Genomic DNA, 67812 nt, shown 5'->3' on the forward strand with positions numbered 1-67812 from the left:
CTGGAGGCTATCGGGAACTTCAGCTGTGGGGAATCCACAGTGGTCTGTGGCTGGCCCAAATGATTTCTAGATGAGCAGGTCCCCAAGCAAGGTTTTATAATTTTCCCTCCTCACATCTAGACTGAATCCAAGGAGCTGGCCAGTCCCTCTCTCTGCAGGAACCAAGCACACCATAAAGATGGAGCTCGAGGCAGGGGCAGGCACCTTGCAGCTCTGGTTCCTTGCCCTGATTCTTCTCCAAATGCTTCCACAATTTTTCAGCTCCATTCTCAGCTTGAGTTTTCGAAACTGCCTCCCCCACTGCACCTGAGGGCTCATCTAACCTCTTCCTTGCACATCTCATTTCTTGTCCCAGCTTGGCTGCTTCTGCCCATAGGAAGGAGGGAGTGGGGAGGAAAAAAACCCTGTAATTGAGAATCTCAAAGTGTTTTGCAAAGCTCTTCTCTCCCCACTGTGATGCTGCTTGTTCTGATGGTGGGAAAACTGAGTCAGAGACCAGTGATGGGGTCATGTGTATTTCAGGCATCAAGTGCCTGGGAGCACCAGAGCAGAACCAGTTTGCAGGATCCCCAGCGCACAGCCCACTCTTCCCACTTCTCTGCTTCACCCCACTAACCAGCCCCTGCAGTATAAAACAGGCTGTGGCTGGCAGTGGTTGCTTTGTACTGGAGACCAACAGTGCCAGCCCCTGGGAGGGTGATGATGCTTCAGGTGGGGGGGACACGGAGTGGAGAGGGAGCTCTTAAAATGCTGCAGGGCTTGGCATGAGGCAAAGAAATGCAGCAGGGAGAAGGCTCTCTTCCAAACTTATACATATTATTAAAAAAAAAAAAGAAGGAAAAAAACCCCCAGAAGTTGGAGCTAAAAAGGCAGCTTGAGGAATGAGGCTGCTGGAGTTTTCCGAGAAGGCTCCCAAGATGCACAATGGGAACATCTGTACCTCGGCTGGCGCCTTGGAAGGGTCTCAGGCCGCAGAGTGGGGCTGGCGTCAGCTGGCTGCAGCCCTGCCTTGATGCCTCCCTCTCCCCAAAGCTTTGCCTCGGCTCCTCCCGCTGCCCCACTTGCCTCGAAGCAAGCCATAAATCCCCTCTCCCACCTCTTCTCCTTCGCCACGGGCTCTGCGGGTTTCGAGCAGCCGAGTATCCCGCAGCAGGAGCAGGGGAGAAGGAGGTTTGGCCCTGGGAACAACTGTGCTCTGTGCTGCCTGTGAAAGGCAGTTTCATAAGGCTCTTGCTCAAAACGTCCCGTTATTGGGACCTGCCCGACCAGCCCCGCTCTGGGGACGGAGACACAGCCCAAACTGGGGCACACACACAGTGTCTTGGCTTTGGCAGTGTTGTTCTCCTGCTTTGGGGGGTGCAGGCAGTCAGGATTGACCCTGATTCTGCCTGGTAAGGCTGGTGAGGAGCTGGGGATGCAGTCATTCCCTCTGCCTTCATGCCTTGGGGCTGCTCCGGATGAGGGAGTAAGTGCCCAGAATCCTTGCTGGAGGCTGGCAGGGCCCCATAGGCTCCCAGTGCAGCAATTCCCATGAACAGAGCTTTTGGGAAGTGAAATGGGTCCCTTGGGCCTGAGATGATGAGAGGCAAGTCCAAGGGGAAAACTCCCCTTAAATTCCCATCAGATGCTCCATCTTTTCCTCTCCCCACAACCACTGCCCCTGTCCCTTCCTGCTGATCCCCTCCAAGCTCAGTGCTTGCCTGGTGCCAAAAAAAGAAGGTTTGAGAGGAGACAGAGCCCAACTGAGATTTGGTTCTCTGCAGGAAATTTTCTCTCCTGAGTGAGAAGTAAACGTGGAAAATGCATGTATGTTCAGTGCAGCATGGGACACAAAGCACTTCCCTCACAAGGGGGTACCCCGAGCTTAAATGATGGGGATGACAGGGGTGTGTAGCTTTACTGAAGTGTTTTTCCTTGCACTGGACGTAAGTCCAAAATTTGGGGTTTTATTCACAGGGTTGGAGGCAGTGGGTTGTCAGGTCTCCAGGCAGAAAGGATGAAGGTTTCTGAGGGTGGGATTCACCGGGGAGGAAGGTACCATTCCCAGATGTGGCAAGAACCTGCATCTGTCCAAGGCAGGAGCATCATTTGATTGTTGGAGGGCAGCCCCCATGGAGGAGCCTGGGACTGAATTCCCAATTTAATGGCTTGGTTTGGTCAAGCTTTCCTCCACTTAGGGAGCCCTAAAAGATCAAAAGGAGGCTCTGTAGGCAGTTGTTTTGTTCATGTGCTCATTCTCTCTCCCCAAAATGAGAGATGTTAAGGAGGCCTCTGAGTGCTGCTTTGCCCTGTTTTTATAGCAGCCAGTGATGCCAGAGGCCAAGAGGACCATTCCTGCCTCCTGCTGACATTAGCTCCTCAAGACTCGTTGGCAAGGTGTCTCCCTCCAGGACATTTAGGCTGCTGAAGCTGAAGGCAAACAAAATTTCTTCTCCATTATTTCCAGCTTGATCTGTCCAGTATAAAAAAACCCCTAACCCTAAAAACCAAAAATATAAAAACCAACAAAAACTTGGCACAGTTCCTGGCCTTTGTTGCTCCAACCCTGATACCTGGATGGCTCTGCAGGACCTGGAGCAGTGTGAGTCCCTGTGTATGGACATCACTCAGGGTTTTCCTGGGGCAGGGCAGAGATGAGAAGAGATGAGAAATCATTTTTGGAGAAAATTTTTCACCCTAAACGGCATGTTAATGCCATCTTAAAATGACAACCACTACTGCTCTGTGTAGCTCTGGCTTTGATCCTTTCCATCACTCTGCTATTTTAAGAGACCAGAAGATTAAGGACTCCGGCATGTCCCGCAGTGCCACCACAGAGTGGCCTTGTGTGACTTGGCCCCTGGAAGTTGCCCCTCAAGGCTGGCATTCCCATCTTATAAAGGCAGGAGTGGTTTCCAGTAAAAGGGAAAAAGTCCTCATCCTGGCCAGGCGAAGGCCAAATGCAAACAGACCCCAATGCTGCCCTGGAGCATCTCTGGCTGCTCCTGCCCTGGGCCCATGGGTGGTCCTGTATCCACAGGATGCCCTGCATCCCTGTCCCACTGCATCCTCTGCCCATGGCAGGGCTCTTCCCTAACAGACACAGCTAACGTTACTTTATGCCCCTGGTTTTACATTCCTAAATGAATTCCTACCCTCTGAGTAACACTAATGGGTGTTAGCTTCTCTTCCTCCTCTTCCCCCCCCCGCCCCCGTCTGGTGCTCAGGAACTACAGCTGAACGTGTTTTTTGGTGACAGCTAATGGATGGTTCGTCGCTATTTTACTCAAATGCATTCACCATGGAATTGCCTCTCTGTCCATTTTCTCCTCCTGTTTTGGGGCTGTCACCGTCATAGCGCTAGAAATATAAAATACTAATGGATTCAGGAAGATCTGGGATATGGGAGAGAGGCCAGTGCTTGCTGTGCGTTATCAGATCTCAGGTCAGAAGACCCCAAAACACGCAGGGATTTACCTGAGCTATCCAAGTGCCCTTCACGCTGCTTTCCTGTTTGTGAGCTTCCTTAATACACCCTGAGAACCCGGGGCAGAGCCGGGCCCCCTCCCATCCCATCCCATCCCAGCCTGTGAGGGGATAATTCAGGAACCAGCAGCCCGAGGGCACCATCTAGTGAACAGCCGGGACTGCAAAAACCTGAAACGGGCAGAAATTGAGTGAAAATTGGAACTGGGGGCTCCCCGGGGGTCAGCTCGGGGGATTGAGGAGTCACGCTTTGTGCTTTCCCTCTAGTCCTGTTATTTTTAAATTTTCTCCATCAGGTTCCCCCAGAGAAGAGCCCTCGCCACACCACACCCCTTGTGGCAGGGATGTTGGCCTGGGGCACACCACGCTTGCAGCTCTGCCCTCCCTGCCCAGTGGCACTGGAAGGACGATGGCATTATGTTTTCTTGTTGGGGGGAGGGGGAAAGGGATTATTTCTAATGCTTTGTGAGGGCACGCAGGTGTGCAGGAGCGGAGTGGGGGAGGCAGCTCTGCTGTGGGGCAGGTCTGAGCTGGAGGTATGGGCTGTTCTTTCGGCTGAGGTGAAACCTCCCTTTAAGTGGAAAATTCGAAAAGCACCACAGGTGCTCCAATATCTCCCCATCACCTCCAGGGTGAGCTGGGAGGGCACAAGCAGAGGCTGAAAGAACACAGGCTTTGTGCAGAGCTTCAAGGTCCCTGAAAGGATGCAGCAGATGGGGATGAAGGAAACACCACACCACACTGCTGCTGTCCCCAGTGCCAGCGGGCTGAGCTGGTCCTCTCCCCACATTGCCTTACTGGGAACTGCACACTGTGCCAGGAGAAAGCTGTCCTATAACTTGCTGCTCCCCAAGGAAGAGGGGTTTCTGCAGCCTCAAAGCAATTCTGTTCCTTGATATCTCTTGCCATTGTTGCCAGCCTGACTCCTTCAATGTGTCCCTGTTCCCACTTATTCCAGGGCCAACCCCAGTCCCCCCATCCATAAGATCAGGGGTTATTTTGTTTTCTGGCTTGCAGAGAGGCTGTGGTTAAGGCATGGGCTTATGCTCATGCATTCAACTCCATCGTCCTTGGAGCCTTTTTCCTGAGCAGCTGCTGGAGGAGAGAATCCCTGTGTGGGAACAAGGAAAGGTGACATCCCCAAGCAAGACCACAGCAGTAACCAACCCCTCAGCTCCTGCTTTTCCTGGAAGTGCTGGGGAACACCCCATTCCCCCACTGCTGCTCCCCACAAGTCCCTCCTGATCTAAAGGTGGCCCTTTCAGCAGCTCATGGCCCCCAGGACCTGTTGGCATCCAGCCCCCAGCTCACCCCATGAGTGCAGGGCTGTGGAGTGCCTGTGGTGGGGTGAGCCACTCTGGGGGTGGCTGCCTGCACAGACGATGGAGGGGGTTTATCCCTGGGGGCTTCTTTGTGTTTTGCCTGCAGCAACCCTTCCCATGCACCCAAAGCATCCGTGGAGCAGGGACTGAGGGGTGCAGGGGTACCCAGGTCAGGCCACCCTACCTGTCCAGCTCGCCCTTTGCAGCCCCTTTGGGGCCAGCTCCCTGGGGAGGGTGGAGCTGCTGGGAATTGTGCCTTTCCCTCTCATATGCACACAGTCACGATGGTTAGTTAAGTGGCTTGTTTTTCATTAGGAAAAGACTGTTGCTAGGCCACCCTGCTCCCCGGCGTTGGTCGGGAAGGGGTTTTGCAGCCAATCCGGGAGGCTGTGCTGGGGTTTGCACACGCACACATCACGCACACCCCTCCTGCAGCCCAGGTGCTAAGCGGCTGCCAGATGTGCCCGTTCATTTCCACATCACACCTATCCGCTTCTTCCGGCCAAGCCGCTTATTAAGGCTCCTGAGATTTTAATTTAGAGTTGGCTGCGAGTTTTCTGCCTTCTAATTTACCCTCGGGGGGTAGAGGAGTGGCGTGGGTGGGGATGCTGATGGGGCGGGGGTGCAGGGGAGATGGGTCCTCCCTCTGCTGTGACTGATTTGGTCTCTGGTGAAATGGCCGAGTGAAGCCTCTGCTCTCTGACTGCAAACAGAGTGAATCGTCCCTCCGTGTCCCCACAGCGAGGGGACAGACTGCCTCAGGTTAGGGGCTTGCTCCGGGCTGTAACTAGGTGCCAGCATTCCTCCACCCCAAGACATTCATGTTGTGATTTCTAGGGATGTCCTGTCCAGCACCAGGTGTTGGTGGGTTCCTTCCAACTCTGTGACGCTGTGATTTGGGGTTTAAGTGGCATTTCAACCCTATGTACTGTGATAAGCACAGCCAGCAGCAAAGCAAGCCAGGTGTTTGATCAGGGGATACTGCTCCCGGCTGTTCTCCCCATGAAAACAGCCCCAGCAGCTGGGAAAGGTGCTGGACCATGGTCAGGCACTGGGGATGCAGGGCAGGAGGGTCAGACACGTCCCTGGCACAGGGCTGCTGGTACAGCTGCTGTTCTGCCATGGTGCTATTCCAAGTACCCTGCGGGTGTCCTACACACACCCAGCGGAATCTCTGGGGCACGGACAAGGGAGGGAGCGAGCAGAGCCCAGGATGTGGGCAGGATGGAGCCTTTCACAGCTGCAAAGCTCTCACCATGGCAGGAAAGGAATGGACACCAAAACATGCAGGAAAAGGTGGACAATCCATGCAAGCCTCAGTTTTTGAGTGCCCCCCGTGAAAACCCCCACGTAGAAGGAGGAAAGCTCAATAAGAGCAAGAGAAAGCATTGAATTGCGCCTGCTGCTCAAGGAGAAGCTGTTGCTAGACAGAAGTAAAAGCCGTCGCCATCGGCTCCCATTGGCTCAGCCCCACTCCAATGACAGCCTTATCGGTTACCTGCACTCGCAGCTGGCTGGAAAAAACTCATTTGACAATGTTTTCCCTCTGATAAAAAAGCCCAATGCTGGATTCATGGGTTTGGGTTAATCATTGTTCAGGGGTTGTTTTGTTCAGGGGTTGTTGAGATAGCAGCTGAGTTTTCTGCAGATTCTTCAATTATCACAAAATTTAGTGTAAATGGCGAGCCAGCCCAGCTCTCCTTCTCCCGCCTGAAGATGCTCAGCCTCCTGACACAAGCTCCAGCAGGCTGCTCCTGAGATGAGCCGGAGCGTGTGATGAGCTGGAGTTTGTTCAGCCATGGCAGCTCCGAGCTGGCATGGAGGTGAATATTCACAAACACCTGTGAAAATCCCGATTAGCTCTCAGAGGGTGAAAATGGGGCGAATGTTGCCATTTCAATTATTCAGAGCAAACATTGTTGGCAGGGAGCGGGTTGCCGCCACCTCTAATCATCCATGTGGGGTTTGCTCAGCAGCAGCCCTATTTTGGGGGCCTGCAGTGCACAGTGTTGGGGTTTTCTAAGCCCTTCAAATCTGATGCAAGTAGGGATTTACCCTCAAATTTGTTTCTCACCTTCCCCGAGAGCTGGAGATCACGGCATAGAAGCAAAGCTTGCAGGGCACGTCAGCATCAAAGAACAGCTGGCCTTTGGCTGCCTGTCTGCCTCCAAATTTGCCTCCAAGGCAGGGAGGGTATTTCAGCAGGAGAGTTAAATCAGTGGATGGCCAAGATTTCGGAAACGCTTTTTTTTCTTTAATTATGCCTTAGGCTAATGGCAAGGCAGGCTGAGTCACAGCCTGATAAAGCCTTCTCCAGGTTCATCCCAACACACCCGTCTCACATCGACCATCACAGGGCTTAGCAAAAGGAAGTGAGTGAGACAGGGGAGCTGGAGGGGCAACAGGTTGGGGCTCAGGTGGACAATTAATTTGGGAGCCATGGGGTGCCCCATACACCCCAAGGGGATGTGGTAGCATGGGCCAGGTTATATGGTCGTGAGCAAAGCTCTGCTGTGTCCTTCCTCCAGGTCTGCTTTCCCAGGAGCAAAGACAGCACTGCTGCATCACCTTTGGAATGCCACCATCTACTGACAGTGGGATGCAGAGCTTTCACCTTTCCTACAGCTTCACTTCCCTCCTGCCACCCTGCAGGAGGTAGAGATGGCAGAGAGGAGGAAACAGACCTGCACCAGCTGTGCTCCTCCTGCACCCCTCCGAGTGCCCCGAGGGGTTCAGTGCCCACCATGCTGCGCCAGGCCCTGCTGACACTGCACAGCTCAGCCGAGCTGCACCCTGAGGCTGGTACAGAGGGTGGTGCTGGCCCTGTTTTACAGCTTGCTGTGTCAGGAACACACCTGGGACAGACTGGAACAAACAGGATTTAAAGGCCTACCATGGGGCCACGTTTCCTTTCCTTTCCTGTCCAGACCATGAGCCCACGGCAGAGCCCAGGTTATTGTATCTGTTGAAGGATGGTTTTGTTTGGGCCACTGTGAGGACAAAGATTTTTAGATGTGCCTGACACCTTTCAAAGCATTTCTGAGCTGTTCCTGGCTTCCTCTGCCAGGCAGGGAGGAGTTAAGATGGGAAGTGCAAGATGTGTCTGGTAATGGCACTGATGTGTGCGTCAGGTGTGTCTACGTCACACGGCTGCCTTGGCCGCTTCCCAAGGCTGGGGCTGAGCTCTCCTTACCATCCACCAGCTGCTGGGAAAAGCCTGAGACAGTCTGGCCTGGCTGATGGGGTCACAGATTCCATTCCAGTGCTGGCTGTTGTACCCCACCGTGCTGCACAAGGCTCCCCAAAGCCGCCAGGGTGCTGGCAGCCCTCCAGCCCCATCTCATCTCACAGCCCAGGCAGAAAAAAAAAAAAAAAAAAACCAAAAAACAAACAAACAAAAAAAAAAAAACAATTTTCTATAACCAGGGCTGGTCAGTTCCCTGGGGAAACAGGCAACTCCCTGTGTCCAGCCCCAAACCCCTCTCTGGTGCTCACACCTCCATCTGGGGCACATCTCTGCAGCCACAGGTCACCTACATGTCACCTGCAGGCAGAGTCGCTGCAGATGAGCAGCACCCTATCCCCACACCATGACTGCAGCCCATGCCACAGCTCACCAACATTCCCACAGCGATCCTGCTCCCAGACCCTGGGCTCTGGCTGAGCCCATCCCCTGCTCCTCTTGCCTTCACAGGGGTGTCCCCAGAGCAGAGGTGACAAGCCTGTACCCCAAGGAGCTCCTTATTCCAACCACTCAAAGCACCTTTTCCAGTTGCAGGTGGGTTTTAAGCCCTAGAACATGGCATGGTGCTTGGGCAGCTCTTTGCCAACCTCATCCCTGCCCTCTCACTCCTGGAGAACTGCCAGATCAAATCATGCAGAATATACACAAGGGTTTTAGCCAGAACAGTATTTAATTCAGATTTGGACAATTATGTGAATCATTTATTTGAAATGAAGTGCGTTCTATGCTCTTGTCCGGGCTGGACACTGATTAGACCCAGACTTTCCTCTTGAACTTCATTGTGCAGTTGGATCCCTATAAATCTATGGGGCCTGGATGGGTCTAATCCCATCCTTGGATGGGATTCATCCAAGAATCTTTAAAGAGCTGCTGATGTCATTGCAAAGCTGCTCAACTATTTTTGAGCAGTCTTGGGAATCCAGAGGTCCCAGCTGACTGAAAGATGGCAAATGTTGCCCTGATTTTGAAGAAGGGCAAGAAGGACCCTGGAAACTTCAGCCTGTCAGTCTCACTTCACTGACAGGTAAAATCATGGAAAATATTTTTCTGGGAGCTGTTGAGAAACACCTGCAGGACAATGCAGTCATGGGTCATAGCCAGCATGGCTTCATGAAGGCAAAGTCCTGCTCATTGAACCTGATTTCCTTCTACAACAGGGTACCCACCTAGCTCATCAAGGGACATCAGGTGATGCAATCTTTTTGGACTTTTAAATGAAGCTTTTGATACCATCTCTCACAGTATCCTTCTGGACAAGCTGTTCAGCGCCCAGCTGGAGCCGAGTACTGGAACAGGCTCCCCAGGGAAGTGATCACAGCACCAAGCCTGTCTGAGCACAAGGTGTGTTTGGACAAAGCTCTCAGGCACATGGTGGGATCCTTTGGGTGTCCTGCGCAGGGCCAGGTGATGGACTCAATGATCCTGATGGATCCCTTCCAACTCAGCATATTCTGTGATTCTATGAAAGAAAGTAGTGAGCAAACTGGTTGTTTACTGTTCCCAGATGGTTTGCAGCCTTTGAGCATCAGGGAAACACCTCAGTCCCTCCACAGGAAAGCTTGCCCCTTGCTGTCTGGGAGGAGGACAACCCCACAGAAGGCATGGAGGGTGTTGGTAGCCCCCATTACATGCCCATGGGGGCTCCTCCAGGCTGACACTGGACGCTGCTCATCCCCAAGTGGCAGATGAACACAGCACAATCACAGCCCTGATTTCTGCGCAACAGCTCGAGGCTGCAGACAGCATTTTTGGGAGATTGCTGGTGTCCAGGTGTCACCATGTCTCCATCCCTGAGCAGGGCTGGGTACTGGGCACAAGCCCCAGGGAAGGAGGTCAGCAGTCACCTCCACCTTTAACAGCTGAAGGCACCAGGATGGCCCAAAACACGTGGAGGAGACGCTGTCCCCCATCACAGGCCGCTTGCCATCAGGTCTGTGGGCCAGTACTGGTCATCCAGGTACTGGCTGCTGTCTGCAGTGGGGTCTGTGACAGGGCTGGGGGGCCGAGGGGGCAGGCTGTGGGCCAGCTCCTTCTCCCACTGCACCTCCACCAGTCTGTACAGCTCCATGGCTGTCTGAGCGTCCTCCACTGATGAGTGTCCTTTGCAGCCAACCTGAGAAAAGGGGGAAAAGCCTCGTTAGATAAAAGGGGCAGCAAAAATCCCACAGGTCTGCTTGCTTGGAAGGACACAAGTGCTGTGGGTTTTGGAGACGCAAAGGTTTGATGTAGCCAAGGCCATACAGGTATCTCTTCAACACCTTTTGGAGGGCACAGATCCTGTCCCTGTGATTTTACTGAGATGCTTAATGGTCAGCTTGGGAGGTCCTGGGCTCTTCCAGCTTATTTATAGCCAGGAGCACTGGGTGAACAAGGTTCATCTCCACCTCACAGAGAACACACATGGAGGTGGGAGGACCAGGCTGACCACAGAGGTTCATAGCTAACCCAGGGTTGTTTCCCATCTCAAGGTTCCTGCTGCTTACCTGGATCTTTTTATGGAGCAGGTGCCTGGCCAAGTTCTTGAGGGAGACATTGGCTCTGACGGGCAGCCCTGCCCTCTTCTTCAGCGCAGGGATCTGGCTGGTGTCTCGAGTCCTGTCTTTCGGGTGGAAGTACTTCAGGGCTTGGAAGTCATTGTGGATGGCGTGTCCTACCACAATCTTGTCTTTCAAGATCTTCAGGATCTGAAAGAGTCAGAGAGGGTTAGACAGACACCGCAGCGGAAGAAACACCAATTAAGCATAAAATAAGCCATTCTGTATTAAATTCAGCTCCTTGACTTCTCGTTTTTACGTTCCCAGAAAGAATAACAAGCAAGCAAATCAACCCACTGCACAGCTTCAGAAGCTCCCTGTCCTGTTTTGTGTCTGCCTCAGAGCAGCCCAGCAAAGGCCACAAATAATCCCAATTTGTGTCTGACAGAAAACACAAAGGCTTTCTGGAATTTTTTTTTAATCTCTTTTTATTTCCTCACCTCTGCGTGGGCAGTCTTGAAGGGAATTGCATTCTTCATGTGCTGCTTGGTGATGCCGCTCCAGCGCGTCCGGTAGTCCACGATGGGGAGCTCGGGCTGGACATATTTGTCATAGATGACATCCCCCTCGTAGTTCACCACGGAACAACGTGCCAGCTCACTCAGCCTGCCCTGAGGACCCGTGCCCACCATCTCACAGTCGATGGCCACATACTTGCCCGGGCGCAGGACTAGGGCGGACGTCCGCACCCTCTTGGAGCTGCCATTCCCCTGCGACAGCAGCACGGAGTGGTGCCTAGCTATGCTGTCCGGAGAGGCAGATGGAGACAGGGATGCAGACACGATCCGTTTGGGCTTGGGGACTTTGTCACAGCGCGGTGCCGTGGTGCCATTTGCCTTGGTGAGTGCCTCCAGCCCCGCCTCGGGGCTCTGACTGCCCAGGCACCCACGGGGGCTCAGCAGCCCCTTCTGCTCCAGCAGCGCCCGGCGCTCCATGAACCGCTGGTGCTTACGGCTCTTCTTCTTGCTGCGACCCTGCGGCGAGCTGGGACCCTTCGGGGCCTGAGCGCAGCCCCCCGCGGTGGGGCCATGGCTGCCCTGCAGGGTGGGCGCGGAGACCTTCGGGGCGGGCAGCAGCGGGGTCATCTGCCCTTTGCCTGGTGGCATTCCTGCTGGAGCGTGCACAGGGGGGCATGAGCGCCATGCGGACCCCATGTTCCCCTGTTAAAAAAGGTCGCACGTACCCCACGGCAACGCCCCCCACGCGGGGTGACACAGGCACGGCAAGGGGAGGAGGGGAGGGGACACGGACACGCTGTCACACCCCATCCCCACACCTTTGCACCCTCATTACCCGGTCCCACACCGCCCCATTCCCGGTCCCAGGGCCTTGACCACCCCCTCACCGATCCGCAGGCCCCTGCCCACCCCACTACCCCCTGTGTCCCCCCCCATTACGTACCCCCTAGGGCCCTGTCTACCCATTACCGGGGCCCTCTCTAGCTCGCTCCAGGCCCCAGCCCCCTGCCCGCCCCGTTACCCATCCCCAGGCCCCTGCCGGCCCCTGTGGCCACCCCCTGTGGCCACCCCCGGCCCGCGGTGGCCCCGCTGTCCCCGCTGCTGACCGCTCCCGGCGCGGCTCACACGTGTCCGGCCCGGAAGCGGCCGCGCGCACATGCCCGGGCAAGTCCCACCGTGACCACGCCCCCTGCTTCCTCATTGGCTGCCATTGACGGTTAATTTGCATATGGGCGGGGCTTCGTCCGCCCCCGAGGGCGGGGTGTTGGGGGTTTTTATGGGAATTCCGGAGCTCCGCATCTGGAGCTTCCAGCCCAGACTGGGCGATGCTCAGGGCTTCCAGCCCGTCCCACCTCTGCCCCTGGTGGAAAGGGATCCTCCGTGGTGGTGGGTTTGGGGTGGGATGCACGCTGTGGTGCCCAGCTCCACGCCCTGCAGCGCAGCCTGGCATTGGTGTGCTGCAGTTTTCCTGTGTGTTTGCTGACCCTGTGAGCATCCCTTTGTCCTGCAGGTGGGGTGGGCTGAAGCACGGCAGCTTGGGGTTTGCATTCTCCAGGCTCTCCCAGGGTGCTCCCCAGGGTTGTGGGGGGCAGCTCTGGCTGGGGCATGGTTGAAGGGGGGGGTTTCAGACCGGCCTCTCGTTGCTTCACTCTTAAGGCTCACAAAAGCAATGTCCGAGGTGGTCAGAAGAGGAGAAGAGCCTCAGGCAGCCCCAGCCAGCAGCTTGTCCCTATGCATTCAGCATCGCTGCAGAGGCCGTGTGCCCTAGGGCAGACTGTGACTTGTTGTGGTGGGATGAGCCATACAACAACAAAATCACTAGTCTTCCACAGGGAACCAGGCACCATGTCCATCCTCATCCCTCTGGGCCTTGCTGGGAGCATTCCCTCTCCCTGCTACCGATGGGGCTCACAGGGATGCAGGACAAGTGCTTTTGCACTCCACTGTTCTCCCTTTCCACCACTTATTAGCTTCTCTAGCCTGGTCAGAAAGGAAGGGTTTAGATTACCCTGCGATTTATCTTTTCATATATCTGTTCTGTTTTTCTTTTGGTCAGTATGCCTCTTCCTTAAATCAGTTCCTCTGTGTTCTGCATCTATTGCTTCCATCCCTGCTGTTCAGCTAATTAATCTCCCTTTAATGAGAGTCATTCAAGTGTCTCACAATATCTTGCTAGGGAGTCCTGTCAGGTCTCTATGTAGAAATTTATACTCTTTTCTGGTATTTTTGGTAAAACTGTGCATTACAGCTCTCAGGGATGGTTCATTTGGTATTCCTGGGCCTCTTCACTCTGTTTTTCTCCCCCTAAATGAGGTGTGAGCTGACCATCACCACACAAGTGGGAGCAAACTTGAGCCTTGCTGTGAGGGAGGCGGGCTTGCATTTCTGCTCCAGCTCTGGGTGGATAAGAAGGTGGTGTCACTGGCTGCTCTTCTCCCTCACACCCTGCATTATGATGAGAGATTCAAGTGCCTGGCTGAGAGCTTCTCCCTGGACACATTGCTGTTCCACTCATGGGGCTGATCACTCTTGGCTTGTCCACAACAAACCCATCCATCTTCCTTCCTTTCTTCCCAGGATGTAGTTTGCATTCTCTTTTAGAGTGCAAGGTTTTAGCTGTACCCTCACGATTACAAAGAAACCTTGACAGAAGAAATTATGACATGTGGGGAGGAAGGAAAAAGCTTTTTCTGGCTTTTCAAAGTGACCAGGCTTGGGAAACCAGATAGTCCAGGGTGCAAGGGAACAGTGCTATCATTTTTTTCCCCTACCCCATGTGCAAAGCTGGTGGTGAAAAAAAGTCAAAATATCCTTGAAAGATAAGTCAAAGTAACTTTGAAAGTGTGCTGTGATCCCACTGACCCCTGTGTCCTCAGTAGATGGTTCTCCCTTTGGTAAAAGCCTTGTGTTGAACACGGATTCTACTCACCTCCCCAAGGTGCTGGGGATGGAGGGTTGGGCACCAGATGGTAGAAATCCTGTTTCAGATGTGGCAGATGAGCTGAGATGAAGGCAGAGCGCGCCAGAGCCCAGGAGAGGTTTCTGCGGTGTTTGCACAATTTGAAATAATAACGAAATCTGTAAAACTCTGGAAAGAGCACGACTAGAATAACAGGCTAAATTTGTCAGATGAATAATTTACTAGAAGTGATTGGCCGTGCTCCAAGTGAGATGAGCACCAGCCTGGTTTCAGGCTGAGCAGCCTGGGTGTCTCTGTCCTCAGCTGGGAGCTGGTCCCTCTCCTGCCACCTGGTCATTGCTCTGCCATAAAAGCTGCTCTCTAGACAAGGTGCCTTTCCCCAGGTCATCACTGCCCGAGGCTGCAGGGATTCCTGCAGAGCTCCTGGTGCCCTCCGGAAGGTGTCTGCTGTTTATTTTCAAGGCGCTGCTTTGCAGAGCAGAGGCGGTGGAAATGGGTGTCTGTCACTGGCTCCAGGCTTGTGGACTCACCCATCCTCTGCCTCTCTCCCTTCTCCAACCACTTCTCTGTCCTCGGCCATGGTGCCAAGCGGATGGAAGAACAGGCACATCTTGACATTTGGGATGGGAAGGGAGATGAAGTCCCAGTGCTGAGAGGAGATGGCGACTGCAGCCTCAGCAACCAATTAACGTGATCATGTTTATGGATGCGGATCAGTAATTCCAGGTAAACTCCCCAAGAGCAGTGCTGCAGGCGAACAAAGCCTCCTGCCCACCCGGGAGCCTGCCAGTGGGCCCTACCAGTGCCAGCACATTCCTGCTGTGACTCTAAACTGCTTCATTTCCTCGTGCCAGCCTGGACACGCATCATTTTGTCTCATGTTACCTCGATGCCAGAGCTCCTCTTTGCAGTGTTGGTTGCACCATGTCCTCCTGGACCTCTCTGTTCCCTCCCTGCCAAGGAGGATGATTGGTGGGAATGGGATAGGTTAACTCAGAGAAGGCAGCAAGGACCCAGCTTTGCCTCCAGGGGTGATGAGGGATCACTTAATCATCCTGGGCTCTGCAGGCTGCCTGGTGCCTGCTCATCACCCAGCTGTGGTTGGGGAGCCTCACCAGGGCTCCCTGAGCTGCTCCCGTCACTCTGAGCAGGCTTGTGGCAGGGCTGGTTTGCACCCATCAGCATCCAGGAGATCAAACAGAAGCTGGGAAGCTACAGAAATAGGTTGGGGCAGTTGACCAATTGCTGAACCTGATTTCCTTTACAGAAAGAAAGTCTCATCACGATGGAGCACCTGGAAACACCAGCACCATCCTTTGGTGCAAGGGACCAGCTGGGGCAGCCGGTGCCACCTGGCTGAGGTGTCACCAGCCAGCAGCCTGAGGCCACCAGCACGAGGATGTCAGACCAGACAGGCACCATGTCACTCCCTGGCCTTTGCTGCGATGCATCTCGGAACGCTGCAGCCCTCTTGGTCCATAGCAGAGGCCCAGCACAGGGATTCCTGCGGGACCCCTCTGCTGCCATACTGAGATCCCCATCCTGAGCAAAACTTCCAGGAGACTGTATCCCTGCTGGCTAAGGATGGGGATGGACTGTGTGTGAGAGCACCTGCTCAGCCTTGAAGGCTACTCAGTGCTGGGAAGTTGTGCTTGGAAGGCAGAAAACCTTTTCCTTTCCCTTGGAGCATCAAGAGCCTCCCTATTCCTCTGACATCTCCTCCAACACTCCATAGGAATTGCCTGTATCCCTCCAGCATGGACAGATCTCCTCTTCAGCCATGTCCTGGAGGGTGTCAGTGCTGCGGGGATGCTGCCGGGGATAAGGAGGGATGGATGCTCCCAGAGCAGGAGGTGAGGGAGGATGATGCTGCCATCCATCTCCCCCCTCGCTCCCCATTTTCTGGCTTGCCCCCAGGAGAGCAGTGAGCAATTACGGTCCACGCGGAAGCTTCATTATTGCCCTGTCGTGGCCTCGTTTGATGAGATGTTTTATTGCCAAACTTATTAAAAGTGAAACGTGCGGTTTCTGCGCAGCAATTTCCTGTCTGCAGTGATAAGCTGGGCTCTGCCTGCTGTGTAATAAACAGTTATTTTTATGTACGGCTCTGGCTGGGGTGACAAGGAAGGGAGAGGGCCTGGCTCATGTTAATTGCGATGGTTAATGGGATCTATACTGGGAGCTATGTGTGAGGAGGTGCGTGCCCTTCCCCTGCCACATTCTGTGACGGGTGGCCTCCGGTGGTTTTGTGCTCTGGGTGTTGGCAGTGGGGACTGTGCAGGGTCTCCTCCCCACAGTGCATGGGAACAAGAAGGATTAGTCTGAAAGCTCCTCACCTGCCTCCTCTCAGCCCTCTGTCGCAGCCTGAACAAATGAGGGACCTGCTGCGCACCCCCCTGGCGTGAGACCCCATCCCCTGCAAGGGCTGCCCCTGAACTCCATTGATTCCACCCCTGCAGGAGGCCGGAGGGAGCTCCAAAACCTGGGAGCTTGGCTTCATTTTCCCCAGATCCTCCCTCTGCCCGAGAACCTCTCTGTCTGCAGTGGCATTTGCAGGTGATGCTGGTGGCCAAAGGCTGGAGCATCCACCACAGCACCTCCCACCGTCCCTCCTTGGATGCCCGCAGCAGACTGGTGCTGGAGAGGAGACAGTAAATTCAGGAGCAGTAAATTCGACAGGCACACTAATGTCACAGAAAACCTGTGCCACTGCTGAGCTTGGAGCAGCAAAACTCTGATAAATATCAGCAAAGCTGATAAATATCATTTCATTTTGTCAGAAACAAAGTGTCCTTGTTAGGTGTGTGGTCTGTATTTTGGTTTAATTACATCTTTCAAATACGTTTTGAAAAGAAGCAGGTTTTAAAAATGCGAGACGTCAAAACTGCATTTACAAAAATCCTGATTGCCTTTTTTTTTTTTATTTTCCAGATCTGGCCAAAGCTATTAGTTCGACTCAAGCTGAAAGTGCATAACTTTCCCCAATAAACAATTTGTCAGAAAAATTCCTCCTGGCTCTGGGAGATCTGTTTGTTATTTGTCAGCAGTCAAAACCCTGTTGGGTATTTCCCATCTGACTTCTTTTCTTAACAGCATCTTTATTGGTCTGGGAATTAACAGTGGAAGATGCGATACTTGCTATTCATTGCAGTCATCCCAAATGCCACTCATCTCATCAGGCCATGGCTCCACAAAGCAAAAGCCTCTCTCCTTTCTCCAGTGCACCATTTTTGGGTAACCACAGGGCATTTTATCCCAAATTTCCTCCTTTCATCCTCCTGATCCTGCAGCGTGCAATGGTATCCCCAGGCTTGGAGTCACATCCCTATCTCCTGTATCCATCCCCATCCCTGCTGCCCATCTCGGCCTCTTGCTGGGCAAACTCCCTCCATTGCCAGCTTGGGCCCTCACTAATTTGTATTGCAGCGTGTGTCGCGGGCTGACGTGTAATTAGAGCTCCTGAAGCCTGTCTCATGCTGTAATTGCCATGACAGGGGCCACAGCATATCCGCTTGTTAATTAGTAAACCACAATATCCCGGGGGCTCATTGAGAGCTGCCTTAATTGTATTTCAGCTGGAACAGAGGGATAATTACCCTTTGCTAGCACTGCCACTTTTAAATTCTTAAAAAAAAAAAAAAAATAAAGAAAAGAAAGGAAAACCCAAATTGAGCTCGTCTGCCACTTCTCCCCTTGGCTGCCCGGGGACCTGGTTTTGTCCCCAGGCTCAAGGGGAAGGGCTGTAGAGCTCAGCAGTGTGGGAACAGGATGCCAAGAGATTTGCACGGGGACACACTCAAACTGGTGGTGACTGAGCTGCCCCTGCTCCGAGGGCACTTCTGTGTCCCTGCACGTGGGACCCCGCTGGGAACCCCATTTGTGGCTGCAGGCTGGCTTGCTGGGCATACTGTTTGATGGGAATCCCATCTTGGACAGCAAGCAACCCCCTGGCATCACCACCAGGCACATCCAGTGGCTTGGAGGAACAGTCTGTGTCCAGGGAGGAGCGAGCCAAGGTCTCCCTCCAGACTTCCCATCAGACAGAGGGAGCTGCAGTCCCCTCGAAATGGGAGTGGGAGCTGCTGCAGGCCACAGGGAGGAGGCTGTGGATCTTGCAGGACTCAGTGTAACCGTGTGTTGCTGCCAAGGGTGTGTTTGTGTTCCACATGCCCAGCACTGTTAGAGTACCAGCACTAAGAGAGACCTCAGAGGGCTCGGTGCTGGAAGTCTCTGCTCCTACAAACCCTGTGGCAGTGTGGGATCAGCCTGCTTGGCTTTAATGGACCCCAGCGGTGAATCATCTCCCTTCTCGATTCCTTTCTTGTCAAACTTCACCTCACTGGGCAACTGTGGGTCTTCTGGGACCTGGTTAAAGCTTTTTGCTCCACAGGAAGGATGTCTCTGCAGGGTAGGTGTGTGTCTGTGTCTCTTGTAGTGGCCACAGGGGGACCATGGAGCTTTGGTGGGAGATGGAGGAGCTGAGGTGCAGCATCACCCTTCTGTGGCCACCAGAGCCCCTCTGCAGAGGAGCTGCTGCCTGGTCAAAGATCTTTGGGGAAGGTTAACCTGGGAAGAGAACCTGACATGTGGCATTCATCAGTGTTCCTGTGCTTCTTCCTGAACCAACACAAAGAGATCAGCCAACACCAGCCCTGCTGATGTTTCCTACTGTTCAAAAAATTGTATAATGGACAACTAGCCTTTGGGACCTGGTTTGTGAATTGGCTTAAATAACAGTCCTGGCTCTCTCCTGGGAAGCTACACAGAGGTCAGCCTTGAAGAAAAGATCAGTACGGCGGCTCCAAGCATTAGTAAAAAGACATAACCGAGGCAAAGAGCCTTGAACATAATTACAGCCTAAGAGCTGTGATGGGAACTCAACGACCTGAAGCCATATCCTGGACTTGAGTGCAATCAACAGATTGACACTGCTGGGTCCTGAAGGCTGGTTTTTGGAAGTCGTGCACCAGGGTTGAATGCCAGAGCAGGCAGCGAAGCAGCGCAGGTGCCCGTTCCAAAGACCGCAGCTAGAAAAGGGTCTCAAATGCCATGGAAGAACCAGATGGAGGCAACCACTGGAACACTCTGTGCGTAATTGAGGGCACCTTCAAGGGTGAGCATGGGGTGGCTGCCCACCTCCAGGATGCTCTCCACTGCTGCCATGCAAGTCACTGTCATTAGAGCCGGGGATGGAGTTTATAGTTGAGTAAGCACAACAACTTTGCACAAATTAAACAACATACTTAGGGTTAATTAGATTTCTTACCGCTGCCTCCATTAACCTAGCCCTGTCATCTGCTGTCAGAGCCCTTCAAAATTCATATTCAAGGCCTTATCAGTGGGAGATGTGGATGGCTAAGTCTCTCATTGGGCAACCTTACCAGTGTGGACATGGGTGGCACATGCCACCTTCTCTTCTTGGAAACCCCTTGGTAGAACAGCTGGGACCAAGTGGAGAGGTAGTTGTCCTCCAGGAGTGCAGAGGCTGGGCTGGATATCCCAGCTGGCATTTCCCACCTGCTTCTCAGATGATCTTTAAGAAAAATAGGTGCTTTTTCAGCAATCTGTCCCTCATTATCCACAGGGTGCTGTGTGAATGCAAATAAACAAATGAGATCCCTTCAACAACATCTGAGAATGTGGCTTCATATTTTTAAGCCAATTTCCTTAGACCGTGTCAGGGCCTGTTTTGTGTTTGCCAGACAATTATGTGGCTAATGAGGACAGCCACGGTTACATCAGGCGGGATTAGGAGGAATAAGGCATCAAATGTTGCAGTGCTTAAGGCAAGCGCTAACTAATGGGGGCTTGGAGGGCACGTCCCATGGGCAGGTGGTTCCTCACAGGAATTCTGGTTCTGTTTGGAAGGAGATGGAGCAGGCAGTGGGCAGCAGGCAGCGGGCAGGCCGGCCAGAAGGTGAGGAAGGCTTCTGGTCCCTGCATGGTGGCTGTGCCATGGGAAATGAGGAAGTTGGAATATTTAGGGATGTAGCATCATGCACCTGACCCTGAGTTTGTCCCATGAAGGCAGAGACAGACATGAGTGTTCTGATGGAAAAGGAGGCACCAGCCAAGACCACCCCATAAACACAGCAAAAGGGAATCAAAAGCAACAGGGAAGCTGAACCTCACCACTGAGATCACCGAGAAATTGGTATTTTAGCTGAAACCTTCCCATCCTGACTCTCTGACAATCAGCATGGGCTCTGTGCAGTGGTTCTGCAGGGCCCCTGAAGAGGGTGAAGAAGGAAAGCAGGGATGATGCCTGGTGCTGCAGTTAGACCCCACTCTGAGTGACGTGGGGACACGTGCACAGCCAGCAGTGCCTTTCAGATGCCTCCTCCCAGCCACCTCTCTGCCAGGTCTGCCACCAGTCTCCCATCAATCAGTGAACCAGGTTCTCCCTTGCATGCTGGGTGGCTGTGCCACTGCTCCCAGCAGGCACCTTTGGTCATGTTCAGTGAATTCCTACAACTGCAGCACCCTGGGAGAGCAGCCATGCTGTCCAGCAATGCAGCAATGCTGCCCAGAGGGGCTTTGTTTATTCTCCTTTGGACCCTCCTCCTCCTGAACTCTCATCCCACATTTCAGCTGTGTATTCTACAAAAACCTCTCAGCTAAAGTGAACAAGGACAGCTTCATCTGCAGGTGGATGGATGCACAGCCACGGCTGTGGCAGAGGTGCCTCCACACATCCACCTGAAGACCTGAGCAGGAGACTGTCCAGAGCCAACAGCCTCAAGATGTCAACCACCCTTAAACCACATTTCTGTGCCAACCCTCTGATGCACCCTCCGGTTGGATCCCATCACAGCAAGGCACAGACCTGAGCACCTCATCCTCACGTTCACCTCCCTTCCTTGTCAGTGCCAACAGGGAGCTTAATCTCAGAGTCCAGGGGTTCACCAAGTCACCCTGAAGTCCAGGGGCCAAGGAGGAGCACACACAGCTCATGGAGACACCCTAAACCCTCTTGCTGACTCTGCTCCATGCCCGGTCCCGGAGTCTCAGCCCAGTCCCAAGCTGTTACCACAAACTGCAGGCCTCAGCACCCCAAGGACCCCTTCCCTGTCTGTGCCGTGGCCACCCCACCTGTGCTTGCCACCTGCCTTCCTGGAAGAAGGTGGCACATGTGCCAAAGAGCTTCCCTTGAGCACAGCCACTGGATTGCTCTCCGGATGACTAATTTGCACCCTAATTGGTGTGGAAACGAATGCCAGAAAGCGCTGGAATACCGAGAAGTGAAGCTCTCCATCTTGGTTTCCTTCAGGGAAATGGTCTTAATTAAGTGTCTTGCAAACAGAGATAATTTCTAGCTACGTGTTGAAACAGGAGCTGGGGTGGAGGGTGCGGCTGAGACCGGCATCTTCTCCTGGCTGGGTCTGCTTGGCCATTGCAAAGCTGATTCCTCAGATGTCTGCATCTCCAGGGCTTAGCCAGCCCTGCCTGGACCTGCAGGACATCCCCATGGCTTTTGCACCTCCACTAGTGTTCCTTAGCTCCAAGAGTACCTTCCCATTTTACCAGCCCAGTCTGTACTGACTCCAGTGGTGTTGACACCATCCCTATGATTTCCACCACTATTTACATTATGGTTGTTCAAGCTTCATGTCACTCATTAATCAACCTTGAGGCTCTTCCTGTATGAATTTGCCCTGGACAAGCAATTGCATCCCTGCTCCCCATGATGGGTGGCCCAGCCATCCCACACATCTGGCAGCCCTTCAAGCCCTGCCAAGGGCAATATGCCAGGAGGGGTTGCACATGCCAAACAAACTGGAGTGGCCTGGAGTTGCTTGGCTGGGGGACACTGGAGCCCATGGCAATGTGCCAGAACCATGGGAGACACCAAGCAAGCCCTGGCACAGGTTGGAAGGGGACTCTGGGGATGCAGGCTGCCATGGAGAGCTGCTGGACCTGGCACTGCTGCCTTCAGAGCAGGGCTGGCATTGAGATGCCCCAGCCCCTTCCCCTTCCCCATGGCCTCGCTGTGCACAGCTGTTCCCTTAGAAATAGCTGTTGCCATGGTTTTCCCAAAGAAAACACATCTCTCCCCCCCTTCCCCACCACCACTCCCCACCGCCTTAACCTTGTGACAGCAGTGATGACGCGGCTCCCTAAGAAAGGCCACTTCACGTAACTATGGTAACAATTAGCTTTCTCTTGGTTTTGCCTCGGGGGTGACGCTGGGGAGAGGGACCCAGAGCTGCTCTCGTGGAGCAGGTGCTTCCCCTGGCCTTGCACCCAGAGCCAGGGCTGGCAAGTGCCCGCTCGCCGCTGCAGCATCCCAGGCAGGTGCGTCACTCGGACGCAAGGATGTCTGCAGCCCCCCTTTATCTCAGGTGCTGGGGACAATCCCCCTGTTTTCTGTGTATCTGGATGAACCATGGGACCCTACACAAGCCCTAAGAATCTCAGCAAGGCTCTGCTGGCCTCCAGCAGTGGCCGGTGCAGGGAGATGGTGGGGAGCATCTCCCAAGGCACGGGAATGGTGAGAGCATCTGCATCGCCTGGGCTCACTCGAAAAGCGTGGGGAAAAGAAGGGTGGGAAGCAGCCGGTTGTGCCAGAGAAGGATTGGGAGCCAGCTGGAATTTTGGGGCTGGGAGCATGGCAGGGACATCCATAGCCTGAATGAGAGGTCTGCAATGGTGCCTCTGCTCCTGGGAGCGGGAGGGTAAACACGGTGCAAAGCCGCTCCTTAGGTACATACGAGTCACAGCTGTCGACTGCAGCAACTAAAATAAGCGTTTTCCTGCTTTTTATTCCTCTGAGCCCAGCAGAGCCCACTCAGCACCAGGAACGGAGCTGGAGTCTATTCTTAGCTCTGCAGGGAAGGGAGCAGGAGTCCCTGCACTGCTGTCATGCAGGCTTGGGGACTGCCACGTCCCATCCCCTCATAGTCCCCAGGAGCCTGGCCTGACTCCAGGGCGGCATCGAGGCAGGAAGGACTGCACCCCAACAGGGACAAAGTCCTACTTTTTAGACAAAGAGGAGTTGGGGAGACAGTGGGAGGGAGGGAAGCCCCAGCACCTCCCTCAGCATCACTGCAGGATCCGGCATCCCTGAAGGAGAGGCTGCAATGCAGGTGGCTCTGGAAGGAGTCCCTGCTCTTGCAAAGCTGCTTTTCTGCCTGGGCATGGGGGCAGTGGGGGACCTCAAGTCACAGCTCCTGCTGCCTCCAGGGATGGGAGTTTTAAGTGGAGTTGAGGAGTCTGAGCTGAGAGTCGCTCTTTGACCCATTCTGTGCCAGGGTCAGACTTGCTTTGCCCAGCTCTAGCCATGAGATGCTGGCACTGCCCAACCCAGTAACTCCCACTGTTTTCTGGCTGCAGACCATGGTGGCCAGGGGGTCAGGGAGCTGCTGGCCACCAGCACCACACCATCCCCACATTGCACTGGGAGTCCTGCTTCAAAATGTGAGGACATTGGGAGTGCCCTCCAAACCAGTCTGCAGGAGCAGCAGGCACGGTGCAAGGAGGAAAACACCCATACTGGTCACACTGTGGCCAGTCCAGCACTCAGCTCTGCTCTCCATCCCAGCTCCATGAGGACCAGGGTAGGATGGGGGGCAGGCAGGGATGCAGCTGTGCATGGGGAGCCATGGGGAAGAAGCCCCAGCTCCATAGCAACAGATACTCTCCATGTAATGGAGTCCTTTCCGCTCGGCCTCCGCAGCCGCCAGCCTTATTCACATGGCCATAAATAATTCAATTTTCTCATTCACACACATGAATGCTGCGGGCCGGGGCTCCGGGTGTGCTCAGCCTCCATCTGTCTTGGGGGGAAGGGGGAGGCAGGGCCTGATAATAGACTCCAGCATTTGTTTAACATGGATGAGTGTGGCCAGATGGCCTGGGGACAGGAGGAGGGGACGGGGAGGTGGGAGGTGAGTGATGCTCCAGGGTGCTGCTGGCACCCTGAGCCTCCCCTGGATGAGAAGGGGAGGAGAGCAGGGGACTGTTGTGGCGATGAGCTGCGGCACCTGCAAATCAACTCTGGGACCTCCAAACCAGCTTTGGAGTTGTGGACTTTTGGGCTGAGAGGAGGTTAGGCAAGCTCAGGCAGGCCTTCCTCTCACCGTGCCTTTGTTGCATTTCCAACAAGGAAGAAGGAATGGGAGAAGTGCTGTGCTGGGCTGAGGATTGCCCCGATCCCTGGTGAGACTGGGAGCAGGGGCATTGATCCATGACTGAGATAATTTAGCGGGCAATGGCGAACGGGAAGGGGCAAGGGATGCTGCCAGGCACCATCCTGTCCCACGCTGCCGGGCAAGGGCCAGCAGTCCCCAAAATAACACCAGAGAATAACAGCCCCAGTGATGGAGACACGTGGCAGCTTGCTGGTGCAATTAGCAGGCTCCGGGCCATCCCCTGGCAGGGGGACAGCGGGCCTGCCAGGAGAACACAAGGGAATTAGCGGGGTTAAGAGGCTGTGCTGGAAAAGCCTTGGTGCCAAGGAGCCAGTGCCTGCTGCCTGCATGAGCTGAGCCAGACTGGGAGGTGAGGGATGCTGGCTACTGCCTGGTGGCATCAGTTCCTCACCTTTCCTCCCTGTGGCTTGGGCACAGTTCAGCCTAAAGCATGCCAAAAGCAGCATCAAAGCTGGCACCTTCATCCCCTCTCGGTGTTCGACCAGAGAGAGCCGTCGCTCCAGCACACAGCAACATCCTGAGCCTTGGGCGGGCTCAGACCCCGACAGGGAAACACAGACCAGCGAGAAGCCTTGAAGGTGGGATTGGTCACTTCATCCTAACTCTCCCTTCCATGCCCAAAGGGTTGGGCTCCTCATCACCAGTGCAAGGTCCCAACTTCATTCCCCACCCAGAGAAATCCCTGTTGGAGATCCCATCCTTGTTTAAGACAGTGGCAAACAGACATTTAGCCTCAAGCTCCTGCACCATCTCAAACCGAAGCTGCCAAAGCTGGCAGAGGGAATTTGGATGATGCCAGAAGGAGGGTCAAGAAAGAAGCCCGCGCTCCGGCAGCGTTATCCATCAGCAGCGTTGGAAGAGTTTTCCCTGAGGGAATGGGGGAGGTGGAAGCGCTTGTCGGGGGGAGCTGGGAGTGTAACCAGCTCATGTGCTGGCATTCCCCAGCTCCGCCACGTATTGGGGTAGGACACGTGTGTGTATGTGTATATTTGGGTGCCCTCACACACAGGCAAGAGTTCCCTCCTGGTTACATCCTGCTCTCGCAGGATTTTGAAGCGGTAAAAGAGGGTTGGCTGCATGGTGCATCCTTGGATCATCGGGCACAGCCGGCAGCTACTCCACAACTCCTCCCGTGTGTTGTACAACCCCCCCTGCTCCGTGTGTTCATCTGCATGAACCAGACCCCCCACCTCGTGCCTGGTCAGTTCTGCTTGCACCTTTTAAAGACACTGGAAAAAAACAGGCAGCCCTCACCCGTGCACGTCTAATATTAAATTAGCTCCTGCTTTCTATGGCTGCTACTCCAGCAGCCCCTGCCCCGCACAACCTGCAGGAAGGGGTGAGCCCGACTGCACACCTGGGAGCCGATCCCCCAACAGCTCTCTGCTACAGACCCTGCACCCTGCTCTGAGCATCTTCCAGGCAGCTGCCCACAGAGCAGCAGCTTCAGCTTCTCCAAAGCCCTCTAAAGCCAGGTGAGTGCACCCAGGGCTGCCCTGTGCCACACTGGGGTGCTGAGCACAGCCAGAGCTCCCCAATTTACCGGCTGCACCCATAGGGTGTGCCCATGGCAGCAGGGGGGCCAAAAGTGACAGAGCATCACAGGGGGCTGTGGGTGTTCCCCCCAACTCTCCCAGGCCATGTGCTGAGAGGTCCAGGCTGTGTCCAGCACTTCTGCTGCTGCCAGGTGGGCAAATGCCAAGGCCACCCAGGCAGAAATTTCCACCTGTCAGACAATTCATATTTTGCTTCTTCCACCCAAAAACCAGGCCCAGCCTGAGCCCTCTGCATCTTTTGAGGGATGGATGGCAGAAACATGCTACTGTTTATCCCTTCAGCTCACAGCACTGTGGGAGAGGGAAGTGGACAGCCCGACTCCGGCGGGATCCCAGGGGCAGCTGCACCACTGGGTTTGCTCAGGTCCTCAAGGATGGACCACAGAGTCACTGGAGCATGGATCACTTCCCCACCTGCCCAGTGTTCCCATGCCATCTGTCCCTGGGAAAGCTGCAGAGACAACTCAGGCTGCTTGCTGTGGGGTTTGTCCCGGTTGTTTTGCTCCCATGACAGCCGCCCCTGTGAGACCAGTGGCTCTGTAGTTGCTGGGAGTCCACACAGGCTCCAGTGGATCTGGATCTGCAGGCAGCTGTGGGCTCAGAAAGACCTTCCAGGACTGCTTGGTGGGAGCTACCGAGGAGTTTGGTCACCACCGGGATATGTCCGGTGGGAAGGGACACAGCCTTCCTCTCACTGGGAATACACCAATCCCTGCATGCACATCTCCACCCTGCTCTTCTCCAAGCCTCTCACAGGTCCCAGACTCTTCTTCTACCTTGTTCACTGCCTGCACATCCGAGTGACACCGAACAGAGGCACTTACCTGCTGCTTGCCCCATTGGAACTGAAATTACAGTGGGACAAAGCCCTTGGGACAGGGCAGAGTTGGTCCTTCTTTCCCCCCCCACCCCCACCCCGAAGACAAGGAGGGCAGCTCCTCTCCTCCTTTCCTTGCCTGCTCCCTCAGCCCTTGCCTGCTCCCTGAGCATGCACCGTGGCTCCTGGCATCACCCGCGGCCCCTCAGGGCTTGGCCATGCTGGGTTTCGGGTGCACGACACGGCACCGGCTCTGAGGGTCGATGAGGACCACGGCAGGGACGAGGTTTATTCCAGGGAGTTGGCATAGAAGGAAGACAGATGCCCGGTGGTGGGCATCTTCTGAGGTGGTCTGGGAATGCCGGCTGGCAAGGGATGAAGACGCTGTAGACCCCCACACCTCCCAGGCAGGAGCATCCCAGCCCCTTCACGCAAGGAGGGACTGCCACCTCGGGGGGTTTGTTGTCCCAGGGGTTCTGTTGTTCTGTCCAAGCTGGGGGCACCCATCCAGGCTTTGGATTCCCAGGGGTCCCTTCAGGCTGCAGCCCTGAATACTGCCAGCGGCATTGGGGGCTGCAGCCCGCCGGGGTCCCCAGTGGGACGGGGGTGCACGGAGCGCAGGCTTACCTTGGAGGAGCCGCTACAGGGAAGGGATACGGGACCCAGCTTGGGACGCCCCTGTCCCGGGAGAGCTGCAGTGGTGGAGGCAGGGGATGCAGGGATGAGGTGAGGCGGATGGGATGCGGTGGGTGGGATGCGGTGGGTTGATGGATGGATGGATGGATGGTCTGGGGGCTGCACGTTTCCTCGCTCTCAGGTGCGGAGACAATAGCCAGGGCTCCTGTTGCAGCTGCAGACTGTCTCTTTAAACCCCTCATCAGCCCACAGGTGGCCCTGTCACCACCGTGGTCATCCATGACGTCATCGGGAGGGAGGGAAGGCGAGGAGGAGGAGGAGGGGGGAGAAACGCGATCCCCCTCCACAGCAAAAGTCCCCGAGCGCCCATGGCAACAGATTGCAAATGTCACTGCGCATCAGCCGGGAGGAGGCTGCCGGGCTGCCCCCCCACGGGTCACACGGCGGGGGGACGGGGCTGTCACGCCATGGGTGGCACGGGGGACACGGGGCTGTCACCCCCACGGTGGTGGGCAGGGCTGCCACCCTGTAAGGGGCGTACGGTAGGGGACAGGGCTGTCACCCGCGGTGGCACGGCGGGGACAGGATGGTTCTCCCGTGGTTGGTGTATGGGAGGGGACGGGGCTGCCACCCACACGGGGAGCTGGCTGTGGGTTAAGCAGGTGGGCAGCTCCAGCTCTCACCGCGGCGTGTGGAGCAGTTGGATGCCTTCCCAGCCAGGACACCCTGCAGCAGGGGTAGGTGCTGCTGTGCCCCTGCCCAGGAGGTGCTGGTCACCGCTTGTCCCCTGTGCTCCTGATCCCCTGTGCTCCTGATCCCTGATCCCCAGCAGTGACACCCACCCCCAGCCGTCCCGTGGGTACCCCGGTGAGCCCCCATCTCCTGCCCCTCCGGTCCTGCCTGTGCTCTGCCCCTGCAATGGGGTGTTTTGCAAGGGCCGGGAAAATTTTGGAGGTTGCTTCAAGCAGAGACAAGACAATTGGTGTTGTGGAGCAAGAAAAGGGGGCCCAGCCCTGAGCCCATGGACCCCAGACTCATGGACCACATCCCAGTGGTGGTGATTCCATTAACAGCCTCTAAAACTTGTCCAGTTCCACTCCAAAATGAGCCTCTGACACCAGTTAAAACCAGAGCAAGGGACGTTTTGGTGGCAAAGAAAGATTTCCTTAGAGCTGTGGAGGTCCACCAGTGCTGCATCCTGCGAACTTGGCTTTGATGGAGCCCAATCCCAGTGAGACCTGCCCGGCGTGGGGAGAGGGGCTGCAGCTTCCATGGGCTGGGGAGCCCTGAGTCCTGGATCTGGTGGACAGGACCTGTTCACCCCTTTATAAAAATGTGTGAATGTGTACATGGATCCCCGTGCAATGGGAGCCCCAAATTCTGCAAATGTTGATAAAGTCACTCCCCAGGCTTGGGGAAGAATCAAATATTTAATTGCATCCTTGCTTTTTTGGAAAGATGAGGTACACCCAAGGACACCCTTTGTTTCCTTTGGTTTTTTCTCACACCAACAAGAGTTTTCCCCCAGCTGGTTTGTTGTAATGATCTTTAGGATGCTTCACCCTAAAAAGGACCCCATGGAGGCAGCCAGTTCCCACAGAGCAGCCTCACTCATCCCTGCATACCTGGGCTTTGGGGAGCACCTCAGGGCTGCAGCATTCCTTCCTCAGATGGACAAGGGAAGCTTCACCCTCTTATTTTACATATTAAAAAATAAAAAAGGGGTCATTTTCTTTTCCCCTGCCCTCAGCTTGATGAAGAAGTCGACAGCCACTGAGCCCAGTACCATGAGAGGCAGTTGGCTCAGGACCTGGAGGGTTTTTGTTCTCCACAAGCATCCCTGTGAGGACATAGTCCAGCTTTTTCCCACAGGGATTTTATGCTGGAGGCTGTATCTGGCTGGGGGCAGCCAGGATGGGAGCAGCCCACCCCTGCGACCTCCCCAGTGCTGTTCTCCTTACACGCCCTCTCTAATCCTGGGAAAGCAGCCGCAGGATCCAGGGCTGGGAAGCTCTTGATAAACAGCCAAAGCATGAACAGCAGAAGGGTCCTTGCTTCAGGAACAGGAAAAAACATCCAAAGCAGCCCAAGTGAGCTGCATTATATTATTTTCTTTTTTTTTTTAACCCATCTGTTGGCTCTGGAGAAACCAGCTGGAGGTGGATATGGCACTGGCAGGGCACTGGTGGGGCTGGTGATGCCACAAAGGCACGGAGCATCCCTTTCCTTGGCACACTGCTGAAGGGACTTCCACCAAAACCAGCCCAGTGACACCCAAACCTGCGGACCCACGGTGGCTCTGCAAGGCTGGAGGAGCCCAGCAGCCCCCTGGGCCATCCCTCAGTAATCCCCATGTACCCAGTAACCCTCAATCCCCCAGCAACCCCCGTATGAGTACCCAGTAACCCTCAATCCTCCAGTAACCCCCATATGAGTACCCAGTAACCCTCAATCCCCCAGCAACCCCCGTATGAGTACCCAGTAACCCTCAATCCCCCAGTAACCCCCGTATGAGTACCCAGTAACCCTCAATCCTCCAGTAACCCCCATATGAGTACCCAGTAACCCTCAATCCCCCAGTAACCCTCAATCCCCCAGCAACCCCCGTATGAGTACCCAGTAACCCTCAATCCCCCAGTAACCCCCATATGAGTACCCAGTAACCCTCAATCCCCCAGTAACACTCGTATGAGTACCCAGTAACCCTCAATCCTCCAGTAACCCCCATATGAGTACCCAGTAACCCTCAATCCCCCAGTAACCCTCAATCCCCCAGCAACCCCCGTATGAGTACCCAGTAACCCTCAATCCCCAGCAGCATGCACACCAGCCCCGGTATCAGAACTCTGGGCGTTAGACTGGGCCTGTTGCTCTGGTTTGGATGTGCAGAGGGACACCCCACCTGTGTCCCAGCAGATGAGGACAGGCACAGCCACACGACCCCTGTTGCTGGGCCCCAAAGGGGTGGCCCAAAAAGCTGTGGGAGGTGGGAAATATCCCAGGAGTCCTGAGCCCTCAGCAACCACCTGGGTGGGAGGTCTGGCACTATGGCCCTGCACCTCCTGCCTACCCCCAGGCCAAGATAAGCCAGGACTAGCTTCGTCCCCAGCCTCGTGCCTGCACTGAGGTTTACTGCACATGATTCAAGTCCCTGCCGATGGCTGAAACCGCCCTGGTGAGGGTCTTCCAACCCCTCCCCAGTAGCGGGGAGGGGGCTGCAGCTGTGAGCAGGTTGCTGGGGTGAAGTTCTTAGCTCTGGGAGCGCCGATTGCTGCTGTATCAGCGGCTCTTTTGTCCGGTGAGCTGCCTTTCCTTTCGGTGGTGCCTGTGCACCGGGCGGTTGTTTTCATGCCAGCTGCTGTGTGGTTGGATGTTCTTCGGTATTTAGCTTGATCCTATTAAGGTGGATCTCAATTAATTAGGCAGGAGGCAGAGAGACAAAGAGGGACGCCGGGGCCATTCATTTTAGTCTTGTCATCGCGCCTTCTGCGGCCGGCAGGCAGTGGGAGAGCGGGAAGGGACGGGATACGGCTGCTGGGCACGAAACCACTGGGAGATGGGAACGGAGCAGGCAGGTGGGGTGGCAGTGGGGTCACCCAGAGGGTCCCCCAGGATCCCCTGCCCGCTGCTCAGGGGTGCCAGGCCGGCTGACATCCCCCATCCCCACGGGAAAGCAGCTGGAGCCACACAGGTCTTATCCCCTGGGGCAGTGAGGTCCTACTCTGCCCCACTGCTGGTGAGACCCTAAAGCATCCCATAAAACACACGAAGGATCCTTGGGGATTCAGCAGCGAGAGCTCTGCTGCAGCAGGAGCATCCCCCTTCCATGCAGGTGACACTGGCTGGGTGCTGCTGTTGCACCCCTGTGGGTCCACCCGCCCCACAGGCAGAGGGAACACCTCAGTGGGCTCTCCAGCACCCCAGTTGGAGCATCCTGCCCTGTGCCCCCGCTCCCAGCTCCCACGCCTGCCGGTGGAGTGGCTCCAAGAGCCGGTGCGTCGGCTCAGCCTCGGCAAGAGGCTGGCAAATGGATCTCAAGGGTCCCCCGACGTTCCTCCTTCCTTCCCTTTGAAGGAGAAATGCCCCTCAGAGCTGCCATCGACGCTAATGCACGGGGCGGGAGGGGGTGCTGCTAAAAGCCAGGGTGAGCAAAAGGCTTTCAAGCCCCTTGGAAAGGCCGAAGAGGTGCCCGGGGGTGACCCCAATCTCTGCTGTCGGTGTCGGGGCCGAGGTGTTGGAGTGCACTCCAGTATGCTGGAGGGAGGTGTGATGTCCCCTGCAGTGTCCTTGTGCTGGGACTCGGGATACGGGGGGGCAGGGAGTGATGGGGCCGTGCCAGACCCTTCCTGGGGATGGAGGAGTCTGGGATGCTCCAGGCACGGAGGGGTTTAGGGGGCATTCAGGTGCAGGGAGGGGGTGAAGGTTAATGTAGGGGACTTGGGCATGGTTGAATGGGGTTGCAGAGCGTGCTGGGATGAGGTGGCTGGGGTGCAGGAGGGGTGCAGGGGGTCTAGGATGGATCCAGGGTGGGCGCAGGATGGGTGCAGAGGATGCAGGATGGGTGCAGGATGGGTGTGGAGGATGCAGGATGGGTGCAGGGGATGCAGGATGGGTTCAGGATGGGTGCAGGGGATGCAGGATGGGTGTAGGATGGGTGCAGGATGGGTGCAGGGGATCCACGATGGGTGCAGAGGATGCAGGATGGGTGCAGGATGGGTTCAGGATGGGTGCAAGGGATTCAGGATGGGTGCAGAGGATGCAGAATGGCTGCAGGGTGGGTTCAGGGGATGCAGGATGGGTGCAGAGGATGCAGGATGGGTGCAGGATGGGTGCAGGGGATGCAGGATGGGTGCAGGGGATGCAGAATGGGTGCAGGATGGGTGCAGGGGATGCAGGATGGGTGCAGGGGATGCAGAATGGGTGCAGGATGGGTGCAGGGGATGCAGGATGGGTGCAGGGGATGCAGTATGGGTGCAGGATGGGTTTTGGGGATGCAGGATGGGTTTTGGGGATGCACGATGGGCGCTGGGGGTACCCTGTGCGGGGCTCCCTCCGGCCGCCAGGGGGCGCGCCCCGCCGTTCTCCGGCGCTCTGGCCCGGCAGGCCCCATCTCGCTGGTCCGGCGACCGGAAGCGGAAGTGCGGTGACGCCCTCCCGCCGCTGTGCGGTGGCGGAAAGATGGCGGCGGCCATGGCGTGAGCGGAACCCGGTGCGGCCCCAGCGGTGAGCGCGGTCGCGACCTCCTCCCAGTCCTAAAACGGCGCGGAGACCACCGCGGCCCCCGGTTCTCCGTGTCCTCTCGCCCCTCAGGCCAGCGGGAGAGTATCTGGGATCCCCGATACCTTTGGCGGGCGGGCGGTCAGCTGTCCCCGTGCTTCCCTGGAGCTCAGTCCCTCCTCAGCCCTGGGGACCGGAGCTCCTCTCTTCCTTCTAAGCAGGTGGGCCCGGGTACATCGAGGGTGACCCCTCTGTGCCCCCTTGTCCCGAGCTTCCTCCGTTGTTTCCAAGCTGTACCCTGTTTCTCTTATTTGTCAGGTCTGCATTTATCTCTGCTTTCTGGACTCCCTCCCCGGTGTATGGATGCTCTCTCCATTCCTTTGGTGTCCACCTGTGTCTGTCCGCCTTCCTAGCTGCCTCTTTCCTCTCCTGATGCCCCGCTGTCTGTCTCAACTCAGCAGGCAGGACTGCCCTACAGGCATTTCTGGACTGCCCTTGTTCTCCTGGTGCCTCCCACCGAGATCTTTCTCCCAGTCTCTCCACCTGCTCCCTGTGTCCTTCCTCATTATCTTCCGCCCTCCTGAAGCCAAGCCTGTACCTTTTAGCCAGCCCCCTCGGGTGCTGTGGGTCCATGTGAGCAGGTCCCCTGTACCCTGGATTCCGTGTGGTCCCAGGGCACGTGTGCTCTCCCCGCAGGATGAAGATGAAGTAGAGCTCTGACCATGGACCATGAGGCCCCCACGATCAGGCCCCGGCGCATCCAGAACCAGAACGTCATCCATCGCCTGGAGCGCCGTCGGATCAGTTCGGGCAAGGCTGGCACCCACTGGCACCAAGTCCGTGTCTTCCACCAGAACGTCTTCCCCAACTTCACCGTGGTCAACGTGGAGAAGCCGCCCTGCTTCCTGCGCAAGTTCTCCCCCGATGGCCGCTACTTCATCGCCTTCTCCTCCGACCAGACCTCGCTGGAGATCTACGAGTACCAGGGCTGCCAGGCGGCCGAGGACCTCCTGCAGGGCTACGAGGGGGAGATCCTGGCCAATGGCAACGACCAGAGGTCTGTCAACATCCGGGGGCGGCTCTTTGAGCGCTTCTTCGTGCTGCTGCACATCACCAACGTGGCCTCCAACGGGGAGCACCTGAACCGGGAGTGCAGCCTGTTCACGGACGACTGCCGGTACGTGATCGTGGGCTCGGCCGCCTACCTGCCCGAGGAGCCGCACCCGCCCTTCTTCGAGGTGTACCGCAACAGCGAGTCCGTGACCCCCAACCCGCGCTCCCCGCTGGAGGACTACTCCCTGCACATCATCGACCTCCACACGGGCAGGCTGTGCGACACGCGGACTTTCAAGTGTGACAAAGTCATCCTGTCTCACAACCAGGGGCTGTACCTGTACAAGAACATCTTGGCCATTCTCTCTGTGCAGCAGCAGACCATTCACGTCTTTCAGGTGACGCCCGAGGGGACGTTCATCGACGTGCGGACCATCGGCCGCTTCTGCTACGAGGATGATCTCCTGACCCTGTCTGCGGTGTATCCCGAGGTGCAGCGGGACACTCAGACGGGAATGGCCAACCCCTACAAAGAGCCCTTCATAAACTCCCTGAAGCACAGGCTGCTGGTGTACCTGTGGAGGAGGGCTGAGCAGGATGGAAGTGCTATAGCAAAGAGAAGGTTCTTCCAGTACTTTGACCAGCTGAGGCAGCTCCGCATGTGGAAGATGCAGCTCTTGGATGAGAACCATCTGTTTATCAAATACACAAGTGAGGACGTGGTCACGCTGCGGGTGACGGATCCTTCCCAGGTAGAGAATCACAGAATGGTTTGGGTTGGAAGAGACCTTAAATATCATCTGATTCCAACCACTCTGCTAGGGATCCACTAGACCAGGTGGCTCAGATACTGCCTCTCTTCAGGCTGCTCATTGCTTTGGGGCAAGTGCTCAAGCACTACAATGCTGGGAGCTGTTCCTTACTGAGCCTGTGAATGTTGTTTAGGATCCCCAATACTTGATTCTTGTGTGAAAATTTGATGCCTCTGATACTGAGTAACTTCTTTATCTTTTCTTTGCTTAATTTCATTGCTTCCTTCTCACCTGAAAAATGAGAAAGATCTGATGTGTTAGCAAGTCCCTTTCTCAAAGGATTGTTCTCCATGCTCATAGATGCTGTACAATCCTCTTTCCCTCCCCAAATCCCCAATTGAAGTTATTTTTAGCTGATATTTTATATAGTCCATTTAAATTGTAGAGGTGGTCTCTCTCTTTGCTCGTGTATCTTCAAGCATGTTTTTCAAATATAATAGTCTTCATTTTCCCCGGTACAATTACCATTTCTGTTCTGCCTACGTACTTAAGTCTTTCAAGCTTCAGTAAGAGGTAGTATTTATGATCTCTCCAAACTGGAGTAGCAGCTTTTAGATCAGGCTAATGGGCCAATTGCTTCTCTTTTCAGTTTAGTACTAAAGTGGAATTAGAGCAAATGTAGCTCAGTCAGTGCTGGGTCCCTCCAGATGTTTCCCAACCCTGCATGTTGATCATCTCTTTTTACTGGTTTTAGAGTGGTTGGTCACATTTTGAGCCCTGTGAAACCAAGAGATTTTTTTTTTAAGCTTGTTTTTATTCCTTTAATCAGCTTGTTTTTATTCTGTTGAAAGTATTCGCAAGAATTTGTAATAAATCTCCAGTGCAGCATGTAGGTCTGATTGTTCCCCAGATGCTTGTTTTCTCTCATACACTTCTCTTCCCCACGTCTTTGCCAGATCCAGGACTTAGGTCCTAGAAGAAATAGACAGTAGCACTTCATGTGTTGCCTTTGTTTTTCCTGGGAGATGACTCCTGGTTTGTTCTGTTTTATTTTTCTCTTCTGTGGCATTTTTTGTTTGGGGGAGTTGCTTTGGGAGGAAATAGGTAAGTCTTAATCTAATCCATTTTGCCCACTGGTGTAAAGCTGAACGTCTGTCTCAGAAATATGAAGGCTCTGTGGAAGTGGCCTGCAGGGTTCTGCTCGTTGCTGGTGTCTGGAATGAGCTCCTGACCATGATGTAAGTGTTTGTTACAGGCTCAGCTCTGCACTCTGCTGTGGTTAGTAGGGCTTTTGTGCCTGGTTTGCTGCAGAGAGCTCTGGACTCTCTTCACCCCAGGGTTACTTTAAGATGCAGTTTGTGGTTTGTTTGCAGTGTGCTTCGGGCACTGGGATTTGTGCTGCTGGAAAAGCATCTCATTTCTCAGTTCTTCCAGGAGATAATTCCAGATGTGGAGCAGTCTTTGCACACCTGTCTGAATGTAGGTGTTGTGTTAGGGCTTCCTGAATAAAACTTGGCTCACAAAATACCTGCAGTTCCCATTTTTCTTCAATCTGTCAGACAAGGAACACGAGGTTTCATCCAGTTTCTCTCTCTCCTCTGGCTTCTCTGCCAAGAAGGTTGAGGAGTAGCTGTTCATGGTTGTGGGTTGTGTGTTTTTTGTCTGGGTCTGCACTGGATCCTTTGACATCTTTAAGAGAGTGCCCTGCATATGTAGCTTGGGGGTTTGTTGCTGTTGTAGGCTTGTGTTGATAGGCTTGATAGCATTGGTGTATGATTTTTGTGGCACTCAGCTGCTGCTTCCCATGCTGTGATGATGTTTTGGTGGTGTTACAGGTGCTGCAAAAAGCAGTGAGGGTTTCCTTGCTCAGGGGCATCCTGCAGATGTGTCTCTGTGTTAACCTGGCAAAGGAACTCTATTTAAAGCTGGAGGGTACTCCCTGCAGTCTTCAGTGGTTTAAATAGTTTTTCCTTCTGCTTGTCTTCTTTTATTTTCTCTCTGCTCCAACCCTTTATTTCAGAAGGGCTTCCCTTTCCTCAGGCAGTAGTCTAGTGAGTAACCTCATCTAGTGTGCTTCCTTTGGACATGTGGGGGCTGGACTGTATTATCACAGTTTATTTTGGGGCTGTAAAACAAACAAACCTTGTGATATTTGCAGGTGGGTGGGGTAGGCAGAGTGCCTGCCGTCATCCCTGAGCATTGTTTGGGAGCAGGAGGTGAAGCATTTAGGAATTGCCTCTATTGACAGAAGATTTAATCAGATACCTGTTTATACCACAGGAATTAGTTCCCTTTGATGTGCAGACTGGTTCTTTCTTTGGGGTGCCAGCACTCCTGTCTCTAATGAAAGCTACTTTTAATGACCAAGAATTAAATATGCCCTTTCCCAATGGGATGGGAATGTCATCTCCCTTTGATGTAGCTGCGTTGACACAATTTTTTGTCACCTTTTTTCCCAATTTCTTGCTCATTCGTGCCAGGATACAATGCCATTGCCAATCCACAGCATGATACAAGGGCCTTCTTGCACAAGAATGTCACCATTAAAAAGAAGTCATTAATGTCTTTCAGATTTTCATTTCTGTGTTGTTAGGGTACCTGGAGGGTACAGCTTTTTGTGGGCAGTGATGTAGTGCGTAGTACACTAAAAAGGCTCATTTCTGTGTGATGCAGATATTAAGGAGGGGAAGAAAATAATATATCTACACAGAGGTAAAGGTAATTTATGGTCAGCTAGCACTGGATCTGAAATCATTTTGTCAGCAGGAATGAAAATTAAATTTGGCACTTGAGAAGATGTTTTGGACTGGTGGAGGACAGAGAAGAAGAGAAAACTGTTGCATCCAGTTCGAGCTGAAAAATTGGAAGCTCATTAAGTTTTCTTAAATAATCACAGCTGAGAGGTGGATAATTTGGTAGATGTTGAGGCATTCCAATAGGAGAATGGATTAGTGTGAGGATGTAGGATTCTCCTGTGCTGTGAAGGAATTTGGATGGGGTCTGTGGTGAGATGTGGGGAGAAGGAAGGGACATCTTCCCCACCCGTGCTCTCCTGGTAACCTCTGCCTCTCTCCCCAGCCCTCGTTCTTCGTCGTGTACAACATGGTGACCACGGAGGTCATTGCCGTGTTCGAGAACACGTCTGATGAGCTGCTGGAGCTGTTTGAGAACTTCTGTGACCTCTTCAGGAATGCCACCCTGCACAGTGAGGCTGTCCAGTTCCCCTGCTCAGCTTCCAGCAACAACTTTGCGAGGCAGATCCAGCGCCGGTGAGCCATTGGGAGCATGCTTTATTCCGTATAGACACACGCTCGCCCCCGTCCACTGAAGGCCAGTATCAAATACCCTGAGAAAACCAGTTCCTTTGGTCCCCTTTGCCAGGTGGTGCAAGGGTCAGGACTGTACATGGTTCATCTTGCAGCCTGATGCATCTGATTTTATATTCCACAGCATTTGCCTTGTTAGAGGAAGGAACAAAGCAGGGGCAAACCGGTGCTTACAAGAAAGGAAAGGAATTTTGAGGGAAAGATGTTTCTGTCTCTCCTTGAGCAGTAACTCTTCTGGAGGCTGTTAAGGTGTTACTGCCCAGTAGCTTTGGTCCCTGAAGACATGGTTTGTCAAGATGCTGGCATGATCGAGTTGGGTGTATTTTGCCAAGTGATGTTCTCTGAATTTAGCGTGTATCAAACTGTGTTCTGTAGCATTTCCTCGACATCAGTCACCAGCTCGTGGTTCTCATCACTGTGCTAGGAGAAAAGAAACTCATCCGCTTAGTTCTGTTGTGAAAGCTGAGCAAAATACCAAAATAACCTGGGTTTCTAGAATATGCTTTAGCAGTCAGATGTGGTTTTAATGAGGCAGAGTGTGTTATTTCTCTTGGAATAATTTTGTTGTGACTCAGGGTGTTTTGTTCTTACAGTGACTTGTTTCACATCATCCAAAGTACTTGGCATCCACTCATGGGCATCAAGCTTCTGTTGACTTCAGGCTGATGTCACACAAGTATGATGAAGTTGACTATGTCTGTAACTTTCTAGAGCTGCCTGTCAGGAAATCCATAATGCTTAATGGAAGAGAGAATGAGAGAGCTCACCAAAGACTCATGAAGAACAACTCCTGCCTTTTGTTAAAGTAGGAAGGAGAATCTTTTCGTCTCCTTGCTACAAGGGCCAGTAACAAGAGCGTTGTAACTTCCACAGCAAAGTATCATAGAGCATAAACCACAATGAGCTGGCTTTTGGCTGAGTGTTTACCCTCCTTGATGTTATGACGTCCCTGCAGCCAATGTGACTGTTCTCACACATGGAAAGCTTCAAATTTTACTTGGAAAGAGAAATCCAGCCTCTGTTAATCTCTCCACCAGGAAGAACTTTCAGCTCACTGTAGTTTCTGGAGAGCTTTATGCTTTTCATCAAGGTTCTTCTTCATCTAAGGTTTCTTCCTGTATGCATTTAAAACAGTGGCTGGAGAGAGGAGGAGTCTCAAATCAATGTTAAGGGCTCAGTTGTTACTGTGAAAGCCCCCTGGCTTTTGCTCCCGCTGTTTCCTGGCTTCATGGTAAAACTTGGATTGACTGTAAGATGCTAATCCATCTCTCCCTGTTTCTGATCCTGTTCATTTCCTGTACTGCAGAGCAGCTGGGTCCAGACCTTGTGGGTAGGCACATTCTTCTCCTTCTGTCACTTAGGACATTCTGAGCGAAACAGTAATGATGAGGGAGGATGAAAAGGTCAGCAGAACTGGTTGATGCTTGAATCACATTGATACATCTTTGGAAATGAGCTGTTTCAGTTCTTACACTGCTGCTGTTTTCTTTCCCTGTCAGTTTTCCTGCTTAGTTTATTTAAGCTGTGCTGTTCACCTGTGGCTTTTGTGAACAAAAGGTGTCTCTTGGTTTGCTGCAGGTTCAAAGACACAATTGTGAACGCCAAGTACGGAGGGCACACGGAGGCCGTGCGGCGGCTGCTGGGGCAGCTCCCCATCAGCGCCCAGTCCTACAGCGGCAGCCCCTACCTCGACCTGTCCCTTTTCAGCTATGATGACAAGTGGGTGTCAGTCATGGAGCGGCCCAAGACCTGTGGTGATCACCCCATAAGGTATGGGACAGGCTAGGGAGCTGTATGTGAGGAGAGAGTGCAAGGAGCACTAAAGCATCTCTGCCATGTGGCGTCAAGTGTGCAGGAAAGGGAATAGATGGAAGCCTTTCTCTTAGGAAATCCTTTCACCAGGGGATTTATTTCAGCAGTTCCACAAAAGTTGGCCTCTCTCCTTTACAGTAATGTGGATGTGTGGGAGGGCTCTTCATGTTTTCTTGCTGAGCTGCTCTGCTCTGGGGAAGGTTTGGGTGGTGAAGTCTCAGCCTTTTCCATATGAATGGTCTTATTCCTCCTCCTCTTCTTGCAGTGCTGCCGTTGTGTTTGGGTTGCAGAGTGATACAGCTCTGATGTCTGCTTTCCTATGCTGGAAGGATCCTCTCTGAGCATGTGGGTTTAGTTGGCAAGGATTGTCTAGTTTGTCCTGTGAATAAAATAGTATCTGGGCTAGGTGTTACTCAGAAAGCTTGTGGTATTGATTGAACTGTTTTCAGACTTGCCTTGTTTACTGTTCTCACCCTGGGAGCTGTATGCCTTTTCATACTCCCTTCTCTCTGTGATCTGTAAGAAATTTCTGTCTGGAGTAGGAATTTTAGCCAGGTGTCAGGGCCATTCTGTGCCTCTTCTGTCTGAGTTTCCAATGCCAGCAGAAGGAATAAGTCTGACCTTGAGAATAAGGAGGTTTGCAATGCTTCTTGAAGAAATCATCAGGACCATTTATTTCTTTCTGTTGCTTGCAGCCATGGCTGCAAGAGGTAGTGGTTAAAAATCCAACATCTCTCTGGCTTGAAAGGCTCAAAGAGCCCGAGTTATCCAGGCAGAACAGTCTTTCTGCTCATAGTACTGCAGAAGCAAACCTATGCTCTGAAAACAAAGAGAGCCTTCAGTGTCTGAGCGCTTTGTTTAGTGACTGCACACATGTTGGGGGCTCAGGCAGCCTAGGGAGATCATTCTGGACCGCTTCCCAACTTTATGTTCATCAATGCATTCTCAAAAACTGGTTTCATATCCCCCCTGGCCCTGACTCAGGTGATGGGGAACTTCTGATTATTCCTGCGCTCTCAATTCCCAAATTATGTATATTTAATTGATTCTTCTGCCTGTATGATTTGGTTTGATCTCCAGCTTCCATGTTATCTGCAAAGAAAGCCTGCCCTTTTCCCCCTTGTCATGCTTGGGAAAACTTGCAGGGTGGCAGTTGTCTGCCAGCGCCAACCTGCGCCCCTCTCCCGCCGACAAAAGGCAGCAGAACTGCAGTCATTTGCTTCGGTGGAGTCTTTGTAGTAAACAAAGCCAAGTGCCACCTTCCCTCCCTCCCCTGAGCAAAGCAGCGTTTCAGAGCCAGGGCTTTTAAAGCTCAAAGCTGTGCAGAGTCAATTAGGACTTGAATAGAGCCTCGGAGCAGTGGGGCTCCTGGTTTTTGGAAAGTAAGCAGAAGATGAGGCGCTAACCTTAACCATTCAGTAGCTGAAATGGTGCTGCTGTGGTTCTCACATGCAAAACAAAGGGATTAATAAAATAATGCTAGCTGCCTGTTGGGGTTAGAGGGCTTGGAAATGAGGGACCACAGGATTTGTAATGTAAGTCCTATAATTGTCTGGAATGGAAAACCCTTCAGCAGCTACGGGTGTTATAGCCTGTGTGCAGTTTCCTGGCACGATGTGTGAGCTAGGAAGGCTTCCAGACCTTTTCCATATCAATTCAATATTTCTGTGCACTGATTCCCTTTAACCCTTAGTGCTTTTCTGCATCCCAGAAGGTTCAACTCTGCCTGCTTAAGAGACCAGTGGTTGTTTGCTGTCAGGTGGGAAGGACTTCAGGTTCCCCATCACCACCGCCTTCCTGTCTCTTTTCAGGAGGCTTGAAGAGATATTCAGTGCGTGAAATGATGGCACTTGAGGGAAGAGGCTCTAACACAGCTCTACCTATAGCAGGGGGTCTCTAAAATCCATCTAGATGGCTAATAAGAAGCCATTTAACAAAAGAATTGGTCTGCAGATAAATCTTCCATTTTCCTAGGGTTTGAAAAGGCTGGTCTTGCTGTTTCTGTTGACATACAATTTTATATTGCAGTGCCTAATTTATCCCCAGAATGAGAGCCCATGGAAATGGCCTCTGATTGCAGAGCACTTTTAAAAATACATTTAAAAATACCAAACTGAGCACATCTTTAAGATTACAGGGAGCTTCATCTTGAGTAGTAAATTGTTGTGAATTGGGGGAGAGAGAGGAACAGACGGGGGACTGTGCTTTATTTAAAGAATGACCCTCTGCATACCCAGCCTTGTGTAGGAGGGAAAGGGCTTTTTGAAAAGCCAAATACCAAGATTGTGACTCTCTTGCTGGGTTCTTGTGTGCAATTTTCAGGCAGGGCTGGCTGGCACTTTGATTCAGAGGAAGGGAGAGGAGAGTGGCCCTCCAGGAAGAACATGAGGTTCTCAATAGGCTGTGTTGTTAAAATGTGGAGTATGTCTGCTCCTGACACAGCATCGCTCGTGTCTGTCATCATCCGTTCTTCCAGGCTGAGAGCTGAGTGCATCGTATTGCTGGCAGGGGGGAGATGTGCTCCGACATTAAAAGCATTCTTGGAGTTAGAATCAGAGGAAAATGCAAAATACCTGCATGCACTAAGTGTTGGTGGAAAAGGAAACAGCTGGGAGGCATAATGGCAGTTCTGTGCCTGAAGCTGGAAGAGGTCTAATGAAAATGGTCTAACAGAGACAACTTCAGGGTGAGGACTTGAGTTGGAGCCCAGCTACTTGGTGAAGGTACCACATCCAGAAACCTCCACCACTACATCCCAGAAACCTTCTCCAAAGTCTTGGGGAGGGTGGGATCCTCGCAGAGAGTCCTGTGTTGTGACAGCAGCAGAGGACAGTGGTGTTACCTGGGCTTATGCCAGTTACACAGAGTGTGCAGAGGAGGTTCAAGAAGCAAAGAGCTTCCCTGGACTCACCTGTCTCTTTAGCACTGTTTGCCTCATCCCCCTGACAACGCTCCCTCTGTGCTGGAGCTGTGTTCCAGAGCTCACCTGTTTGGAGATGCACATGAGCTTGACCCACAGGCAGGTCCGTGGTTGACAGCAGAAGGGCATAAGGTTTTCCTTGACCTCTGTCCATGCTGTGATTGTTGAATCCAATTCATCAGGTACCTCCTGCCCAGCCTATTTCATTAATGCTTTTTTGATGGAAATCTAAAAGGAACTGCAAAGCCCTGCTTGAACTGTACAGTACAACATGGCACCCTTGAACTGTACAGTACAACATGGCACCCTTGAGCAGGATTGGATCGACTTCCTTGACTGAAGAGGGAAGTAGCAGGCACAAGGACAGCAGTGTAAAGCCTTCCCTGGCAGGACCAGGGGGAGGAAAGGATGGCCTGACACTCTCAGTGAAGGCCATTGCTGGGGGAAGGGAGCTCAGTTCTGTATGGTATATCTGTCTTAGCGATCGAGGGAAGCAGCTTGCAATAAGAGAGGATGGAGAGCCAGCACAGGTGGGGTCTGAACCAAACTGACTCCCTCTTGTGAAGTCAGCTTTGTCCATCAAAGTGACAGGCAGAGTTCTCTCACTGCTAATAATAAAATGAAGTGATGCTTTTCTAGACAGTGGAAAACAACTGCCCTGAGAGGGACTTTCCTTCAAAGCCAAGAGCCAGACACCCAGCTGAGCACCTTCTGCCCCTCAGGGAGCACCAGAGCTTGAGCAAGGCACTTGTCTCTGTGTGCAAAGAGCCCAGATGGCAAAGTCAATAGTCGGGAACAGCCATAATTGACTTTCTCTTCCTTTCAGATTTTACGCTCGTGATTCTGGCCTGCTGAAGTTTGAGATCCAGGCGGGACTCCTGGGGCGCCCCATCAATCACACAGTGCGGCGCCTGGTCGCCTTCACCTTCCACCCCTTCGAGCCCTTCGCCATCTCGGTGCAGCGCACCAACGCCGAGTACGTGGTGAACTTCCACATGAGGCACAGCTGCAGCTAGAGGCACCCGGGGCTGCTCTCCTCGGCTCCTTGACGTGCCGTGGGCGGGCCACAGCCAGACGCTCACGCCTTCTGGGAAACCCAGCCATCGCTTGTGGCAAGAAGCCTCACCTGGGAGCTCCTACCAGTGGCATCTCGCAGGGCCCTCAGCCTCAGCTGTGGAAAGCTGAGCCACCCCAGTTATGGGGGTGGATGTTTCTTCTGACCCTGTTTGTACTGCGGAGATCCCGCTGCATTAAGTGCTGCTGGCCTTCCCTGTTCCTGTTGATGAACAAAGCATAGCTGAGGTCCCTTTCCTGGTTTCCCAGAGGCATGTCTGTTTTTTATCCTGCTGTAGGTCTTAGGATGGCAGAGATGGAGCTTTGCATCACCCTTGTGGAGCGCTCCCTTCTGCACTGGTGCTCTCCTACCTGTCACAGAGGGAAGGGATGGGAGCCATGGGGAGGGCTTGGATACAAACAGCTACCCCTGTTTGTATCTTCAGAATTGCGGGGGAAATGAGATCCTGCTCTCATCCAGACAACCTGCTGTTGCCATTTTAATATGCAAGAGGTCTGGAAAAAAAAGAGTGAGAAATCACTACAGTTGAGTGACATGAGGTGTGTTCCTGACTCTTATGCAAGTCACTTAATCTTTGTGCCTTAGTATTGTAGAAGCTCCTAAGTGAGAGGTGGTGCTACACCAGCAGGCCAGGGCAGCTGGTTGTGTCTGTAATGCACGAGGAGGTGGGTGCAGGAGGAAGATGGGTGTCTGGGAAGGGTGTGGGGAGCAACAGCAGCTCCTTGGTCATGTCAGAGGGACTTTTCTGCAGTATGGGGGTGAATCCTCACGGCCACCTGCAGGTTCTGCTGCTGAGAAGAGGGGAGACCTAGCTGCTAGCACCCTCCTGTGTGTTGGAGTACCAGCGTGGTAAATTAGTAGGGTTTGCCCAGGAAGGAGGGTAGGTGGAGACCTGAATTCATGTTCAGTGCTGCGGGCAGGCAGTTTGGAGATGAACTTGTTGACTTAGGTTGCTTACCTCTCTCTGTTTGATACAGTGTTCTCTGTGAGAACCCAGATGCTGTTTTCAGGCTTCAGAGCACAGCTGGCCAGTGTGTCAGTGTTGGCTGGACCACGGCAGTGTTTGTGCTGCTGATAAATTAAGCTCCTGGGTGTAATTACCTGCCACTGTGGGCTGGTGAGGCTGCTGGCCTGCCCTTCTCTCTTAAAAATGGAGGTTTTGGTTGTAGGTCAGCATTTAGGGGTTTTTACACGAGGGCTGGTTTATGACTGGTTGCTGCCAGGCAGCACAACCATCCCAGCATCATGATGTGCTCCATCAGAAGCTGGAGCCTGTTCTTGTCCCGTTCCTATAGGAGGTACAGCAGGGGCATTAGAAAATTGGTGCTAATACACAGGACACCCTCTACATTAAAGGACCCTGTGGGTGTCTTGTTTGGACCAAAATGAGCTGTGGGTGATGTGTTGTGGCCACATGCCTGTGAAGAGGAGTGTTGGAGTCATGCATTCATTCTGCTGGTGATGCAGAGGAGAAGAACTGCATGGTGGTGGTGGTGCCTGCTCGTGGCATGAGTGGTGGACCTCAAAATTAAGGGTGTCTTGGGGTCCTTGAATCAGCCTTTGCTCTCTGCCTCACAGTACTTCTCTCCTGGCCTTGCTAAACATATTTCTAGGGAGGACATTGCATTTCACTGCTCTTTTCCTGGTGTTGGCACTGTTGGTGTCTCAGGTCTGTCAGGAGTGCCGGCGGGTCAGGAGACTGCTAACAGAGGAGGTGTCAGTGCTTTAGCTGCGGGTTCCTCTCATCTAATAACACTATTTGTCAAGGTTTTAGGGTTTTATCCTGTGATCTGTTCCTCAAACATTCAATTAAAGCTCCAAGTGGAGAATTGTTTGCACACTGTAGATCATGGGTTTACCTCCCTCTGCACCACTCTCACAGCTGTTCACACTTCAGTATGAGACTCTTTTTTTCCCCCTGCCCCAAGCTTGCAGCAGCTCCATCTGAGACTGCATTTACTCCTTGGTGTCACAGCCTCGGGAGGTCAGTGCCTACTAAATTAACTGTCAGATCTCCATTTAGACTTTTTATCAGTGGAAAAAATATAAACTTCAGCATTTCTGTAGTTGGGGCTTTTGCCAAGTTCAGGCTGCCCTGTGTGAAGCAGAGAGCGTGGCACGGATTGTTGGACTTGGGGCTGAGAAACCAGAGATCTGTTCTTAGCTCTGCTATTAAATTCTGAGGCTGGGGGCAAATCTCTTCCTGCTCCAGCTGGTGTTTTCTTCTCCGTAAATGAGGCCAAAAACATATTTTCAGCTTTTGTAAAACACTTGAGATTCATGGATAAAAAGTGCTGGATAAATGCTAAGTATTTTCTTATTATGTGTGCAGACAAACTGATCATTCTGGGTACTAATTGCCTTGGAGTAGCATAGCAGATCCTCTGGTCTTGGCTGCTGTATTTTATATCAACAACAGAGTTAATTTTATTACAGACATGTATGGAAAGAAAAGTCTCTCATGCTTGAAATTTTGATGCTTTTATTTAAGAAACAAAAAGTGTGTGTGGTGGTGTGGTGGGGAGGGTGGGAGAAAAGGGGAGATATTTTCTACCTGATATTTTTCCTAGGTTAGGGTAAAGATTCTGTTAAAACCAGAATAAACAAAATTTGCTTTAAGAGTCTGATTTATTGTCTTTGTCTTCCAAAAATGTGAAAGATGTAGATGGGAGTTCCTTCACTAAGAAGAGATGGCAGGGGTATGCCTTAGACTGTGCAGGCATCTCACATGGGAGTTTGCTGCCTCTTCCTGGCACTTGGAATTCAAGTGTGCTCAAGAATGTTCCCACCTGAGGCATTTCTGTAGTTCCTGCAGATTTCTCAAATTCTTGTCTACATGAACTAATGCTGGTTACGTTTTTTCCTTTGTACGTTGTTACTAGCCCAACTTGTATTCAGGGATTCTTCCTTTATTCCATTTACAGCATTTGTCTAACCTTTTGGTAATTTTCTGCATGATCAAGGGATGAAAGCTTGTTGTGGTTTAACCCCAGCTGGCAAGTCAGCCCCACACAGCCACTCACTCACTCCCCCACCAACGGGACTGGGGAGGGAATCGGGAGAGTAAAAGTGAGAAAACTTGTGGGTTGAGATAAACACTGGTTAATGGGTAAAGCAAAAGCCACATGCAAGCAAAGCAAAACAAGGAATTAATTCCCACTTCACATGGGCTGGCAGGTGCTCAGCCATCTCCAGGAAAGCAGGGTTCCATCCCCTGTGAGTGCCCCAGCCAACAGCAGCACAAAGCTGAACACACCTTGTCTGGCACAGCAGCCTGTCCACTGCTTTTAGGCTGGGCTAAGGCACTCAGGTTTTCCCTGTGCTGCTCCCTGCCTCTTTGCAGAACAGTGTGGCTGAGACCTCAGCAGCATCCCTGTCTGTTAGTTCCTCTAACCATCTGCATCTTGAGCATGAAAGTGATTTTCCTTTGAACCTTTCCTCTGTTTTCCTGTGTGCAGTTCCCAGATGCTTTCCTGTGTAGACCTTGAGCACACCAGAAAGCTCTTGAGCCCGTGGCTTTTCAGATAGGCACTGAGTGACAAGGAGATGCTTGAGCTGGAAACTGTGTTTGGCAGCAAAATCTCATCTTTTGTTGCTTCTTGTGCTGCCTTTGCTTTAAGAAAAAAAGTAGTGAAAGCAGGACAGTTGCATTATGTCTTATATAAAAGGCAATAGACAGCAAGGCACAGAAATCCCTTTAGAGTCAAACAGATGGATATGTTTAAGATGTATCCCTGCTAAAGATTCCTATCAATTAACCTTCCAGTGCTTGTGGCTGGCCCTGATTGAGCTGCCTGTGTGTACTGACAGGACGTTCCTTTTGCTCAGATGCTGCATCTATTAAGCTCTTCCCTTGGTCATTTTGACCCAGCTAAAAGAACCAGATTTCTGATGCTTTAAAAAATCTCTTTGTTTTTCTTGTTTATGATCTCTGTCTTGCTGCTTTTCTGCCAGCTTTTTCCTGCCAAAGAGCTCTCAGGGCTATGGGCAGAGAGGTGGTAAAGGGATAGCAGTGAGACATTTGGCCCTCTGTCCTTCTGTGAGCAGACTGATGCACACTGCAGAGCAAACTGATGTCCTTGTGGGCAACGGGACAGGATTTTGTGGGTTTACTTTGGCCTTGCTATCCAAGTTCCAGAGTCTGTGTCATTGATGTGCCTGAATGTTGTGCTTCCCTGTCTTGTTACACGGTTGTAAAAGCTTTTCTGGTCAAATACTCCTCAGGAGGAGGGAATGGTGAAATGGCTTTTTATTTTTTTTATTGTTTTCCTTGTTCCAGGGCTGTGGGGGCTGTGGGCAGTGCAGTTCCAGCCTGGTGCTGGCTCAGGCAGCCCCAGCCCCTGCTAGAGCTGTTTGCTGGCCAAGGTCTGATTTGACTTTGTTTCTCTTGGGGAAGAGCTGGACTTGTGTAAGGAAATGAGTTCTCAGAAAAATACTGATGTGGGAAAAAAACCTGAATGGCACCTTTTTTTTTTTTTTTAATGATGTTTTGACATAAAAATACTGCAGTTTTAAACTAGCAATCTGGAAACTGGTAATTCATGGGCGACTGCTGTGGTCCTGCATGTGAGGAGAACTGGAAAGAGGCACAGTGCCCCTGGTTCTGGACACTCAGGGCTGTGCTGCAGCATCTGGGTAACATGTGGGTCCTCACTTGGTTAATGAGTTGAGGACAGTTACAGAGGAATGTGATGGGATGGCTCATGGATGCCCTTGAATAACATTACCAAGTCCCCAACATTTGCTGCATTCTGCTTTGTCCAGGTATGAACTGGAGCCTTTGGAGGAGTTTATTTTCTGTGGATGACAGAACTAGTTTGAGTTCAGTCTTTTTAAAGCCAGGAACATGTTACTTCTACTTTCCATGGCTGTCTTCTTTCCTTCTACCCAGCAGCTTTGCAAAATGCCAAATGTAGTCCAGAGCAGCCCTGGCTTTGCCCAGATGACTCCCTAAGCCCCTGTTTTCGGCAGTGAATCGTTCCCTCTGAAAGCTACTCTTGCACAAGTTCATCCTTCCCTCTGCCAGTGTCCTTCCTCTATCCAGGTGTGTTGCAGCAGCATCAGGTGGGGAGGCAGAAGGGTATGAGTTGGGTGGCTGAGCACACTGTCTCTGTCCCAGTGCCTGCCTGGGCAGCAGCTTCTGGTTACCTTGGATGGGGCAGGTGAGGATGCACTGGCAGTGCTGACATCCAGCCCTGGGCCTGAGCCCTGCCAGCCTGGGGTGCTGGAGCTGGGATGTGTGGGACCAATGGCTTAAGGGGCTTGGAGGGATGAGAACCAGGCAGGTGGCAGGGAATCCCTGCCAGGGCCGTCTGGCTGCTGCTGGACGTGATTTTAGGGTGTTGTTAAGAGCAGTTGGCAGCACAGCGTCCGTGTGAGTGCCTGCTCGCTGCCGCTGAGTTGGTCATTTGATAGCTCCTCGGTGCTCCTCGGAGGCCTAAAATGGAGCAGTGCCGGATTAAATGTACCCAGTGCCCTTGGTGAGCTTGGGGAGATACGATCCTCGCCCTCCCGCCTCCGACCTGCTGGCGCCCAGTGCCGTCGCCACAGCAACGGGGAGAAACAGCCCATCCGCATGGAAACGGCCTTGCTGTGCCCGGCAACCGGCTGGGGAAAGCGGTTCAAATGGCAGGTGTGGAAAGGTGAGGGGCACCAGCACCTCTGTGGCGACCAGCAGGGAGCCTTGGCCCGAGCTGCTGGGGTGAACACACATCCTGTGGGTTACTGCAGCGCTGGCACTGTCCCTGCATGTGGGACTCCCATCCCAAAACACTGGCATTGGCCCCAGTGCAGAGCCAGCATGTGCTCCTGTGTCTCTGACTGTGAGGGATAGTTTTCATTGCTGCTGCCCTATTTTTTTGGGGCTGGTCCTGAATTCAGTGTAAGGTCCAGATTATCTGTGCTGATACCTACAGCAGTGTGGGTAGGTCACTGGTTCACCCCTGACTGGTTAGTACTTAATGCTTGTAAAATCCCTCTTTGTAAGGAAGAAGGAGCAACTGGCAGCCAAACAGGGTCTCTTGTAACATAGGACAGACAAATGTCATCTCCACAGTGCAATTGTGCAGTGCAGCCTGTCTGGCTTTGGGTAGGAAAGGCAGTTAATCTCTCCTCATCCTGCCTCTTACCCCTTAAATCCCCCATCGGCTGCTTCCCCAGCGAGGGCTCAGATATGAAGGTGATGTTGGTGCTGACCTGCTGGCTCTGATAAGGGCTGGAGAGAGTCGCTCTGCTGTGCAGCTGCTTGTGGCCAAGCAGGGTTTGTTCCAGTTTTACGCTGGCCCTTAGGTGACTGTGTCTCTTGGCTGCAGGATCACTGGGAAGGGGATCTCCCCAGCCAGCAGCACTTCTCTTGGAGGGATTTTGGTAAATGGTGCTGGTTTTACAACCATGTCCAAAGACAGATTGTCCCAGACCATCTCCCAGTGCTGGAGAAAGCTGCTTCCCAGCCACTGGCATCACTAAGAAGTCCACAGGCTGGCCAGTCTGAAGTAATTTGCATTTCTTGGTCAGTTTGACCCTGGCAACTCAGGAAATTGCTGTTTCTGTGGATTTGTCAGGAGCAAATGAAAGGCAGCACCCAGGTCTTGCCAAGGGGCTGGGTGAGAGCCTGGCTGGCAATTAGAGCAAGTGGTGTGCCTGCAGGCTGGTGCATGAAGAGGTAAGAGTTCTATTTCACCTCACCTTGGAACCTGCAGAAGAGGCAGAGGATGGGAGAATGGGGGATGAAATATGTCATTCTCCTGCCTGGGGCCCCAAGTTTTATTTGATGTCTGGAGCCCTGTGTGGGTGGGAAGCCTGGCCTGCTGCTGTGCAGAGGAGCCCCTTGAGCCCAATCCTTTCTCCTTTCTGCTTGCCTTTTTTTTAGACAAACAAGTGGTGAAGCTGCTGCTGGAAGCAGCTCTCCCAAGCAATGGCTGTTAGGGCTCGGGAGCTGCTGAGAGGTTTGGGTCCAGGTGCACAGCCCCGACTCTCAGTGGATGTGGGTACAGGAGGAGGGTTACGGAGAGGACCCTGCCAAGTGGCACTAGTGCAGGGGAAGCTTGGAGAGCTCAGCAGAGGAGGTGTGAGTGGTTTCAAAAAAACAAAAATCGAGGCTTGGCTCCCCTCTGCATCTCGCCAAGAGGACCCTGCAGCCCTGCTTCACCATCAGTGTGGAGACTTGGATGCTCTTAAGGCTGTTCATTAGTAAAACCTCTGAGCAGTTCCTACTGCCATCGAGTAGCCATTAATGCCTCTTCAGGGGAGAGGAGCGCATTGGGAAAACACAAAAACAATCCAAGGGCCCTTTATCTCTTTTTGGTCTGAGAGGTGGTGGGCTGAGGTTGGAGGGGAAGAGGGGCCGGGTAGGGATGCCAGCCATGAAAGCAGCACTGTGATTACCTGCCGAAATCTGAGTGCAAAAACATAACCTGATTTAAACTGTTACTTCTTCAAGGCTCCCAGGTGTGCTTTAGGGTTATAAACACCTACTCAGCGACCTGCTTTGTGCACATCTCGAGCCAGGTATTCCCACACCAGAGGGAAAGCCAGCAAAACCTGCACAGATGTCTCTAACAGCTGCAGCTGGGCTGCCGTAAGCCACCCCTGCTGCTACAGTTTATTAGCACTGCAGGGTCTGTCCCCTTCTCATCCTTCTCCTTGCCTGCTTGTGTGTACAGTCAGCTGTTAAAGGACACTGACATCACTTAATGGTTTAATTGAATCTCACAAAGGGATCGAAATTGGCTGCCTGACTTGTCACTGAGATGCTCATGGAAGAAATAGTAAATCACCAATTCAGCAGGTACAACTGCAGATCTGGGTAGAAAGTCCTTGTTGTGGGGGATAGGGAAGTAATTCCTCTTTGCAGAATAATACACTATTAGGGAGATTACTGAGGGCTGTTTTTCCAGGCTGACAGGTGCCATCCCTGTCCAAGGGAAGGGTAACTGAGTTAGACTAACTCCCCAAGGTGGTGTGGCACTCTATAAGGGGTAAACAGACCTGAGGCAGCATTTTATCTGTAAGTCAGGAGACTGTTCTGTGTTTTACACAGAGATTTACAGGGATATAATGGAGAGGGGTCCATGTGATCATTTATTTAGAATGGAAGGCAAAATCCCAGAAAAGGCCAGGGTTGAGCCAGGATGAAGCGTTGCAGCCAGCAGCAATTTCTGAGATTGTTTCACAGAAAAAGTCATCTTTGAGTGTAGGGAATCAAAAGTGAGGAGGGAACAAAGAGAAAGATGTCCAAAAGCAATAGGGAAGCCCAGAGGGAGAGGATATGACCCTAATGAGGGTGCTAATGCTGTGGCCATGCTACTGACAAGTAAAGTAATTGCTGCTCAGGAGGAATGTGAGCCAGTAGAAAACAGCTTTCCACCCAGATGCCAAGAAAAGCAATTAGAACTCGTAAACACCAGTGGCTGACTAAAACTGGGCCCTTAATTAATAGTTTCATTTGAAGGGTGAGGAAATTGTTAAGCTCTGTTGGTGTCTATTAATTCCCTGCAACATGAACCACAATAGAGTTTTAAGCCTTCTTTCACTGTACAGTGTGTGCAGGAAGGAGCACCCGAGCCCTTGCTGTGTGCAGCTGTGCTCTCTCACCTCACTGACTGCCCCAGAGCCCCAGGATGTGCTGCAGGATAAAGAGCTCAGACTGTGCACTAAGTTAGGACATGGCTTTGGTAGTGCTCCATCAGGGCAGGAGAGGTGGATGGAAAACGTGACTTCAATAAAAAGCTGTACAGCTGAAGTACTATGTCGGGGAGCTCACAGGGAGCTGGGGGTCTGGAAGATTTGCATCATACTGTACAGATGCCAGCCACTGAGCCACGGAGAACAGTGTCAGCCTCTTTTGTCCAGCACAGAGGGTGTTACAGGAATGCCAGTCGGAGGAAGAAGTAGGGGTAGCTACCAGAAGTAGGCAGAGCAAGGAGGGACATAAAGCTTCCCACTGTATAAGCAGTGCTGATGCAGTGGCAGACTTCCTAAAACCTTCACAAACAGCCAGGAACCAAGAGTGTTAAGGAGTGGCCTTTACAGAGGACACAGCCTTGATTCCAAGTCTGGGTAAGACAAAGGTTTATTCTTGCTGCTTTCTGACTCTCCATTCACCCACACACTCTTCCCTGAATTTCAGAAGGACCACAGATCTCTTCACAATCTTATTTTTCAATTTGTTCTATCAACTTGATGTGATGTGGGCACTTCTGCCTTGATGCAGTGAACAGGCTGTAGTAGAGAACAGCAGTGTTTGGTTCTCTGTGTGTTAGACAAGCCCGCCAGCACAGGCTGGTGCCCCTCCTTTGTCAGGCTGGTTGCTGTGCTCGGCACACACACCAGCCCAGCCCTGCTGTAAGCACATCACACACCCGTTCCCCAGCCAGCTGCCTGCGTACTCAGAGAGTTCATCTTGGCAGTTTATAGCTGACCTGCTATCTTCTTCTTAAAAGGCAGAATATAAAGTCACTAGTGCAGCCATATTTCTGGAGTGAGGGGGAAGCTCTTCTAGTGTGTCAAACACCTATAGAAGAGCCTCTCTTACTTGCTGTCAAATCTGTGACAGCTCAAGGAACTTCCCTTTAAGATCACCTACCCTCACTTCAAATTCAGAGTTGGACTAAAGTAGGGGATTTGTGTGAATCTTGTTTTCTCCTGCCAAATGCTACTCAACAGGCTTTTCTAAGCAAAGTGATTTCTTTCAAAACCTGCTGTATGCCATTCAGCCCCATGAAGGAGGTTCACTGCCTTGTTGCTATGGTACCCTTTCTCTAAAGAGGAAGAAAATAGTTAATTATGCAATTTAAGAAACTACAGAAGAATGACAGAATGAGAAATAATAGAAAGGAAGATTCTGCGTTTGCAATAGAACTGCTGGCTGCTCTAAAATACACCATGTTTACAGGGGAAATACTTGCCCAGTGCACGTTGTGTAGGGCCAGGGCTTCTCTGGCAGCAGGGATTTCAATGAGATGCCCTTTGCTAGGCACTGTGCCTCTGCCATGCAGGAAATCAATCCTGTAGTCAGTTACTGCTATTACCTTCCCTGCTTAATGCTCCAGACATATTTCCTTGGCAGAAATTCTGGATGGAGCTGGGACAGCGATAATACATCACAGACCCACAACAAGCTCCTGCTGCTTGTGGATACACAGAGATACAGTTCAAGACTTAAGTGCTTTGTATCTCCTTGGCAGAATTTCATTGCTCCTTGGGTCTACTAAACCCAGCTTGCTTTGCCCAGGACCCTGGAAAATCCAGTTTGTGGTGCACAAGGCAGGGCCAAAGAGACTGCAAGCATCAAACCTGGCAAGATCCCAGCAGCCCCTTTAGAAAGAATGGTGCTTTCCTTTGCCAAGAGCAGTGGCAGGTCAGTACAGCTTGGGTGAAACAAAGCACTACAACAGATCTTTGCCAGGAATGGATCTAGGCCGGTGCTCTGTGCTCTGTGAACAGGGGGAGCTGCCTCTTGTAGGGCACACGTAGCTCTGTGAGCCAGGGGGAAGGAAAGAGTTACCCCATGCCTTGTTTCCCAATGTGAGCAGTGAGAGAAAGAGGGAAGATGACCTGACCCGTGCAGTTGTTTACTACAGATGACTAAAAGGAGATGGAGATCTCAGGCTCTCCTTCTGCCTCACAAGAGCACTAATGGCATGGAGGGCTAGACAAGAGCCACATATGGTGGTAAGAGGAAGAGAGCAGTCGAGAGGCAATAATAAGCCAAAATACTTCTGGGAACACAGCAGGAATGGCTGTCAAAAGACCAACATTTTAATCAACAAACTTTGTAGCCACGAGGCTTCCCACTAAGGGAATACACAGATTCCTGCTTTCACCAGCAGCTTTTACCTCCTGCATTTTTAAAGCTCAGGATGGTCACTCCAAGCTTCCCTCAACAAGTATTTCCAGGGAGGGTGGCTTTCCAGACTCTGTCACAGGAGTAACACTCAACTCAGTCCTTGATGAACTGATGTTGAAAGCTGTGTGTCCCTTGCACTGCCCCTCACAGTCTCCTGGCCTTCCGTGGGCGGCAGCCGTTGTGGGGGACCGGGCTGTTGTCGGTGATGGAGATGACCTCCAAACCTCCCATGGTCAACCCCTTGATGGCAGCCTGCAACGAGACAGCAGATGAGTTACCAACACACGGAACAGCAGAGAAGGGAAAAAGCTCAGGGCAAAATAGTTTAATCCCCCATCTGAAAATCAACTCGTTCCAATGGTTCTCACTTTGTATTTCTTAAAAATAAGTAACTCATATTGGAAAACCCAGTTTAAACATATCTGCTCTAGTCTTTTCTTGAGCTTTCCCATCAATTTTCCTACTTTATCCATAAGAAGTCCCAAATACAGCTTTTATTCTACCTCCAAAATAGTATTACTCTAAAATTCTAATAACTCTAAAAATTCAAATGACTCTAAAAATTCATTACTGGGCACTTGGGTGAGGAATCCTTTATATCAGCTTCAGAAAAACCAAGTTAATTGAGACCAGCCTGAGTTTAGAAAACATGCATGATGCCTGAGAAAATAAAAGTATGGAAAAGCAACTCCAACACCTACTTTGCGTCCTGGTCCCAGTCCTTTCACCATGACTCGCACGTGCAGTACACCCTTCCCACGTGCTTTCTGTGAAAAGAACAACTGGTTAGTGTTCTCTTTGACATAAACTCGGGCTCCCCTGCTGTCTTTCATTATCATAATAGTATTTAAGTAAAAATAAAGATTAGGTAGTAAGGGATACAGAAGACATATATGGGGATTGTTGCAGAGACATTAGGAGCAAAGGAGGCTGGGGTATGACCATGGCAGTTCAAGAAAACTTCTGTGCTAGACTGTCATCTCTGCACACAGAGAAAGCTCTCAAATAAAACTATCTGTGACCTAAAGCCAGGGCAGAAAAGGACATATCCATAGATACGTGACTGAAGTGGCAAGGGACTAACAAGGACTAACTCTAAGCTGTTTTCCCTTCTCTAATGTGGTGACTTCTCCCCTGTGAGCAGTGCATTCTTTCTGGAGGGTAAATGAGAAGAGCAAGCAAGCTTTACATTTGCTGTGCAGGAGTCCACACCTTCAGTGCAAAAATTCTAGGAGCTTGCAAATTGGAAATGAAGAACTGCTGTAGAGCACAGCCCTGCTGCCACCACGTGGAGGGAGCACCTCTGGCTCTCTTTCTCATTGTGTTCTGGTGCAATTAACGTACTAACAACAGTGACAGAATAAATCAGTCCAAGCACAGCTACGCAGCTATTATGAGGCTCCAACGAGCACAGATTAATAGTGAAGATGTTCTTATATCCCTCTGAATCAACCACAATAAGCTGTTGGCCAGCAGTGGCACCAAACTCCTCTGGCATGAAAGGCTGGAGCGAGTTCCACTTAATTTAGGATAAGGATTTTCAGTTTAACCTTGCCTCATTCTGCTGTAATGAGGACCGTGACACAGCCAGCCCCATCTCCTCCACCTGGACACCCACGTGGTTTTTAGAAAGATTTACAATAAACCATATGCAGCTGGAAACTACAGGTGCAAGGAACATCACCTTCTCTGACTGGAACTGCTGGCTGGAGCTCAGTTCTCCTGTGGCAGAGAGCAAATATGAAACATCCAGACAGTAACTACAGCTATTTCTCAGTCCTCTATGGTGCAAAACTTGAACTGCTGCTGATTCAGGGGCTACATTCCCAAAATGGCTGAGAAATGTTCACTTAGGAAAAAAGGAGGCTCTGCAGACCGGCGCTAGGAAAGGACAGGCTCCAAGTTACGTTTCCAATCACAACCTGCACAGCTCAGCTCACTCTCGGGGCATTTCTAACAGCTCTTTCAAACGCTTTGTGTGCAAATGAAACTTGGGATGCTGTGGAAGAGCTCTGGAGTGCTGCCTGTGAGCCAGGCCAGTGCCCAGGTCTCGGCCAGGCAGTTAGTGCTCCCCTCTGGAGGAGGGAATCACAGGTGCGGACTCACCACTGCCGCTGCCATGGCCGCGGTCTGTGCCGCGATGGCAGTTCCCTTCTTGGCGTTCTGGAAGCCCTCGGTGCCGCAGGATGTGCGGGCAAACGGCTGGTTGTCAAAGCTGACCACCTGGATGTGGGTGCTGCGGAAACACAGGGGCAGAGGGAAGAAGCAAGCTGGAACAAAGCTTTGTTCTCCAGTTTTTCGCTCACCTTACTGGCATGGCTGACTGCAGGACTTCTGTCTCCCTTTCAAAGTATCCCACTTACTCAAATCTGCTGCACAGAGCACCCAGCAGTGACCTTCTGGTCACCTTACAGACCCAGGCAGGACGTTTCTGGACAAGATGTGCTTTAGCTAAGTATACCTCAGACCCCACTCAGCCCTTTCAGACCCACCTCTCACTGCATTTTACCTCTTCTACTAAAAAAAAAAAAAAAAACCACAAAACACTTCTAGAACTTGAAAGAGCTTTGAACAGTAACGTATCACAGGAGGAATCACTGATGAAACACAACTGTCTCTCATGGAGAATATGATAATTTTTTCAACAGAAATAGTACTAGAAATAGTCCTAGAGCAGAGGGCTGGAAGTAAACTGCTGTTAAAACTGTCAGCATCAGATTATTCAAATCAGAATGTAATCAAAATGTATAAAAACAATCTTACTGCTTTAAAAACACTGCAAGAACAGTTATGCTCCCTGAACAGCACTGAGGTTTGAATCATGATCATTTTCCCAGTCATGAACACCACTTCCCTTGCAGTTTTATTTTGAGCCTTTAGATCAAAAGGACGGCAGGCCAAACCCCGGGTTCTAGGCCTTTATTTCACATGAGAGCAGGAATGGAGCAGCTCATTTACTTACTTGTTGTATGTTGCTTTAATGTGAGCTATCGGGACCTCTTCATAAACCTTGCCATCCCACCTCATGGAGTTCCTCTGCAGGATTGAAGAGCTGATGAAGAAAACAAGAGTTACCAGGCCTCGCTCTTTAAATATTACAAAGTTTTATTTCATACCGGGAAATAAAGAAAGAAGGGATCAAGTCTCCGAAAAACACAAGCTGCGTTTCTGATTGACTCAAGTCGCTCCCTCCCCTTCCTCGGCTGAAAACCCACCGAAGGCGATAAAACCTCGCAGCAAGCGGCAGATGGCAGCGCCCTCCCGGCGCGGCCTGGCCTCGGCTCTCACCTCTGCTCGGTCGCGCTCTGCTTCTCCGTCTCCTTGGCAGCCGCCCCCGCGCTGTCCTGCAGCCTCGGGGGGCCGGTGCGGAGCCCGCGGCACAGGGCGGCGGCGCGGCCCCTGAGGGAGAGAACCGCCGGTGAGCGCTGGGGAGGTGGGGGGATACGATCTAGCGATAGCGGGAAGCCCCCAGCGGCCACCCCGCAGCGAGGGGACCCTCCCCGCTGTCCCCCCGCTGCCCACAGCCCGTCCCGCCCGCTCCGCTCACCCCCAGCCCAGCACCCGTTGCCCGGCGACCGCCACGGCCGCGCTCATGGCGGCGGCTCCGACCCGCGCCGGGGAGCGGCCGCCGCGGAGCACGACGGGAGCGAGGAGGGGACATGGCGGGGCATTGTGGGGCGCGGGCCATGGCGGCGCCCCGGGGGCAGCGGCCGGCGCGCCTCGCTCGCTGGGTTTGTAGCGCTGCCCCGCGGCGCCCGTGGAGGCTTTTTGGGGCGATGTGCTTGTTGAGGCTTCCCCGAATCACGCAGCCTCTGGAAAAGGAGGAGGAAGAGATGGCGGCTCTCATGGAGCAGGTGGAGGGGGATGTGGGGGGTGTGTGTGGGTGCGTGGGGGTGTTGATGGGGAAATGGCGCCCTCAGGCATGAGGGGAGAGGGACGTCAGGGGCTGCTGGCCTTGCACACACCGTCTGTGATGTTGCTGCCTGAGTGCTGTGTGTGCGGTTTGCACCACATTTCTTGGGTGTTGGTGATGTTTCCGTGGTCTTCCTCTATGGTGTTGGTGTCCTTGTCACACACTCTTGCTGCAAACAGGGAAATCATGCTCAGCCTCAGGAAGTTCCCATTACCTTATGTTTGCTGAGCTGGAAATAATTTAATTCTGCTTGCTAATGCCTATAGTGCTTGTGGCTTAAGAATTCTTTATGTTGCCCTTCTAGATAGAGCTGGAGAAGAGCCACTATTCAGATCATGAAATCCGTAAGCTGGAGGAGGAGGAGCAGCTCAAAAGGAAAAAGGAAAGCTTGTATGATGAGGATGAAGCACAAGGCAAGACCGTCATCATGGTTCAAGACCTGGAGGAGAAGTGGGAACAGAAGTTTCTGCGGTTCAAAGCTGCCCCACGGATAACAGGTACAGCCTGGAGTCTGTGGGGGGTGAGAACACCCAGATTGTTTGCCAGAGTGCAGTTCAATAGAATGAAGGCATTTTTGGGTCTTTTTTTTTGCTTGTTTTAAAGAGAGTCTTGCTTCTGTGGCAGCACTTGTGCAGTTAATTGTCTGACAGGGAAATCAGTGTTCCTATGCAGCAAAAATGTGTGTGTTCACTAGGGCAAAATGATGAAACTAGATGTGGTTTCCAGACAAGAGAAATGTTTGGTCATTTGGTTCCCAAGTTCTGCTTAGTGCTCCTGTTGATTTTTGTCAAGGTAGAGATCCAGGCTGCTTATTATAGATTCCTTCTGGAACTGAAAACAGCAGCTGAATCCTGCAATGACTTCCAGAGTGACTGACAGCATTCCTGTCTGGGTTCTTCTCTTATTCTATGTATCCACATTCATGTATTGTTGCTGGGCATGAGGCACAGAGGGTTGATGAATCAAGGGGGTCAGAGTGTGCTGCCAGGAGCCTTTGTTTGCAGCATGTGTTGGTTTTTGGCAGATGCTGATAAAAGCAACGATCGGACGTCGTTGAACAGGAAGCTGGACAGTAACCTGATGCTTCTGGTGAAGCAGAAAATTGGTAACCAGGAGCTGTGGCTCCTGCCTCAAGTGGAGTGGCAGCCTGGAGAGACGCTACGAAGCACAGCTGAGCGAGCCATGGCTACGTTTTTGGGTGTGTAGCTTGACCCTCCCTCTCGTTTGTCCCAGTGGTTTTCTTCCGATGCCCTCTCTGAGGGATATTTGCCATCTGCTGTAGTAAAAAGGCATTTCATGGCAGGGGGCTGGCAGGCTGGGAGTTGGTTCTCTGGCTGCCAGCAGCAGCAGCGCCGTGTCTGGCCATCGTAGTCTGATGTTGGGGCATCACCAGACACCCCCTGAATGTCTGGGCTTGCTCTGGGCTTCTCTTTTCCTCTTATTGCTCTGTATTAGCTTTTGTGGCAGATGGGTGATGATGGCAAACGTGTGTCCTTGCTTTTCACTCAAGATTGGCAAAGCTGGATACCCTGTCCTTCCCTTCCTTCCTCTCCCACTCTGAGAGGACTTGCTGGTCTTCAGACGAGCTGTTTTTTCATGAGAAAAACCAGTTTTTTCACAGTTGTCAGTATTTTTGCCAAAGAGGAAACAGTCAGTCTGAACCACATACAAGGAATGGCTTATGCTGCCTTTTTGTTATACAGGGGAGCACTTATTGTTGCTCTGTGTTCTTATGTCTTACTGTCTTTCTCTTGCATTGCTGGCATCTTGCAGGAGAGCACATTCAAGCCAAAGTCCTGGGGAATGCACCTTACGGGATTTACAAGTATAAATTCCCCAGGGCCATCAGAACTGAGGATAACGTGGGAGCCAAAGTCTTCTTCTTCAAAGCTTTCCTCCAAAGCAGTGATTTGTCCCAGGCAGAGCTGAAGGCAGATTACCTGTGGGTCACGAAGAAGGAGCTGGGAGATTACCTGAAGTCAGAATACCTGAAAAAAGTCAATCGATTCCTCCTGGACTTGTAAGCAATGGGCTGTGCTCCAGCAGATGGGGAGGATGTGGGACGTGGCTCCAGAGAGGAGCACGGCTGCTGCTTTGCATGGTCTGTGTGTATGAGATGTTCACTTGGGCTCTGGAGGATAATTTGCCTTTGCCTTATTTCCCAGTTCTCTTCACTGGTCCTGTAATGAATAAACATTAAAATTTATACTCGGAAGTGAAGCTTTCCTGAGGGAGTTCTTTGCTCTTGTTGAATTCTCCTCCTCCACCTCTTCTGGAAATGCATGCTGTGATCTTTTTCTCTCCCAAGAGTGTGGTTCCCTGGGGCTGTGGTACCCAGAAGGTTTGCTTTGCTCTCCAGGCTCCTGTCACAGGCTCAGTCTCAAAGGGTATCTCCTTGCAATGGCTGATGCTTATCTCTGGTACGTGCTCTCTGATAAGAGCAGCACTGGGGGGTTATCTGTGTGTCCTGGTGGGAACAGACCCTCTTGAACACCAGCCAGGACAAGGTGGATTTCTGAGGAGATGTAAGCAGGGATATTCACAGCTTACTAACTTTTAGTGTTAGCTGCCTCTGGCCTCGAGTCTGTGATGCACAGTGGCTGTGGAGGACACGTGTCCATGAGGAAGAAGCAGCTGCTCTCCCACCCACGCTGCCTCCCCTTGAGCCTCAGGTTACAGCCACAGACACTGAAGGAGGGTAGCAGCAGCAGCTCTCTGTCTGGGCTGGGAGGGGAAGGTGCTTTAGCATTGCTGCCTTCAGAGTGCAGCCTCAAAGGTGTCTCTAGGGAGTTCTTGGCTCCCATTCCCACTGCATTAGGCCAGCACTGCTAACCCAGCACAGCTGGGTCTGCCTCAGGTAGCCTGACCCTGTTACCCCAATTTCTTTATTAGAAGATCTATCCTGGGCTTACGTGGTGCTGCCTTGGCCCTCTGGGGCTGGTTCTGTTGTTGGAGGTTTTTTTCTGGTTGTAAATGTTGCTGTTCAGTAGTCAAGAGTGCTGTTGGACTTTGCAGGGAATCAGCTTGATCCAGCAGCAGGGAGAGAGGAGGAAATAACTGTCGTTAATCATCCGGAGAGAGTTCGGCCTCCAGAGGTGGAATTGGAGATTGCTCTATGTATTTTATCAATCCTTTGGGAGCTGTTGAGCTGCAGGCCTCAAATTAAAGTTACCCTTAATCACTATGCAAGCCATTGGGGTGGAGGGTAGCACAGCAACCTTCTATTTTCTAATGCTGGATGGTTTGGGAGCTGCAGGTTTGCCATAAATTACCAACAACACTGGGTTCCTGGAAGCATCCTCACAGGCCTGGCAAGGAGGCTGAGTCTGCAGCAGGGGGCTGTGGCTCTCTGAGAGGAAATAAATGTGGAGCAGAATATGTGCCTGAACGACTGCAGGTTTTTGGCTGCCCTCTGAGGTCAGCACTGCTGAAGGGGGGCCTGTTGCCTTCTCCAGGACTGGAAGCTCCTGCAGCAGGGGGAGGTGAGTCCTTCCCTTCAGGCTGTGCCCCATCTTCAGGGAGCATGGGTGCAGTCAGCACAGGTTTAGGCTTTTCTCTGCCACTCTTGTTTCAGGCTGTCACTGGCTCCAGAAATGCAGCAGAGCCCTGTGGCCACAAGCTTAAGGCATGCCCTCATCCAAAGAATCTGCCCTGTTTCCCACACCAAGGCAGGCTTTGTATTGCTGGGGCAAAGCTTTCAAAGCATAGAAAGTGCTGTTTAATCTGTGCTTGTTCCCAAATGCAAGAGCACAAATGAAAGAAAAGGCTGTACTGAAACCTTGCTGGTCTTCAAACCCAGGCAGTTCTTATTTCTGGATTACTCAAACTGCAAGTCTTTGGGTGTTGTCTGTGCTGAGAGACATGTAGCTCCTTCAGCAGTGGAAAGGTCAGAATCAACAGCATCCTTCATTTTTAAGTATTTTTTCCTTGTCCTCAGACCTTCTTATGGGTAGCAGGTCTGTGAGAGGCTTGGTCTTTTATGGAAGCTGAAATTGTTTTCTCATCACCTGAAACACAAATTCCTGCTTGCAGCGTGCGTGGGAACACCACCTTTTTTTTTTATTATTTTTTTTTATTTTCCCTGTAGTTGATTTAATTTAAATCTGCCAGTTGCTGCAAACAATTGCAGATCCTGCAACTTGGGTGCTTTTGCTCAGTTCTCCTGTGTGGACTGTTTTCTTCCCCAGCCTCGGTGAGAGGGAAGGCAGGAGGATCCTAGAGGATGGTTTGAGTCTTCCCATTTCCTCCCAGACTCCTGCAGTAAGTCGCTGAGGCTGTTCTTTTCCTTTGGGAGCTTGGTGGCTGCAGGCTGTCTTTCCACTCAGTGTGAACCTATTCCCATATTCAGAGCTGCAGAAGTCTGAGCAGGCAGGCTGGTGGGATATGTTTTGCTGGTAACTGCTGAAAGGGCAGCACAAAGCCTGAGAGCCTTTTCTGAGAGAGCAGCAGAAACCTGTGGAGTCGTGGCTGCGTGAGACCTGCTGCTGCCAGGTGTGCCTCCTGCAGTCCAGCACAAAGAGCAGGGGGAGTATTTTACTTTTGCTGAACATGAAACACAAACCTCCCCTTGGAAGCGTGATGAAGAACCTCCAGAGTGTTTGTCTGGGTGTTGAGGGAGGCTGGAGCTTGTTTGCATCCATACCCTAGAGGGTTTTTCTCACCTTGACAAAGGCCCCTTCACATGAGTTCTCTGGCAGAACCTGAAACCACAGCAAGTGCCTGGGAAAGAAACTGAGTTTGCTGTGGCTCTTAAGTGCAAGGCACTGTGAGATCAGGAAGAGCTCTCCTGGGAAGTGTGCACTGGAGAGAGGAGTTTTGGAAAGGGCCTGTAACTCCTTGCTTTGAGAGCAGCAATGTGGGACTTATCTAAGAAGTCCAAGGTAAGATCAGTGCTGCTGGTACCCACTCCTGACTGCACACACCAGAGAGGAAGCTGGAGAGGGTCAGGCTGTGCAGGCTTTCTGTTCCTCAAAGCCATTTTTGGCACAGGATGCTTCTATTCTTGAGAGTCATACACAAAAAGCCTCATCCTTTCCCTCGCCAAGAGGGAAGGAAGCATCTCAAGATGTCCTGACCCTGGTGTGATGCAGTCCAGCAGCTGTTGCTAAAAGTCTGCAGTAGCAGACACAAATTGAAGGAGCAGTTGCATTCTAAAGCACTGGCATCTAAGCCATTGCTTGAGCCACCATGTTAGAAAAGACACCTGAAGGTTTTCTTTGTGGCAAGTTGATACCTTCATTCCCGTCCAGTGGAGGAGAGATAACAAGTCCTAATAAAAACACTTTTCAGCTTCACAGATAGATTTCCTTTCCTTTTACAAATACGTTCCCTAGCTGTGTGAGTTTTGGGGGTTGGTGCTCTCTAAGCAGAGCCCTGCTCGTATGTTTTGTGATACAGCGTGAACTGTTCAGAACCTTACTCTTTCTCACATAATGGGAAGCTGCTGTTTGTTGATCCTTCTGGCTGGCCCCAAGCAATCAAAGGCTTCAAAATTGAAAGATAAATACCTGCGGAGCCAGGAGAAGCCTTTGGAGACACAGGCTACACTCTTCCTGCTCTCTGAAAACCTGTACAAGGAGAGATGCTATTCTCCCAAATACAGCCATGGGCAGGGAGAACTGCTGGGATGCAGGTAGCATCCTGAGGCATCCCTGACTGCAGGGGCAAGGGGTGGGCTGGCTCAGGGAAGATGGGAATTGTGCTGTCTCTGCTTGTGCAGCCTTTGGGCTCACTCCCTGTCCTGGAGGATGAAGCATCTCCAGGAGCATCAGTCCCTTTGCTTTTGTCCTGTTCAAGCCCCCATTCTCGTGTTGGAAGGGATCTGTCTCTTTGGAAGGAATTTTTCTGCAGGTGCTGCCCTTTCCTGCTGTGCTCTGCTGCCTGCAGGGGATGCAGCGTGGGCTGCTCTTCTCATGGCAGCCCAGAGACTCAGCAGAAAATTGTGTGGTAAATCTGCTTGAGGTCACCAGTGACACGAATGGACTAGATCCCTTTGTTTTTCAGGATACCTTTTTCCTCCCTTTTCTTGTGAAACCCCTGTGGGTTGGTTTAATCAGCATGTTGGAAAGACACAGAGTGGGGCAGTCAGGAGGCACGGCTTGAGTGAATCTCTGCAAAGGTAAGAATGGATATAAAAGAAGGGGTGCTGCTGGGAAACTTGTACTCAGGGTCAAATTTCCCCAGAAGTTTTGTTGATACTACCCAATCCTTGACACCAAGCCCTCAAAAAGGAAAGCCAGGAATTTGTGAGGTGAGTATGAAATGCTGACAGCAGGACCTCCCTTCAGGTAGTTCCAGCTACAGCTTTGCTCTCAAGGCTATTTTTCCCTAACAGATCTTGTGGGGTATAAAATCCTTTGTCAGGACTTCATCGGCAATGCTTGGAGACCCAGGGGCATTTCTCAATTGAATTATGAAGGGTCTTTCAGCAATATTAAAATGAAGCTTCAAAACTGAGCAAGGGCAACAAAGCCTTTATGGAGCGAATGTGAGGCTTTAGGACTCACCATCACAGCCCACTCTGGGAGCAGGACTGTGTGCTGCCAGCAGCTGGCCCTTTATCTGGCTACCGTGAACATCCAATCTCATAATTAACTGAGGCAAAACTTGAGGAAAAGATTTTTCAGTTAACAGTTTGAAGTTTAAGCTGAACTCTGTTGGAGCTTAAGGTGAGAGCTGATGTTGAAGGCAGATCATCTTCTGAGGGGCTGCTCTCTCTCTTAGGCATGTGGGCAGAGGGAGACTGGGAATGTCAGGACATGAGGCATGGGCCAGCACTGCTGCTGCCTGCCTGCTTTCTGCTCTCTCTCATCTGTCAAAGTAATTATGCCCATTAGATTTCTCCTTTCAGGTTTTACCCTCCCAAAAGTTATTCCACAGCATTAAACCTGTGGGGTGAGTGAATTATTGGGAAAAAAAAACTAGATAAAAACCAGGCTTAATGGGCACATAGAAAAAAAGCATGCTGGGTTTGGAGGGTGGCTCAGCCAGCATTTTGCTTCTATAGGCAAATAGAAATTTATCTTGATGTGTGTATATATCTAGTTTCGTGATCTGTGAGCTCTTAATAATTGGTTTGGTGACCTGCCGGCAGTGTTCTCTCTCTGTAGAGCTTTCCCCAGCCCCCAGTTAATATAATGGGTCACAAATCCCATTTGCTTTTGAATTCTAAGTAATCCTTTAGTTAATGTCGCCTATTGCTTTCTGGAAGCATTGGAGGAAATCGGAGCCATGTGCTAATCAGGAAATCTGGTTCTGTGTGTTCAGAAGCCGCTGCCCTGCCCCGCCTGCCCTTTCCAAATGCCCGGCGAGGCCCATTTGTGTCAGACCCACAGCCCCCCTCTGCAGAACAGCAATTGCTTCCCAAGCTGTGCTACTACCAAGTGGCACAGGCTGCAAGTGTTGGATGAGCTTGAGGAAAGCAGCGGGATCTGACGGGGAGTGGGCAGCCAAGCCGTAAGGGGTTTAGAGAGGAGGGAAACACGGCGTTCAGGGTGTCTGATCCTACCAGTGCCCTCTCTGGATGGGGCAGTGAATCCCCTGCTTCAGGGGGTGGGACAGGCGACTGCTGGGGGTGGCACCCATGGGGACCCACTTTTCAGGGGCAGGAGGTGGTGAGCAAGATGGACATTAGCTGTCCCAGAGCCTTCTGCATTTCATATCCCTTAATTTTCTCTGCCTGAATACAGGACTGAGGTGAGCTGTAGCTGTCTTGCCTGCTCTCTCCTCCCTTTGTGGGTAGGTAGTTATCTGAGCCCTTTCAGAGGGACAAGAAGCTGCCAGACACTCCCTAAGATGACACCAGGTACATCCCTGCTGAAGGAAGGGGAGGGAGAGCATCAGCTCCTGAGATTGCCTGAAGACATATAAAACACTAAAAATCACCAGCTACGAGGGGCTGGTAGGGACTGTGTTCTGCTGGAGTGGTTGCCCATGGATTGAACTGGGTGGGAAACTTCAGAGGTGTGTCCCAGAGCCAGAATATTCCAAGTCACAAAGTCAGTGTTTCTTTATTACTTTATTACTTTTGTTTGTTTCCCGATTTTCTCTAAAAAATCAGCTGATGAGCTTCACCCTTCACCCCTTTCCCTCATGCTTCCATTTGTCTCCCTATTTTTAGCCTGTCTGTGGCACTCTTCACACAGTGCCTGTGTGCACTGCTTTGATCAGAGCTGCTGATGACAATGACATGACCTTGAAGGCAGCAGCTTGCAGCAAGTCAAGCTGTGTTGTATTCAGTTAGCTTCTTGTAGCTGGGCATCGTGTCACAACCCAGGCAAGCACACAGCATCACCTCTCCTCACTCCCATGCTGTTTTCCCTGATAGGTCCCACCAGGTTTTGGGCTATTTGACTCCAAACCCATTCCCTGGCTCTGGCCCAGAGTGAGGAGCATGGCGGGGAATTATCAGTGCTGGGAGCTTGATACTCAAATGTTGCTGGCTCTAATCTAAGAGCTAAATTCCCCCGAGGATGGAGGTGGATGCTGCTTGCTGCCCGTGAAACAGCTCAGTGCTAGGCACTAGATGGCAGGCAGTGACTGGGAAATCCTATCAGTGGTGTTTTATTTCCCTTTCCCCTTAAAATAACTTCCTGCTCTAGCTCTCCCATGCTCCAGCGTGGGAACCTGGAGCATGGAATAAAGATCAACAATTTTTAACTGCTGTGTTCAAGCTTGTAGCTCACATGTTGAAGGATCCCAGTGATTGGCAGATGGTTGTCTTTGCTCCACTGGGGCTTTACAAGTAGCAGGAGAGTTGAAGGAGCTTCTAGTGCAGGGAAAAGAGGCAGGGAGCAGGCAGGCAGCATCCGAGGATAGAGGGTGGATGGAGGGCAGGTGCTGGGGTCTGCCCAGGGCACTGTGCAGGGGTTAGGGTGAGATAGGGGTGCATCCATATGGAATAGGGATAGAGGCAAAAAAATGACTGTGTGTATTTGACACAAACAAGGAGAAGTCAAGAAATCCCTAAGGATGAATTTCCTATAAGCTTGATTGTGCAGCAGTTGCTTTGGAGAGGGCAGTGTTGAGGTTTCAGCCACATGCTGTGTGAGAGGGAGGGTGGTCACCAGACTCTGTCTGTGGGGCTCAGTCACTAGGGAGGGCTTGATCCTCTCCAGATTGGCACAGCATGCCTTTGATTTACTTGCATTGGGCTTTGGGGGTTTATCCCCAAAAGTGCACATAAAAGTGGACTCACCTAGAAGAATACATGTATGCCCTACTCTACCCCAGTGATGCAGCATGTGCTCCCATGCACTGTTAGGAAGCAGGAGTGGCAAAATCCCTTCTTTATTGGCCAGGGGTCTGAGTTCAGCATGTCCCTGGACCCTGCTGCGTGCTGCTCCCACCTGTGCAAAGCTCAGGACAAGACATCCCCCAGGGTGCTGGGTGCCTGGCTGTCCTGTTCCCAGGCACCAGCACAGAGCCACAGCCCCTGTGCCACACTTTGGGTGTTGTAGGTCCTCTGTAAGCACCTTCCAACAAAAAGGGGATTATCTTTAGCTTGTTAGAGTCCTTGCAGGGAGGGAGAATAAGGCTCTTTGCTCTGAAACGTTCTCTTCCCTGGGATTACAAGATAATGCATATGAAACGACATTAGCTCAGCCAGGTTTATGGATTATTTGAAAATCAAATTCTTTTAATCTCATCCACCATCTGGCACCAGCGTAACAGCCAGCAGCCAGCTCGCTGCCGCTTCCACCCTGACTGTGTCGGAGTGACTGAAGTATCACAGGCAGTGAGGGGACACCAGCATCCCTGGCTGTCACCGTGCATCCTGGCACCAGCACCCAGGTG

General features: G+C 52.1%; 4 protein-coding genes across 8 annotated transcripts; 2 read left to right on the plus strand and 2 right to left on the minus strand.

The window, feature by feature from the left end:
* Positions 1-8682: 8682 nt before the first annotated feature.
* On the minus strand, positions 8683-12211 carry LOC125332892 (apoptosis-enhancing nuclease-like). 2 transcript variants are annotated; one of them, XM_048318264.1, is made up of 4 exons: positions 12130-12211; positions 11006-11673; positions 10515-10715; positions 8683-10144 (listed from the first exon to the last, which is right to left on the minus strand). In XM_048318264.1, the coding sequence occupies exons 1-4, from the start codon at positions 12179-12181 to the stop codon at positions 9941-9943; spliced, it is 1125 nt and encodes a 374-aa protein (XP_048174221.1). In that variant the 5' UTR covers positions 12182-12211; the 3' UTR covers positions 8683-9940. The 2 variants fall into 2 exon arrangements, with proteins under 2 accessions (XP_048174221.1, XP_048174222.1); XM_048318265.1 differs by lacking the exon at positions 12130-12211 and adding an exon at positions 11967-12043.
* Positions 12212-32228: 20017 nt separating this feature from the next.
* On the plus strand, positions 32229-45877 carry DET1 (DET1 partner of COP1 E3 ubiquitin ligase). 4 transcript variants are annotated; one of them, XM_048317699.1, is made up of 5 exons: positions 32229-32326; positions 33017-34125; positions 37204-37394; positions 39030-39221; positions 43010-45877. In XM_048317699.1, the coding sequence occupies exons 2-5, from the start codon at positions 33043-33045 to the stop codon at positions 43197-43199; spliced, it is 1656 nt and encodes a 551-aa protein (XP_048173656.1). In that variant the 5' UTR covers positions 32229-32326; positions 33017-33042; the 3' UTR covers positions 43200-45877. The 4 variants fall into 4 exon arrangements, with proteins under 4 accessions (XP_048173656.1, XP_048173659.1, XP_048173658.1 ...); XM_048317701.1 differs by having other exon boundaries at positions 32274-32312; XM_048317700.1 differs by lacking the exon at positions 32229-32326 and adding an exon at positions 32333-32541.
* An 8117-nt stretch (positions 45878-53994) lies between these two features.
* MRPS11 (mitochondrial ribosomal protein S11) lies at positions 53995-57732 on the minus strand. The gene is made up of 6 exons (XM_048317704.1): positions 57652-57732; positions 57393-57503; positions 57067-57156; positions 56211-56340; positions 54806-54871; positions 53995-54356 (listed from the first exon to the last, which is right to left on the minus strand). The coding sequence occupies exons 1-6, from the start codon at positions 57696-57698 to the stop codon at positions 54249-54251; spliced, it is 552 nt and encodes a 183-aa protein (XP_048173661.1). The 5' UTR covers positions 57699-57732; the 3' UTR covers positions 53995-54248.
* Positions 57733-57759: 27 nt separating this feature from the next.
* On the plus strand, positions 57760-60232 carry MRPL46 (mitochondrial ribosomal protein L46). The gene is made up of 4 exons (XM_048317703.1): positions 57760-57958; positions 58322-58514; positions 59042-59215; positions 59791-60232. Exons 1-4 carry the CDS (start codon positions 57764-57766, stop codon positions 60039-60041), a joined length of 813 nt encoding a protein of 270 aa, XP_048173660.1. The 5' UTR covers positions 57760-57763; the 3' UTR covers positions 60042-60232.
* The last annotated feature ends 7580 nt before the right edge of the window (positions 60233-67812 follow it).

Source organism: Corvus hawaiiensis, chromosome 13 (assembly GCF_020740725.1).
Source record: "Corvus hawaiiensis isolate bCorHaw1 chromosome 13, bCorHaw1.pri.cur, whole genome shotgun sequence".
In the NCBI taxonomy this organism is placed as follows: Eukaryota; Metazoa; Chordata; class Aves; order Passeriformes; family Corvidae; genus Corvus; species Corvus hawaiiensis.

What these genes read in the sequence shown, in the direction of transcription:
- LOC125332892 (XM_048318264.1), bottom strand. Translation starts at nt 12,181, where the DNA reads ATGTGCGCGCGGCCGCTTCCGGGCCGGACACGTGTGAGCCGCGCCGGG. An exon ending in TCAAGACTGCCCACGCAGAG is followed by an intron (nt 10,716 to 11,005) that starts GTGAGGAAATAA and finishes TGACTCTTTCAG; the next exon opens with ATCCTGAAGATCTTGAAAGA. An exon ending in TGCTCCATAAAAAGATCCAG is followed by an intron (nt 10,145 to 10,514) that starts GTAAGCAGCAGG and finishes CCCTTTTCTCAG; the next exon opens with GTTGGCTGCAAAGGACACTC.
- DET1 (XM_048317699.1), top strand. Translation starts at nt 33,043, where the DNA reads ATGGACCATGAGGCCCCCACGATCAGGCCCCGGCGCATCCAGAACCAG. An exon ending in GCGAGGCAGATCCAGCGCCG is followed by an intron (nt 37,395 to 39,029) that starts GTGAGCCATTGG and finishes GGTTTGCTGCAG; the next exon opens with GTTCAAAGACACAATTGTGA. An exon ending in TGTGGTGATCACCCCATAAG is followed by an intron (nt 39,222 to 43,009) that starts GTATGGGACAGG and finishes TCTTCCTTTCAG; the next exon opens with ATTTTACGCTCGTGATTCTG.
- MRPS11 (XM_048317704.1), bottom strand. Translation starts at nt 57,698, where the DNA reads ATGAGCGCGGCCGTGGCGGTCGCCGGGCAACGGGTGCTGGGCTGGGG. An exon ending in CAACGGGTGCTGGGCTGGGG is followed by an intron (nt 57,504 to 57,651) that starts GTGAGCGGAGCG and finishes TCTCTCCCTCAG; the next exon opens with GGGCCGCGCCGCCGCCCTGT. An exon ending in CGGCCATGGCAGCGGCAGTG is followed by an intron (nt 54,872 to 56,210) that starts GTGAGTCCGCAC and finishes TTCTTTTCACAG; the next exon opens with AAAGCACGTGGGAAGGGTGT.
- MRPL46 (XM_048317703.1), top strand. Translation starts at nt 57,764, where the DNA reads ATGGCGGGGCATTGTGGGGCGCGGGCCATGGCGGCGCCCCGGGGGCAG. An exon ending in AGCTGCCCCACGGATAACAG is followed by an intron (nt 58,515 to 59,041) that starts GTACAGCCTGGA and finishes GGTTTTTGGCAG; the next exon opens with ATGCTGATAAAAGCAACGAT. An exon ending in AGCCATGGCTACGTTTTTGG is followed by an intron (nt 59,216 to 59,790) that starts GTGTGTAGCTTG and finishes GGCATCTTGCAG; the next exon opens with GAGAGCACATTCAAGCCAAA.